The sequence below is a fragment of the Homarus americanus genome, unplaced genomic scaffold (genome assembly GCF_018991925.1).
Source record: "Homarus americanus isolate GMGI-L3 unplaced genomic scaffold, GMGI_Hamer_2.0 scaffold29478, whole genome shotgun sequence".
Lineage (NCBI taxonomy): Eukaryota > Metazoa > Arthropoda > Malacostraca > Decapoda > Nephropidae > Homarus > Homarus americanus.
The window spans coordinates 2,277,036-2,349,124 of NW_024747997.1; the positions used below are offsets into that span (position 1 = coordinate 2,277,036).

General features: G+C 38.9%; 3 protein-coding genes across 6 annotated transcripts in view; 2 read left to right on the top strand and 1 right to left on the bottom strand.

Annotated features, from left to right (window-relative positions):
• LOC121879974 (RUN domain-containing protein 1-like) overlaps positions 1 to 22,413 on the bottom strand; it is a 28,385-nt gene extending 5,972 nt beyond the window's left edge. The window contains exons 1-15 of one of the 4 annotated variants that reach the window (XM_042386850.1): positions 21,149 to 21,296; positions 16,251 to 16,280; positions 14,210 to 14,813; positions 13,539 to 13,662; positions 12,698 to 12,841; positions 10,496 to 10,652; positions 9,597 to 9,691; positions 8,565 to 8,655; positions 6,621 to 6,787; positions 5,818 to 5,951; positions 4,794 to 4,989; positions 3,970 to 4,128; positions 3,281 to 3,426; positions 2,865 to 2,959; positions 1 to 2,413 (exon numbers count right to left, since the gene is read on the bottom strand). The exon at positions 1 to 2,413 is cut by the window's left edge and continues 5,972 nt beyond it. In XM_042386850.1, the coding sequence (XP_042242784.1) occupies positions 2,307 to 2,413; positions 2,865 to 2,959; positions 3,281 to 3,426; positions 3,970 to 4,128; positions 4,794 to 4,989; positions 5,818 to 5,951; positions 6,621 to 6,787; positions 8,565 to 8,655; positions 9,597 to 9,691; positions 10,496 to 10,652; positions 12,698 to 12,841; positions 13,539 to 13,662; positions 14,210 to 14,811 (2,217 nt within the window). In that variant the 5' untranslated portion in view covers positions 14,812 to 14,813; positions 16,251 to 16,280; positions 21,149 to 21,296 and the 3' untranslated portion in view covers positions 1 to 2,306. Of the gene's footprint in view, positions 2,414 to 2,864; positions 2,960 to 3,280; positions 3,427 to 3,969; positions 4,129 to 4,793; positions 4,990 to 5,817; positions 5,952 to 6,620; positions 6,788 to 8,564; positions 8,656 to 9,596; positions 9,692 to 10,495; positions 10,653 to 12,697; positions 12,842 to 13,538; positions 13,663 to 14,209; positions 14,814 to 16,250; positions 16,281 to 21,148; positions 21,298 to 22,306 lie in introns of those variants that run through there. The other 3 variants (XM_042386851.1, XM_042386853.1, XM_042386849.1) reach the window with 3 other exon arrangements.
• A 4,797-nt stretch (positions 22,414 to 27,210) lies between these two features.
• On the top strand, positions 27,211 to 42,312 carry LOC121879951 (tubulin-folding cofactor B-like). The gene is made up of 7 exons (XM_042386793.1): positions 27,211 to 27,299; positions 30,327 to 30,464; positions 31,621 to 31,764; positions 32,580 to 32,673; positions 33,083 to 33,225; positions 35,151 to 35,272; positions 36,236 to 42,312. Exons 2-7 carry the CDS (start codon positions 30,345 to 30,347, stop codon positions 36,348 to 36,350), a joined length of 738 nt encoding a protein of 245 aa, XP_042242727.1. The 5' UTR covers positions 27,211 to 27,299; positions 30,327 to 30,344; the 3' UTR covers positions 36,351 to 42,312.
• Positions 42,313 to 45,435: 3,123 nt separating this feature from the next.
• On the top strand, positions 45,436 to 47,801 carry LOC121879950. The gene is made up of 3 exons (XM_042386792.1): positions 45,436 to 46,066; positions 46,939 to 47,018; positions 47,533 to 47,801. Exons 1-3 carry the CDS (start codon positions 45,851 to 45,853, stop codon positions 47,549 to 47,551), a joined length of 315 nt encoding a protein of 104 aa, XP_042242726.1. The 5' UTR covers positions 45,436 to 45,850; the 3' UTR covers positions 47,552 to 47,801.
• Positions 47,802 to 72,089: the final 24,288 nt, after the last annotated feature.

Below are 72,089 nucleotides of genomic sequence, written 5' to 3' on the forward strand. Positions count from 1 at the left end.
TTTACTGTCTCAGCCACTAGTGTTACTGTATACAAAGACATACATTATTGGGAGTATCCAGTACCGAGAAGATTTACTGTATGTATACCTAACCCTGACCACATAAAATTTTTACACCACAGCCCATCAAGGTTTTTAAACAGCACAGGTCACCACCAGAATGGAAACAATTGTGCTACTTTTACAAAATTCATACCAGAAGTCAACCACTAAATACAAACAGCTCACAAAACTAATCATTGATTGACTGAAACAGAAACAACAATTGAAAAATGTATGATAAATAATGCACATAATTTATAAACCTACTTCCTTCTATGAAGTCGGATAGTGTATAATAAATTGTTCAATCTATTTTCTTAACACCATTCACATTCTTCTTTTTCCCCCATTCATTCTTCTACTCTTTTCACCTGCAATACCTTACCATATTAACTTGGTATATACCTGTGAATAAGTTAATGTATTGTATAGCTGTATAAATGACACTTCAAATCACCATTCTGTACTGTACATAGAGATGGGCATTGTCACAGTAACATGGATGCTAAAACTGAAGCACTCATAAAAGGTTTACCACAGTCAGATACATTGATGTACAGTACACTCGCTCCAAAAGTATCTTTACGGATGAGTCCGATGAATTTCAGAATGAACACCAACTCCTGCGGTCTCGGTAGGGTTGTCAAAATCCTTCGTCTCTTGTGTCAAATCATCTAGCACAAAATGGTAAAGGCACTTTTTGGAGTGAGTGAACAGGGACCTTAGCCTATGGAGAAGAATTTACCTGGAAAACTTTGCTTTGATTCTTGCCAACTAAACAGATACATATACTGTATGACAACAACTTAAGTGGTGAAAGACAACTCAAGGGGCTTTTCATTATCACCTTTACAGATTCAAAATTATCCCTCAGAAGTTACTCCGCTCATATTAATACTGATTATCTCATAACAAATTACAATATGCAATATCTTAATTTTTAGTATTCATTATGACTGAATCAATGCATAACATGGAAGCAGCTGATCTCAATACACTGTACTATATAAGAATCATTCATAGGTATACAGTGTAGTCATTTTGCTACACTGTCAAGGTAGATGAACATTCAATACCAAGCACACAAAGGGCAATACAGTACCGGTATTAATTTTGACTAGAAAATGTTCATACATTACTTTCCTTATACACATTGAATATATAATCCCTCAAATGGCCTCAGGCTCAGATACATACTGTATGAAACTATCAGATAAACTATTTGTTGTGACCTATACGAGGTCATTATTTCACGTTTATATTTAGTACTTTTTACGAATGTTCTATTATTTTTCCCCCAGTACTTTGTTTTGCAGCCGTAACTGATGGGCTGGAACATCATTGCCATTCACATTTCTTATTTATATAGAATATGAAGCTATACTACATGTAGTACTTAGTTCAGTCTTGCACCATGAAATACAGACTATCTTTCCTCTATATAAAAAAAAATCTTGCCAAGAACCTGATGATCATTAAATTTTTCAATGCATGAAGCTTGGTTCATTTACCTTTCACATAAAGTCTCAAATCAATCTTTACATAAATGAACAATATACTGTACTGTATACAACAAAGGGGATCCTTACTCCCATTCCTTCATGTAATACTGTACTTCACTCTATCATGACTCATCATTAGGGCCCCCATTTTATTATATCCATAACTTCACTTTGTAAGAGAAAAATTCCATGGTATATAAGAGTATTTCTTTGGATTCACAACCTATGAGACTTGTACCCAGCACTATGGGTAACCTATTACCCCAGGGAGGAGCCTCCCCACAGTGGTGGGAGATGAAATCAAGGGAGCCACTTGAACTGGCCAGCAACTTAGATGGTAACACTCATCTAATATTGGGAAGTATTTTTAAACTTTAGAAAGGTTGTTCTGACAATGTTTCCTTGCATGAGATGATTGTGAGTGAAATGTTACAAGATTCTAAATAAGACACCGTGGCTTAATGTAGAAAAATTTCTGGACGTAGATTTGGTGATTAATGGTTACATACCAGTTATTTTCACAAATTATTTTTCCTTGTGCTCCAGCCAAAGCTGTGGAAACATAATAATGTCTACCTATGAGTAATAAAAATAAAAACTTTGGACTAAATTCAAACCAAAATCTTCAATTGCCTATGAAGCAGAACACAAGGAGGTACAGAAGTACAGTATACACTGTTTAAATCCTTACCAGAGGAAGACAATAACTTTAATCATGATTTTGTGAGACTCAGCCTCACAATTCAAATATTTATCACCTGTTCAGAATGCATCTTTGATGTTTTGAAATGGCCGAACTGCTAAATCAATTGGCAAATTGAAGTTGTGTTTATTTATCCTTTCTAATGAACGAAGGGCATCTTCAAAACCTGGAGACAAAAAAGAAAGCAATGAATAAATGTTAAAACAGCCAACAAACAACTATTATAAGTAACAACTAGTATCATGATACATTGAAGATGTGAGTTGGTGTTTATCTCAATAAGTTTATGTACAGTACAGTACTCAGTGAGCCACAGTGACGAGTTTATGTCCTTCAAAGAGGAAGAAATCCTATAAACATATTTAAATATAGATACAACAACACGGGATATCAACATTTTCAAGAGTGAAATATTTTATAGAAATTTCATTACTTCGCTACAATACCAAGGAGACAGAATTGATATATGGTTTATTTTTGTCTAAGTTCACAACCAATCATTAAGAAAACTTGGTTGTCTTCTTACCAGATACTATACCATGCTGTAATACCCGCAATGACCAGTGACACGATAAAAATTAATTGTGTGCCCAAACAAAGACTTCTAAGCTACATACCCGTTTTGCTGACGTAACTCCAAGACTGGTAATAGTTTTCTGTCAGTGCCTGTGTCCGGAAGATGAGACGGAGCCAAATAATCAACTTCTTCTGGCTGTTTAAAACACAAGAAAGTTAACTTAGTTATATTACCTTCCAATCTTTCTGTCCTAAATTGTGGCCACATTTTCCAACATTCAGAAGACAGTGATCATAATCATTGTGGCATCCTTAGCAACCATTACAAGATGTTCATTGGCTGCTGGTGGTAAGTGAATCAATATGTCAGGTCAATGAATTCAAGACTATTTTTTCTTTACAGTGTTTAATAGAATGGATTCTCTTTCAAGTGAAAACTATATAAACTCATGCCAACATTTCGGTCCAATTTTTACTTTTAATACATAACTGATAACAAATGAGGTACTGTACTTACTTAATAGCAGCACAGATGAAGGCCTTAAAATGTGAGTCATAGCTTCGCTTGAGGGGGGTGTGGGAGGAAATGATGCTGCCGATGACCCCAAGAAGAGTCTGTTTGTTGGTCATGGCTGATCCACCTGTGATCTCCAAGTTGAAACTCTGCAATTCAGTTTGTCAAATGTTATTCATCACAGATTGAACTAGCAAAATAAATTGAAACACACATACAGTAGTACTATCACTAGCTGCCAAATAAAGAAGTGACATAACTTCCAAAATAATCAACTATGTACAACCCAAGTTAATCTCAACCAGAATTTTCACATTACATACATACATACATACATATTATTACAGTACATACACACCAGATCTAAACTAAACCACTCCAGCCATTCTCTTTTTAAACCTCTCCAGGCATGCGTGGAAATGAATACACGATGGGCATATGAAGTGAGTCAAAACACACACACAGAAAAAGGTGTAAATGAAAAGAAAAGAAGATATTATTATGGGACACTTTTGACAATACTCAAATTCTGTTGCAAATTAACATTTTTTTAACTGAATTTGACAACATATAATAAGCAACATTCTTGAAGGTTTTTACAAGACATCTGGGGGTAAATTCAAAACATTTCTCTGTATTCTGACTGTAGTATCTTATATGACGCAGATACCACGATGAATTATCCATCTTACCTGACTGAGTCTTCTGGCAGGTGTTCGATTATACTGGTCTCCCTTTTTGAGGTGGTAATATTTGAGAATGAGGTCCCACGCGTGCATCAACTTGGTGGGCTTCTGTGACTGTTGCGGGAAACATGATAGGAACGGCACCAGACTCTGGCTTTGTCCAACCTGCATCACAATCAAGGGAAGTATGATACCAGATTCTTTAGTTGTTGTCATCTTAGCATAGAGTACAACAACTTCAGTATGGGGAATATCATGCAAGACTGTGTGATGGTTTACGGTAAATAACATGACTGATATAGGTTCTGAGTTTAGTAATAAAGAAAGTAAAACTATTTTAACAAAACTGAAAGATAAGTAAGATAAGGGGAAATAATGGGGAAATTATCAGTTTGCAGTTCTTAAGGTAAAACTGTTGTCTGTTAGATGAAGATGATAACTATAAAGTGAGAGACATAAACAGACTTCCTAAGAACAAGATGGCTAGTTGGGATACAAAATTTTCTGAGAGTAAGATGAAAAGTTAGAATTGTGGTTACTGTGAAGAAGAAATATTATGATTCCAACAAGGTAAAGTTATGAGGAAAGCAAGTGCAGTAAAGTGAAGGATTAACCCTGAAATTTTCTTTGGGAAAGTATATAAGTAATGTAGGAAGTGAGGAAGGGAGGGGGTGGGATGGTGTAAGCAACAGTGGGGAAGGACAGTCTGAAGAGCTTGTACATACTGGGGCTAATTCAAGGATAAATATCTTCAAAATGACTACAAAATTACTTGTAAAAACTTGATTGAATATTAAACACTGAACACTAATACTAAAACTTCAACTTACTGGCATTAGTCCATGTTGTATGAGATCTCTAAGTGAGGGTGCGAGGTGCTTGCGGACGGCTTGTGTTAGCTCCTCATTACCTGCCATGATGGGCATCTCCTCAGAATCACTGGTGTAGTCGCTGTCTACAGGAGTTTCAGGTCCAAGTAGTTCCAGCAAATTTGAGATCGCCAACTCTAGAGCTGCTCGTAAATCCCTACAGTAAAAGAGAAACAATAAAAATGAATGTATTCAAATCTCATTTTAGTTTTTTGTTAAGAAAAAATTTACTAACTATGAGAACTTCTTATTCCTCATAACAAGATCTGTAAAGGAGTAGTTGTGGCCAGCAACAAAGAAGTATAATAAAGGGTTGTTGCTCAAGGACAGATCAGTGGACTACACAGGTAAGTACAGTAAAGGACATAAAAGTTATTAATTGTGGAACAGGAGGTTAAGTTTATCTACCACTCGTGTAAGGATGACAAAAGTAACATGAAGAGTGTTACTGTAGGGAAAAAAAGTGGCTTGTGAGGGTCGTGTATTAATAGAACACTGAAAGAAATACGAGTTAAAAGTAATATTAAAAGTCATATTTCTTTATACAACAATAGATATTTCTGGGTATACAAGTACTTTTGGGGATATGATTGCATCCTTATCCCGATATAAAAATTTGCAGTGCATAACTTTTACAGACCGCACCACCCACTAGAGAGTGAGACCCATTGTAATTGACCCTAATACAGTGAAACCTCAATACAATGGACATCTATTTCTATATAACCCATTAGGTGGGGGGGTCACATCTAATGGACCCTTAATATATAATGTACTTCCATCTCTATATAGTTCGTTAGATGGAGGTTTCACATCCAACAGACCTTCGATATAACTGACTTTTATCTCCATATAATCAGTTAAATAGAGGTGGTGTCACTGTAGCAGTAAATGAAACCAATAAAATATTCCTCTTCATATAAAGTTCTTGAAAGGGTCAATAAAACGAACAGAAATCTGGACAATTTCACGAGCGTTCACTCACCCATAATGGTTTCCCTGCGGTGTTTTCTTGAGGGTATTCTTCCTGAATCTGTTCCTGCTGGTCCCACACCCAAATGACAGCATGCTCATTAACGTTGCTGCTCGCTTCATGATATTCTCAGTCTCTTTCCGTAGCTGGCGATGGCAAGAATCTTATCAAACATGGGACTGTATATATATTAGGTAACCTGTCATCTATGTGAGTAATTGAAATATTCCACTACAAACATGAAGCAGATAAACCATGATGTATGCAAATCATCTGGATGGTAAATAGAGAATATTCTAATTATCATGACCTCCAGTTTTAAAGGTTTTGTAATACCTGAATCTTAAAAAAAAGTTAGTGAGGAAGTATCTGATGCGAGATGTAAAGAGGCAAATCCCTTCAGCACGTCATAGCTCCATATATGCTGTTGAAATTAGTCTCTCCTGAACTACAAGTAAGAGTACATATGAACTACAGTACAGGAGCAACAAGGGCAGGAAGTACAAGTAAGAGTACATATGAACTACAGTACAGGAGGAACAAGGGCAGGAAGTACAAGTAAGAGTACATATGAACTACAGTACAGGAGGAACAAGGGCAGGAAGTACAAGTAAGAGTACATATGAACTACAGTACATGAGCAACAAGGGCAGGAAGTACAAGTAAGAGTACATATGAACTACAGTACAGGAGGAACAAGGACAGGAAGTACAAGTAAGAGTACATATGAACTACAGTACATGAGCAACAAGGGCAGGAAATGTTTCTTGAAAATTATGGATGAAAAATTTAACCATTACTTCAGAAGAACAAACCTGCTCTTGATCTGGAGCTGTTCTTTTGTTCTTGTTTCTCTGAGTGCCAGTCTTGCCCCACTTGCTGCCTGACTCCTGCGACTTACCATCACCAGGACGGCGTGGTGGGTCTCCGTCACAGTTACAAGGGGTCTTGGGACCTTTGACTTTCTCTACTGTTCCTTCGTCTATAGAGAGGCGAGGCAAATAAGACTATATATTAGAATTTCATAATACTATTAAGATCATTCATATAGTACAGCTTTATAAGAATGCATGTAAAGGAATTGTTATTTGTAGAAGTAAGAAGAAGTCATTCAGGCGTTGCAAATATTGAGTTCCGACAACATATATTCCGTTCCGCTATCTTCAACTCTTATCCTACTGCTTGCATAATGTTAGTACAGTATTTACCAAGACAATTCGAAGTCTTAAAATTCAAACTACAGTACATTTTGTTTGATTTAATATGTGTGTATTGTACTGCATTCCACAACAATATGGTGTTGTTCTAGCCATTGTAAAAAGATTAGTACACAGCTCCTCCCAGAAACATACCAGCCATACTTATTTGTGAAATTTGAAGAAGAAAAATGTGGAAAATCAAAATGGCTACCCTGAGAGACAGACAGAGATTTGCTTAATGAAAGTTTTCTTTTTATATAAGTATTGAACCTATCTGTTACCACCAGCTCTAGATAAAGAATCCAATTTTTCCCGACCAAAACAACAGATTGATTTATTGGGGATGATGGGTGGCACTGCTGATGGACTGTGTGGAGTGACGGGGATAAACAGGTTGGATATATCAGGGTCTTGTGAAAAGGGGGAGTAATAATATAATCGAACATTTTTTAGAGAAGACAGTGGTCACCTACTCTGTTGCAGAATAAAGCTTACAAGAGTGAAAATTATGCTTCTCTTGTTTGAGAAACTCGTTAAACAGATATTCTTCCATGTAATGTGTGATCCTTTTGTCATAATAATTAGTTATCTTAAAAAATCATGAAAGCCTTTAGCAAGACAGTCTGTTTATTTTGAAGATACGGAGTCATTATAACCTTAGAAGAAAAACACAACACCTTAATGATCACACCTGATGACTTTCTCTCATTGTTATAAAGTGAGACACAAATACTGGAGTTATTGTATTAAATAAACAAGATCATGTGAAATAACATTATATATTCTGAAGGATGTTTCCAAATTTCATCAAAGAGAGATAAATAAATTTCCTTATGATGTGGTGTACAGTACCTAAAACAACTATCTGTGCAAGTGGGGTTGATATGCTCCAAAATTTTACGTGTGACTAGTGACAGTCCTCACATACCAAAATTTATCGTCTATGGTCTCATATTGTTTCCAGCAAAGTATGCACAGATAGCTGTTTTAGCTACTGTTCCTCAATCTAAAAAGTATCGTTACGGAGAGGTCCGGTGAATTTGAAAATGAACACCTTGACTCCCGTTTGTCTCAGTAAGGTTGTCAAAATCCTTCATCTGTTGTGTGATATTGTCTCAAACAAAATCGTAAAGATACTAATTGGAGTGAGTGTACAGTATGAATACAAAATCAACAGGTATTAGAGAGCTTTATGGATATACATTTAAAACATCTCCACAAACAAATACAGTATCCAAAATCCTTTCATTCTATTACTGTACCACAAGTTATACTGAAGTATTCTAGTGTTAATAAACTTCATTTATCAGTGAAAAGATAAAACACTTGAAAATAATTGCTTTCCATGGATAAGAATCATTGAATGAAAAGACATATTATGGATGACCATGTAAAATTTGATACATATATATAGTATTTAATTGAATAATAATATTAGATGAAAAGATAAAAAAATGGATGAAATAACCAGTAAGAATGTTTCAGCAAGGCACAACACTGGATCAAAACAGGCTCCAGTGTTTCACAAGAGAGACAATGTACTAGTACAGTACAACTTACCTTGCAGGAACTCAATGAACCTCTCCAGGTCTATAATTTGTGTCTGGAGCTGAGCAACCAACTGCTCCTTCATCTTGAGAGGGTTCACCAGCTGCACGCAACACACCAACATTACCCCATGGTTTACAAGACCAAACAATGGTTAGTCCACGTTAGTCCAGGGATGCAACAGCAGAGATGTGTGTGTATCCAAGAGTAGCGTGTGAAGAGGAGAGATTTTGTTATGAGCGACACAGAATGAACCAACACCACTAGGTCAGAGAAAAACTAAACACAACCACAAAATGTGTGCACTACATGTGTGACCCAAGAACATTTCATATACTATACACTATATACAGGATTTTCCCAAAGAAATCACTGAGGTGTGTTGACTCTTTTAAAAAATCATGGGATGAGAGGCAGAAAATGTGGGATTCAGAGGCTGTTTTCTACACTAAACTCTAACAGTGTCATGCCCATTAATAGTCACATGCTCAAGGTAATGGTCTGCCAAGACTATAATTTTTTTTAAATACAGGTAATTAATTTAATAACCCATCAAATATTTAACATTTGGGTAAACTCTAAGTTTATCATTGGAACCACAAACAGTTCAGGGAAAGATCCAAGTGTGTCTATAGTACTGACAAGCTACAGTACAAAAGAGAAAATCTGGATAGCCTTTGCTGCTAGAGCAAACTGATGCATCTAAAAAATCTCATTCATCACAAGTTGAGTCAAGTGGACACTAAACTGTCCATGCTATTAAGACTAGTATTAGTTAACCTTGTTTAATCCCTTATAAGCACATGCAATTCTCTGATACATTACTGAATAACTAAAATATTTCCCATTTATCAACATAGTATACAAGCAACAAAATATTAATACAATACACATACATATTTTTAGTTCTACACCAACAGCAAAGCAGCTACAATACTCTGTAGTATAAGCAAATACTGAACTTCACTGGGGTTAAAAATATTCTCAAACAGACATTGTTATGACCAAATATTTGTATCCACACCTGTACTGTACAACACTGACCTCTCTGATGGCATGGTCCACTTTGACCCGAAGATCATCCACGGTCAACTTATCAAACTCATCAACATTGAAATTAAGTTTCCCTTTTAATTGTTCTGGAAAAAAAAGTTAAATTATCAGTGGGAGTCTAATATTAAAAGAGCAATACACTGTAAACTATTCTGAAAAACAGACAACTAAACTAGTATAGGAGCACATACAACTTATGAATGTGTAAATCAGTATGAATAACACAAGTACAGTACGGGTAAAGGATAAATGATAAATATATGAGAAAGTCAGCCAGAGATACGAGTCAAAAATAATGACCTTATCCTTTGTGAATCAATGTAATTCCACGGAAAGTCTGCACAAAATCCACGAATATTATTTTCACCGAAGAAAATGGACGCCTAATTAAGAGGGTTGTCATCATCCTCAAAGGGTTAAACTTCTGTCGTCAAAGGGTTAAACTTCTGTCGTCAAAGGGTTAAACTTCTGTCGTCAAAGGGTTAAACTTCTGTCGTCAAAGGGTTAAACTTCTGTCGTCAAAGGGTTAAACTTCTGTCGTCAAAGGGTTAAACTTCTGTCGTCAAAGGGTTAAACTTCAAAGGGTTAAACTTCTGTCGTCAAAGGGTTAAACTTCTGTCGTCAAAGGGTTAAACTTCTGTCGTCAAAGGGTTAAACTTCTGTCGTCAAAGGGTTAAACTTCTGTCGTCAAAGGGTTAAACCATCGTCATCATAAAGGTTAAACCATCGTTATCTAAAAGGTTAAACCATCGTCCTTAAAGGGTTGATAACAGAGGGAAACACAACAGAAGTAATACTGGGCATCAGATCCTTTGAATACAGAAGGACGATGATATGTCTAACGGTGTAAAAAGCACGAGTTTCAATTTATGCATTACATTATTTCTCACCTATGATGATGCGCTGTTTCTCCATAACCTTGGCTTGTGGGGGTCCTCCTTCTCCCGTCTGGTACACATAGTTCTCTAGGTCTTCTAACTGTTGCTTCAGCTGTTCTATCAATTCCTTCTGCCGAGTAATGCCGAAGGTGTCGACTCCTCCCTCACTCTGTGTACACAAGACATTCACGTTTCTCTTATGTACAATAAACGGTCGTCAAAAAGAATGCCACTGGTTCACTGGTTTAATATACAGGGAGTTCCATAAATGCCTTTCATAAATCAGGGGGTGTGTTCCTGAGACATAAATAAAGATGACTAAATTACCAAATTGTCAATGACCGGTTTGGGAGTACAGTAATATGATGACAACTACGGTCACCAGAAATAAATCTCTTTGATTTCTACCTGTGGGGATCACATAAAAAGTAAGGTGTATGTTACAGAGGTCCCAAACCGCAAAGAATTGTGGCGCTGTGTGCAGGAAAGTGTGACAAACATTCGTAACACCACTGGGGTCTTTGAACGTGTGCGACACTCATTTGTGCGACGGACTGAAGCCTGCATTGACCAAAAGGGGCAGAACTTTGAACATTAACTCTGAATGTTAATGCCAGTACAAATCATATGGCATTACTATTGTTAATTAGCGACACTAACAGCAGTGGATGTTTCATTTACACCCCATATACTGTAGGTTTTATCACATTACTACCAAACCTGTCATGTGCTGTAACTCTGAAACTATTGAGAATTGACAATTTGGTCATTCAGTCATTTATCTCAGGAATACACCCCCAGATATATGAAAGGTATTTACGGAACACCCTGTATACAGATGCTCCTCTACTTACGAGCAAGTTAGGTTCCTGAGGTACGTTTGTATGTCCAACATTACTCTAGTAGATACCTAACATGCGAAGAATGAAAAATTAAAAGATGTACAGTGCAGCTATACTGTACCCCTATAATAAACAGCACATTCTACAAGCCTTTAACAATATTTTAATGTATAAATAGCATCTGTACTTATAACACATGGCTCAAAGAGTCAATTGGACATATGGACTTGTTTTTTCGTATCTCTCAAAGTTCAAAGTTGAATGTTCATAAGTAAAGGACCATTTTTTAAGCTTTAGCATTTATGTTCAATGTCCCTGTGCTCCATCAACAAATAAGTAATGGTCCTACGTTCTATAATAAATTTTGAACTGTACAGAATTGGTCTTTTTTTTTTACCCTTCTTGAACTTACAAATCATCAACACAACTTTCTTTTTTTTTTACAAGATATTCACTAGCTACAGGCAGCAAACAGATCAAACGCTCAAAAAACTCAACAAAATTACTGAATATACTAATTAAATACAAGCTACAATAATTAATCTATACATTATCTTTCCGCTAATTTAGTTAACCCTTGTCTTATGTCTAAAGTCTCCAGTCATATTTCAGTGGAACTTAGTAAATGCATCAATCATCATCACTACTATCAGCGTTTTCTGTCCTTTTCACTCTTGTGTTATTAAGTGATGGCAGTTCTCTATGCTGTGTGGTCTCTTGCCGTCTCTCTCATTAGGGCAGTTCTCTATGCAGTGTGGTCTCTTGCCGTCTCTCTCATCATGGCAGTTCTCTATGCTGTGTGGTCTCTTGCCGTCTCTCTCATCAGGGCAGTTCTCTATGCTGTGTGGTCTCTTGCCGCCTCTCTCATCAGGGCAGTTCTCTATGCTGTGTGGTCTCTTGCCGTCTCTCTCATCAGGGCAGTTCTCTATGCTGTGTGGTCTCTTGCCGTCTCTCTCATTAGGTTCTTATCTCTGAGGTCATGTCTCACAACCTTTCTCCAGGTTATTCTTGGTCTCCCCATAGCTCTCCTCCCCTCCACATTCATACCCATGCATGTCTTTGTTCTATTAGTCGCCTCCATTCTCTCCACATGCCCGAAACATCTCATCCTACCCACCTCTATGAAAAACTTCACCAATACCCTCAATACCAAGCTGCCCTCTAAGCTCTGAACAGGGTTTCCTATCTTTCTTATCTTTACAAAATCTCTATGGAGTGTTTGGGTTGATGTTTACAAGGACCTGGTGCAGTGTTCCAAGACCATATGAATGCTTTTATGACATCAGCATAAAGACATTGCACATCCATTCCTTCCTTCTTCTAACTTATCACTGTACAGGTGGCTATATAAAACACGCCAATACCAACTCACATGTTCACTGACTGTAGACTTCCTTCCTACGGCCACGTCCCGCACATCAGGGATACCTCTGTTAGCAAACTCCTCCAGCTGTCTCAGTAAAATCTCTTTCTCCTCAGGTGATGCGTCTACAATTTGTTTCAGCCGGAACTGAACCTGTGGAAGTCCAATTATTTAATGAACATCCATCCTGAAGAACACAACAAACTATATATATTCTAATACTATTTAAGAGTGATATTAAATAATTTTACTAATTATGCTCATCTACTATCAATTAAAGCCTAAACTTATATTACTGTATTCATATTATACTTTCATGAAAACCCTCATTAAAAACTTCACCAAGCTTTACACTAACCTAAATATCACATGACCTGTGTGTAGAGACAAAGAAGGATGGAAGCATCTTGTGACCATCCAGAAACAAACTAATTACACTAGAATAATTTAAACTCTTATAAACCTTCAGCTTCTTTAAAGTGTTGGTATTTGTTGCACACAGTCAGTAGGTAGTGTTAACTGTACCTGGTGGGTGACCTATTCATCCACATTTATTTAACTAATTTTATCCATGTGTGTAAAGATCCTGGCTAACAACCAACTAAGGTTTCTGCAGATACTGGTAATGTCTCTGTTACTACTTATGTTAAGATTTCAAACTATTAACAAACTACTATACTTTGGAAGCCATCAAAAACAGACTACCTGACTAAAATTTATATCTATGGTCTCCTAAATGGTGGAGAGCCTCTATATTTACTTAAACCATAACATTAATTCACTATACAGGGCTGAGGAAAAAAAAGCTTGCTTACTGCATCACACTGCATGAAAGCGATTATGGTCACACCTGTGCAAAATGTGAAGTAAGAGCCATGAGAGAATTATTGAGCTGCTCTTGTTCTTCTTCCAACTGCTGCAGGCGCTCCTCCTCCCCCCCACTACTATACTGTCTCCCATAGTGTCCTCTCTGCCTGTGGGGGGAAACAATGCCCAATACAGTACAGTAGCTACACATCACACTTATATCTTCCTGATTTTTTAACATCAGAACATCAACACTGAGAGAACCGAACATTTTAAAAACCAGAAAATACAGTACACCTTAATCAGTCTAAACAGGGGCAGCATACATCTATTTACTGAACCTTGTGTAAAAAAATCCCATGTAAAGTACAAAAAGGCAACTTAGCATTAAAGGAACTGACTTGCTCTACCCTTTCCCCTCTGACTATCAGCTGTACCGTACTGTATACAAAACTGATAATTAAAAAAAAAATTGAATAAAATTCCATATGGCCAAGACATCCAGTGATCACGGATGAAATGTCCAGAGGTGACCACAACTGAAATTCCCTTGTCAGTAGGAACATCAACCTCACCACATCTCTTGTAGCCTTTTTCATCAGGTTCTTATCTCTGAGGTCATTTCTCACTACCAAAGGAAATTAGATAAGATATAGACTATTAAACTAGATAAGAGATAAGGAAAATATCACACCTAAATATGGAAGAACTCACCAACTAAGCTCTGTGTAAGAGTAGAGGGACTGGTTATCTTCGTCATCATTAGGAGCACCGAGTGGCGGCCATCGTTCACCTGTTGGTCGACCGTCTGAGTCCAACTCGTCATCACACACCGCACTGTCTCCCACACAGCAGTTTTTGGTAGACTCTGTGTCGATATCACTACAGACTTTGGCCACATCCGTCGTGTAGCTGTCAAATTCCACATTACCATTTTCTTTAAATTCCTGATAGCAGTTAATTTGTTCTATCTTAATTTCACTGTACTCCTGTGTGTCTTCAAGTACACTGAGTTTGTAGCTGCTCTTCACACTTTTTTCATAATCTCCAAAACATTTTTCTATATCATTTGCTGCCAACTCAGTGCCATCAACACACACTCCCTTTAACATGCCTCCAAATTCTATTCCCTTAATTAGCTCACACTGATCTAACTTAGTGTGACCATCTTCCACATGTCTGTTATCTATTTTATCAAAGTTTGCAAACAAGTGAGGGTCTGTCCTGTCAAAGTCACAGAAATTTCCATCTCCTATGCCATCCACAGCTTTACTTGTTATCTGCACCATGTCCAGTGTCTGTTCATCTGTCGCCATATCTGAAAATGAAATTCCATATTGAAGAAAACATTATAGTGACATGATAAACCAAAAATACTGTACAACTTACATCATAAGAAGCTTCTCTCTCACACACACTAACTGATGCAGTAACAAAGACAAATGCACACTACTCTACAGGTGATGAGAATAACCTCTGTAGACGACCCTTCTTAAAATATTACAGAGAGGAAGATTTAATAAACATAAACACGATTCTACTGTAAACAAAAACAACTACATGTAATATAAAGTGTTCTAACCCATACATGAACCAAGTTATAAAAAATAAAGACTTGGCAAAAAAATGGCAAATTTATTAAATATTAATAAATATGGACACTGAAAGCTTACTAAATATATTCAGCACCTTCAAATACTGTACGTACATTACTATAACTTATCTCACTCTCACATCCTCTCTTAGTCAACTCCTCTTTTCTTACTGTGCACATTAAGTGTAACATAAACAGTCTACAGCCTCTCACCTTAGTAGTTCCTTTAAAATGTTTATAACTAGACACTGACTGATAAAAGGCAGGCTGGCAGCTTAATGCAGAGATAAATTACCAGTACCTGCACCTAATATAGGTAACTACGGTAATCCTGGTAGTACTGTACTGTATACTGATGATAAGTGGTCCACTGACAGACCTCCCTGGTTAAAAATATACAGGAAGGTGGGGTCATGCAGCATCTGACAAATTCCCTAGGTACTGTATTTACCTCTCAAAACTTTAGCTTTTCCGCCGGGTAAGTGCCGGACAGATTAACTTGCCCGACCCTAGTCCGGGCACAACCGAGCTGCTATGCACTGATAATCCGTACAACCTAGTCTGTGGCATAACCAATGTTCACACCAACAGTGCAAACCATCTTCTTTATTAAAACATCACACTCTTGACAATACCTCCTCTACCAATGCCTCTTTCCACACTGTCCACTACAATAAAAGTCTATAGTATAGGTATAAAGTTCACTATCCACACCACAGAAAATTGGTCTTGACTGACTGCCCTGCTACATATTTGGACAAGTTTGTTCTATTCTCAAAAAACCCAGAGTCGAGTTCTTTTGTGGATTATCTAACAATGAAGAGGAATCACTGCTATCAGTTCCTTATCTCCAGACCTAGTGTGTGGAGAATCACTTAAATGAAGTAGGCACTGTACTGCTCTGCCCACCCTATGAATCACTCACACATTCTATGGAAACCTTAATTGAAAAATATCGAGAAGCATGGTCAATGTGTACTTTCAAGCATACGGTTTCATTTATGGAGAGTTCTTTATCAGGAATGAATTTAAACGAGCATTCTTAACCCACAAATGGCAGCTACTATAGCTGTAGGGATGGCGGCAGTCAACTGTGGACTATTCATGTTCCTTGTGTTTCATTTTTTGTGCCAAATAATAGTTAATTAACTTTTTACTTACTTTTACCACACTGATGCCATGCCCAGGTATCTGAGGATCCAGTAATTGATTTTATTCATCTTTTCTGGTGTCTGCTATGGAGATCATACAAAAATTTAATACTGTACAGCAATAAATAAAAGTTCCTCTGAGTAATTTGTACAGTATTTTACAGTGATGAAGAAACATGTATCTTAAACCAAAATAACTTGTGGTACAGAAATTGAAAATTAACAAAAAAGTACAGTATATACAGTAGAATACTGCTCCTTCAATCTCTGCTTACAGTGCACATGAAGTGTAACAGAGTAGAGTATTACAGGAGTAACTTTCTTTAATATGGAAGCTCACACTTGTAAGTCATCAGGAAGGTTCCCTCAGGCGGGTGCGCTCTGCTCTATCACAAATATTACCAACACAATATCTCTTGGCTCTACAGACATATGGTACAGTACCCCTAGGAGGGAGATCACTGTACCGTCACCACTGAGCCACAAGGTCAGTAGTGTAAGCAAACAATTAACCCAGTGAACATGTGATGAGCGCCGTGACGTCACCACGGACTGAGTGAGGTATGCCTTCCTGATCACTACTTCACACCCTACACTACCAGACACACACACACATTATACAGATGTACCTACAGGGGTGGTAGTAGTTGTGTGAGGATATTTCATTAAAAAAACATCAAAGCAAGTATGACACACAGAACTAATGACTTATCCTCAACATATACTTTACCCAGATACAGCAAATTGATCATATGAGAGCTTGTGGCACCAACGACACCTGTTCATACAGTTATACAGTTTACACACTGACACACCTGTTACCTGCTGCAGTTGCCTAATGCCACATTTTTAAATCTCTTACAATGTAAATCACCAAACACCAAACATTCACAGAGGGCATTAAACTTTTAATTAATTCATACTACAGTATCATAAACACTGCCACTGACTGCATATTTTTAAGAAAGGTAAGGTAGTGGGATAAATATACAGTACAGGTATATCACATAATGTATAATTAGTAGAGGGACCTTGAATATCTGAACCAGGTTTTTTCTGAATGATACAAAAATGGAGAGAGAGAGAGAGAGAGAGAGAGAGAGAGAGACTGTTCTACATACAGTATACATGTGTATTACACTTGGTACAGTACACAGTACATCACATCACTCTCCCTTCTGCTCACTACTCACAGGTTTTCCCTCTCACTGTTAAAACTTTAATTCAGTTTTTCATACAAGTGTTACAGGAAAAAGTAAAACAAGCAACACAACATTAACTCAGGAAATATATAGTCAATACTACACATCACATTAACCATACCTGTACAGTACTATATGGTACAGTCATGTGCTGCACAGTGATATATGCTAAAATCTACAATACACTAGGTACAGTACAGTACCATAAACATCACAGCAGCAGTCACGCAAATAACTAAAAATCAATAAAAAGTACCTGAGTATTTATTTATTTTTATTCTAAGCAATCAATAACTCTTCCTCATAATAATTTGACTAGAAATAAGAAAAATATCTATACAATCGCTGATGCCATTCCTACAATAAATGTTCACCAAACGACAATAACTTCTGAAATCAATAACTTCCCCAGTGACAAAGGGAATCGCCTCTCTCTCTTAACACATTGTTAGTTCAACATATTTTTTTTTTTTACCATCTGCAAGTAAGTCTATGATAGTACAGTACTGAGATCACCTGAAGAGTATCCACCCCAGCTTATTTCACCTAAAAATTAAACCACCATAACACTAGCCTAACCTAACCTCTCCTTCCCCCCCTCCCCCAATAGTGTTAAACTTGAGGTGAAATAAACTAGGGTGGAGATTCTTCAAGTGGGTGATCAATACTCTGCCATATGGGTTAAGACGAGATGTCTGGGTTATTTATATAAGTTTCTTATGGTAGGTTATGTGGATTATGTGAATATATTTGGATTAGGTTAATTTATTTGAGTTAGGCTAGGATAATTTGAGTTAGGTCAGGATAATTTGAGTTAGGTCAGGATAATTTGGGTTAGGTCAGGATAATTTATTTGGATTAAGTTAGGATAATCTATTTGGAACTCTCAAAACGTAACTTGATTAAATTGCCTAAGTTACTCGTGTTCGTGGTCGACCCAGCACTCATGGCTCTGAATGCCTACCATACAAACAGTAGACCCTTGCCATTCGCGAGGGATAGGTTCAAAGAAATGGCGCTAATTGGCAAAAACGCGAATAGCAACTTCTACTACCTTAGTGCACTACTGTATACCTGTACCAAACAACCGACCAGCCATGGCACCACTCATCCCCTCTTTTAACTTATCTAATAATAAAACTTTCTTTGTTAGGGTCATCACTGACTTCTGCCTTTTACATTTCACTCCACTAGCATCACAAACACTGACACTAGGCAGTCTTTCAGGGGCCATTTCACACATAAACACTAAAATTTTGAGGGTACAACACGAGATACTGTGCTGTGGGAAAAGGCTTGCAAGCTAGCCACTATAGTCACCATCTGTTTACCGTGAATCGTAAAAATCGCGAATGACAAGGGTCTACTGTACGTACTTCCAATCAAACAGCCTGTTGGACCCACGGCAAGAAACACAACTTACCCGGATAGACTGACAGCAACGTGAACTCAAACTTTGGATATCTTACCAACGATAAAAGACAATATATAGTATTTCAATAGGCTTCTGTCCTTTAAGGTGTAGTATTTGATTTAAAAAAGCAAGTTAGTGGAGGACTGAGTACTGTACGTTATTGTAGTCTGGGAGATGAACCCCATACAGGCAATATCTGATAAATTCTAGGGGTAAGAGTTACAGAAAAACAAAGAACAAAATCTGAAGTACTAATATGACAAGAATCTTAATTTACAACACCTGTTACTCTGCCCACTGCACAGTCACTACACTACTAAGTTTGCAGAGTATTTTTTCTAAGGAGTCACAAGATATCAGTTAGTGACACTCATGACAGCAAAAAAATTAAATTAAGATGACTATCATGCATGCCTGACACAATCAAGTCCTGTACTGTAAAAAATAGGTGAACCTTAGGCTGTTAATGTACATATATTAAGATTTTCAGGATAACCTTACAGTCAGGCAGTCAAAGTTATGACAGGCACAGATAATGTATGTGCCACTAACAATGGACAAAAAATTGCATTTTATGTATATGTCTTATGGTAAATTGCTGTAAACATGAACCAACCAGTCAACTAACGAATCTCATATTATAGGCCGTGATTAGCATGCATATTCTGGATTAGCAAGATAAAAGTTTATAAGTTGACGTTTTAAATTCATATTTCTTCAGTCTCACCCGCATGTAGATTTAACACATGATTCTTACTTTTACTTTTATCCTCTTCACCACTGATCGACTCGTTAGATGCTTGGGCGATCGGTCACGTCTCTGTTACGCACTGTTGGCAAGTACTGGGCATGCACCGGCTCCTGAATGTACCTGAACCTGCTCCCGTGTTGGCCAAGTCTTGTCTTGAAAGAGCTCACACTCGGTGCCGTCACAACACTTTCTGGCAGATTGTTCCAAGAGTTCACAACTCTCTCTTCAAAAAAGTTACCCCTCGCAGTTTTCTGGACTTTGTGGCTTTTTCAACCTTGAGCTGTGTCCCCTTGTGGGGTGAGCATCACCCAGCTCTAGGTAAGGACAATCGACTTAGTAGTGCCCTTTAAGATGTTTCTACATCTCAATTAGGTCCCCCCTTGCCCGTCTGTAGTATAAGTTAGGCAATTTCAAGCGCTTTAATCTCTCAAAGTAGCTGAAGTGCCAAAGTGCAGGCACCAGTCTGGTGCAATTTCCAAATCAATTTTTTTCATGTTATGCAATTGATAATAAATATATATGCAAAACTGCACTTTATTTAGATATATTTGTGCTCCTCTTAATGTCACAATATTATGTTATTTTGAAAATCTATGAATATATAAACCTAGAAGACACTTTGTTGTGGTTAGGTCCAAAACCCCAAACAAACCACAAAATTCCTTACATGAAAAAAGCTACACTACTGTAATAATAATAACATGGTCCAGATTATTGAAACTTGATTTGTTAACACCTCATAATATTTACATATGTTTAAACTGTACAATCAATCAACACTGCAGTATTTAGTTATAAACATAAAAATAAACAAAACTTATGTTGATTGGAGAGAAACAAGTACAGTACAATGAAGATATTAATTTAGTATTTTAATTCTCATAAATACAGTGATAATACATACTGCAGCTCCCTTGTACAGTTTTCACACTTAACAGTTCATTACTTCCCTGATACAGTGTTAAGGCGGTTAATCTTTAGGTGAAATAAGCTGGGGTGGAGATTCTTCAAGTGATCTAGATAAAAATTTAAACATACAGTCATTAGGAGTTAGACAGCTCTGCTCAGGAATACTAGTGACTGATAATGTGGTAAAATTTTAGTTTCAGTCATCCCTAACCTAACCTAATGTAACCTAACCTAACCAAATTAACCTAATCTAGCCACAGAACTCAGGTAAATAGTTAACCAATTTTTTTATAATTTATTTACTATGGTAGGATGAAAACTTCAGGTGTAACAATGTCAATATTTATCATTATTCTGAAATATGTTTACAGTACAGTAATTCCATAAGGCAGTGGAAATAATCTTTTAAGGTCTTTCTTGGGTTGTTTGGACTCAGTATCACATCTACTGTTGAAGGCATAACAATAGTCTCACTTTATGACTTACCAACTGATAGTAAGTTACAAGACAACAGGTAATTATCTCCCCACACGAAACACACACACATATATACACACAAATATTTTTACGTAGAATAAACCTCCTTAGTGTCAATATTAACGTTAATTATCTATTAAGTGGTGTTTCCTGACCTGATAGTTAGAGTAGAGGTGAGAGTCAGTACCACAGCGTCTGGAGGGTCACCCACACATTGAGTTGTTGTCGAGTATCCGGAGTCTGTCACCCCCTGCTGTCGTCTGCTACCACGCGTTCTGATCCCTTAACCACTGACTTAACTTACTAAAAATAATATTTGGAGTAATTCGCCTCAAATAAAATACTAAATATGTAGTACTAATGCATTGATTATTATATCAAAGCAAGATGGTAAGTATAGAAGCTGTTTGTTAATAGCAAAATCTCCCAGTTTATAGTGGGAATAATTTGTCACACATTATTACGATATTTATTATCTGCCTAATAAAAAAATTTCTTATCCGCATTAATTTCTTTATCAAGAATAAAAAAAATTTAAATGTGTTCACCTAGATTTGCAAAAGAAAAAGTTAAAATTTTACTAAAGCAATCGAACAGTGCTGACGTCACTTTATTCATGTTAGAGAAGTTCGCTTAACTGCATATAATTAGGGAATATAATCCTGCGACCGTTATAATCCCTATAAAGTAACTGCAATTATAATACTGACTTCACTAATAACTATATAACATGTAGAAGTTATAGTACATAGAGATACCTATAAAAAAATTTATAACAAATATTAAAACAATGCTGTCCATAAACGTAATTATGGTTTTTAGGTTTTATCCTCTTGGCCACTGATCACCTTGTTAGCAGCTTGGGCGATCGGTCACATCTCTGATTACTTTTCCTTTTCATGCAAGTAGCTACTGTATATAATAGGTTATTTATAATAATTGGTAATAGTGGAGCAGACGGCTAACATCAGGAGTCGTTTAATTACGTTAATTTTCCACATATGTTCATTGGATGATAGTAAGAAAAAACTATTCAACTCTCACGTCCACAGAAAACGTTAAATTACACCATACTGCTTCAAGAAAGTTGCTTTAGGTGATATTAGATCAGAGTACCGTAAGTTCTTTCTGTTTAGTATGTGTGTGGGGGGGGTGGGGGTCTAGGGAGTTAGGTAGGTTTCTTTGGTTAGGTCACTATTAAGTTCTGTGTGGGCGGATCAGAAGCATTTTAGCTTAATGTCCGTGTTGGTAATATTCCTACAAATCTTAAAATAAAAGGTTTTGTGAATTATCGTATTGTTTTCATTACTTACGATTATCCAAAGAGCACCCACCTGGTGTTAGCCGTCTGCTCCACCTTTACCCTTTATATCCTCTTCACCACTGAGCGGTAAAGTCGCTCTGAGGGGGTCGACCCCCTCAGAGCGACTTTACCGCTCAGTGGTGAAGAGGTACAACTGTGGTGTAGCTCCCTCCACCAATCACGACACTGCCTCATCGCCCACACGCAAGCTGTGTTAAACCACGACACCTTTTTCTCTCGCTAAAATTCCCTTCCATCCTCCCTTTAAACTTCCACTGAACTTCCTTCCCCCTGTCACTAGCCTTTATTCGATTCGAGGGGTCGGTAATGTCTGTTTGGCACTTGTGTAAGAAGTGGGCATGCTCTGGCCCCAGAACAGAATGGATATGACCTGCTCCAGCGTTGGCCAAGTGGTCTTTAATGAGCTCACACTCGGTGCAGTCACAACGATGGCAGGTAATTCCAAGAGTTAGCAACTTACTCCTTTAAGTTTGCCGTGACAATTTTCTGAACTTGTAAGTTCTTCAACCTGAGGCTGTGACCTCGAGTGGGATATGAACACACGACTGTGTAATGTCCTCTAAGGTGCTTATAAACTTATATTAAGCCATCCCTTACCAGTCTATAGCAAACGGTAGACAACTGCAGGCATTCTTCTCTCGCGGTACCTGAGGTGCCGGATTACAGGCACCAGCTGGTGGCCCTCTGGATGTTTTCAATCAACTAATCAACATTCTCTACCAGATGGGAGAGCAGTACTATACAGTACTGTACTCCAAACGGAGAGGCTCCTTTCTTTTGAAGACCGCCCGGATATGTGAACGTGTTTCTTATAAAATCTACTCTCTTATTTGCTTGATTTACCTGCTCACTATGGTCTAGGCCCTTAGGCTTTCAGGTGAAATCGTCCCAATGCAAACTCGCCCCCAAAGACGAGTATATAGTCTTTGCTCGGCCCCGTACAACTCGCCGTCCCTGTGTTAATGACACCATAACTAATTCATAAAAAGTACAATTTTAATTTATGTCGCTGTTATGTGCCGTCCACAAATAAACCTGTTAAAAATATCAAAGGACTGTAATAGTAACTATTGCTGGAGTGACTTGTTGGTCCCAGGTCGTCCGGAGAAAAATAAAGGAACTGTGTTTGTCATTATCATACAGAAGAGGAGGCACATATCGCTTACTGAAGATGTTATTTGCCCTTCTCTCGCTGCCCACTGAACACACCACTCCCTCGTTTGCCACGTTATAGGTTTAGTTCTAGTTTAACAAATTTATTGACAAAGCTTGGAGTACAGTTTGCCTATTCTGAATAATTCAGTCAGGTCTTGACACTGAGGGTGGTATCACTTCTCACTGCCACGCAGGACAGAGGTTCGTACACAAAGAAATACATCATATTCATTAGCAGTATATATAGGTCAGAGTCATGTGGGTGATGTCACTGTTCACTGCCATGCAAGACAGTGGTTCATATACGTTGGACGTCATATTCTAATTGAAGACTAATCAGTGTGGGTTAGCAAATTTGAAATAAACAGCAAGAATGTCCTCAAGCACCCCTGATTCAATGTAGTAATTACAAAGTTCATGATGCGTTACAGGACCAACAGGACTCCCGATCTCTCGGTTATGAGTAAAGCGCAAAAAGCGTCACAAATGAAAAATCATCTTGTTTTTGCCTGAACGTATAATGAAAAACAATAAAAAAAACAATAATTCGTTATTGTTTTTTGTAATGATAAGTTCAGACAAAACAATATTTTCATCTATGACCGCTTAGAATATTTTTAGTAGGCTGATTTTCAACTCCCGATATCTTGGTTATGTGTAAAATGTGCCACAAGCGTCGTACGTGGAAACCGTCTTTCTTTTATGTGAACTTGTCATAAGTAACAGAAAAGAAACCCAATATCGAATTATGTCTGGATAATTTATTGGGGGTGAAATAATTAGGGCGTATAGACAGTAACAAGTGATCGCGGACCCTTCGTGCCCTTGTGAAAGTTTGAACGCTCGTGACAGCATACAGTGAATGAGGGCGCTCCAAGTTCGTAGACTTGCATGGTTAATTAGAGTGCGCCAAGTCCGTAGACTTGCATCGCTTTCTATCGTAAATAAAATTGTTAATTAATGCCTTCCTAAAGAAACCATCGACATGGGACCAGGTTTGTTCCACTCTACGAATTTTTTGCGATTTTTCCACCAAGTTTGATGAAAAACGATTGTGCCGTTTCGGCTGCCCAGAACAGACAGCTAGCCCTATAGTATATTAGGTGTTTGCTTAGTAGTAGAATTGAACTTTGTTCACGGAGAAAATCTTATCAGTAACGTAGACATAAAGGGAGGGAGTGAGGAAACAGCGACCATAAGATATAATATTTGGACCAATAAGGTGAATCAGGCAGAAGAGATTCTGTTAAGACAGCTACTTAATACCATGTTTTGTGTCAAAGATTTGAAGAACAATGGTCCCCAAACTACAGCTCAAACTGAGTTGATGTTCTATCTAAGTAATCCCGACCATCTCGCTAACCTTCCACAAAAGACTCTCTTTGGGGCGTGGCTTCATAAAAGTGTTGCAGATCTCTTGAAACAATGTCCCAATCACCCCAGACGAACCTATTAATGCCATTCCTCCTTGGCTGGACATATCAGTTCCTATTAATTACACTCCTGTTGGTAGGAAGCAAATGTTAAACACCGATGTGATGAGATGTGTCACACTAGAAACTATTAACAGACACATAGAGAGTACTAAATCAAGTGAATGTTATGCTTTTACTGATGGTTCTGTGCAGACAAACACAGGTAGAACAGGCTGTGCAATTGTAATATATAAAGAAAAAGAGATGATAGTGTCAAACAAACAAAGGCTGAACAACTGGGCCAGCACAACACAAACTGAACTAACTGGAATCTACTTAGCTACATACTACCTTAAAGAAAATGGAGGTGGGGTGATATTCTGTGACTCTCAAAGTGCTTTGAAATCAATGAACAGCCCGTCAGGCTCTATGTCTAAAGTTGTATGTGATATTAAAAGGAATGTGATAACTACCAATGAGAACAACTCTCGTATCGAATTTGTGTGGATTCCGTCCCAGGTTGGAATTAGGTATCATGACCGTGCTGATAGACTGGCCAATGAGGCATGTAAGAAAGAAAATGTTGACCGTGACCTTGGCCTGTCCAATGCTGTACTTAAAAAATTCAAGTCAGAATCATGAACTCTGATCTAGAAGAACTGAGAAATGCAGAGAGACCTGGCAGTTGTAGCGTTAGTAAATATGAAAAAAAATTGTGACGAGAGGTACCGGTATGGCCAGCATAAGGACAGAACCAGACAATGTGATGTAGTCGTGGCCAGATTTAGGCTAGGATACAGACACATCTGGCAAGTTAGTAACGCTGTACCCATACCGGAACACTCAGCGTGTAAAATTTGTGATAAACCTTTAAAGCATACACTTGAACACTCTATTATTGAATGTAACACTGTCAAAGACTTCAGGCCACCTGGCTTATTGCATCATGAACTTGTAATTACTATATTGAATCGGGGATGCTTGAGGACATTCTTGCTGTTTATCCCAAATTTGCTAGCCCACACTGATTAGTCTTCAATTAGAATATGACGTCCAATGTATATGAACCACTGTCTTGTACAGTGCCGGATTTAGACCTGTGGAGGCCCATGGGCAGCCTCTTTGTGGAGGTCCCCCTCATTATAACTACCCAGAGGGTGGGGTGGCGAGTGAAGCCAGCCTAAACATCTGGGAGTTCCGGGGGGCGCTGTAAGCCCCCGGGAAAATTTTGAAATTTGAACACTTTGGAGAATTTTGAAGCCATATGCAGTTATATTGAGGACATTAGAACATTGAGAACATTTTTTTTAACCGTATATTTATTGATAGTGTACAAATTCCCAACACACACACAAAAGTGAGACATGACTGGAGTCATTCATGTGGTTTCAAGTCGACCAGCCCTGATATGTGGAGGCCCCCAGATTGTGGAGGCCCCTGGGCAGCTGCCCACTTTGCCCACTCCTGAATCCGGCCCTGGTCTTGTATGGCAGAGAACAGTGACATCACCCACATGACTCTGACCTATATATGCTGCTAATGAATATGATGCATTTCTTTGTGTACGAACCTCTGTCCTGCATGGCAGTGAGAAGTGATACCACCCTCAGTGTCAAGACCTGATTGAATTACTCAGAATAGGCGAACTGTACTCCAAACTTTGTCAATAAATTGTTAAACTAAAAAAAACAAACTTACGCCCTTTATTTGGTGTTAAGGAGTGTGTGTGACCTATAGCAGTAGGTCTACACCCTCTCATTCCTTTTAAGGACAACACCCCCTTGAAACCTGCTGGATCCGCCCTTTGATACTTTGTGTATACGACGACCAAATGTGGAATACCTAGTCCTAGAGATAGTATAGATATTTTCTCACACATCCAACTGACAAATAGAAAACTAAGAAAGATATTTATTCATTTCACATTGATTCATCATATACAAATACAATGCAAGTAAATTGTGGCAACCAGTAAGTGGATTCAATCAAGTACAGCCTTAGAGAGGTCTTCAAAAGGGCAATTCCAGGATTTAAAACAAGTGGCGATGTATTGATGATTCAGGTGTGGTCCAGAGTGTTCCAGACTGTTCTCTCTCTGTCCTTCTGGAATGTTACCAGGAATTCTTAAAACATTCATCACTAGGCTATACATTTTTATAAAATTACTACTCACTTCTCCTAACTATTACTCTATAAACACACAATAAAATCAACAATTATATAAATTAACCATTATATAATATTAATGTATTATATAAAATTATATTATAGATTTAAATTACGGATATTTTAGGTGTAGTTTATATATATGTTTGTAAAGGTGGGAGGGTCAGGGTCCAGTGAGTCACTCTAGGTGTTGTCAGTCAGCTCCATTGATCACTAACTACACCCTTCACTCTCCACCCCTGCCAGGTATAGTCCTCTCTCTCTATTATCAACGAGAACAACACTTAATTAACTAACTTATATCTCATCTGAATTTGTTATAGTGTGTTAAGGTTTGTTGTATATGATAATATTCCTTTGATTTGTATTTAATATTTTTTTGGTGTCAGTCACAAAAAAATTGGTTAACTTAATTTAATCTGTGTTAGGTTAGGTACATGGACTTGATCTATTAACTCGGATTAAGTTAAGTTTACCAATTTTTTGTGACTGACAGCAAATACTAGTCGAGAAGTGATTGGTAGTCTGATTTATTCTTGTAGGACCATTATTTGACTTAATTGTGGCTTCATTTGGGTAATTAGTCGCTTAAATACACCTTTTCACATATCCATTGAGACATTGTTACATAACTATTTGACAAATTTCATAACCGAATGACAGAAGACATATTGAATGACAATCTAAAATAACTGTTGGTGGTATGTCATTCTCCAATTGTTACATTCTCAAACTATATGTAGACTGTCGGTATATTGTTCATGTCTATCAACTTTATAACTTATGTCAATCACTTCCGTTAGCATGAATGAACAGTTATTTTAGAGTGTCATTCGATATGTCTTCTGTCATTCGGTTATGAAATTTGTCAAATAGTTATGTAACAATGTCTCAATGGATATGTGAAAAGGTGTATTGATTTGTTATTTAGAGTCCCGTTGATATCGGTAAGATGCCGGAGACTGTCGATAGTTATGGTCTAACGGAGCGGTCACTTCTTCCACAAAAGGGGGATAATCAGAGTCAAAGCTGGTGTATATGTACAGTGTGATATTTACAAGTCCAAATACTGTACATTTAATTAGACTGGCCCGTGATCTATTCTGGCAGTGTTCTCAGTGTGGGTTTGCTCTGTAACTGAGGCAGGCTCTATGTTAGGCAAGCCGAACTGAGGTGGTCCAGGTGTAGATCTTTACTCAAAGGGGTCCAGTTCAAGACTAAGGGGCTTGGTTTTGCCACGCCCATAGAGTAATTCCTGCACTCGCCACCAAAGTGATTTATGAGTCAAGCTTCTAGAAGGTTCTTGAAGAAGGAAGTAGTCATCTCCGTGGAATGTCAAGCAAAACTATATTCAGCGGTGTTTACACGATGTGTATAAACAACCGGCTGGTAGATGATCCCTTTTACCCATGAATCACTCTTAACTGGTGGTGCCATTATCTATATATTACTTAACTAATTATCTTACGTACTTGACGCATTGCAAGTGTGAAGCAAAGTATCCATTTACTACAAATGAGCAATATAGTCAGTGTTTAAAGAAATGGCTACTACTGAGAGAGAGCTGCATCATACTGCGACACTGGCTAGACAAAACATCGGGATATTCTATGAACAACCTTTACCCTCTACAGGTCATTAAATAATGAATGTTCACAATTATACATCCATGGCTGTAAGTTACTCTAAATTATACAATTTGTAAATTATACTGGTTACATACCTAACCTAATCTAACTTAGCTACAGAACCCAGGAATTATATATAACCTAACCTAAATTCCTAAGCTTTCCAGGATGACCTAAACCAATAATACCCATTTTCAATGTCAGTTTTAATAGTGTTTGTGGTAAAAATGGAGGAAATTTTATCACCAGAAATAGTTTTTAGAATTGGTTAATATTTCCCAGAGGTGTTTGGATGATAGTAAGTAATAAAAACATGACAACTTTTGGTAAAGGTGTTGAAGAGGGTGACCACCAGAAGGAATTGTCCGAATTGGTTGACATTTTCTCTACACTAATATCATATTAAACACAAAAATGGAAACGACAATGCATAGAACCTAACAAACCCATTAGGTTGGGTTCGTTAGGTCAGGTTAGGTTAGGTTAGGTCAGGTCAGGTTCTATGCATTATCTTGTTAAACAACTTGCCTTAATATTGAGGTTAATATACATCACCAATGGCGAGGACGAATAGCGTTCACCACCATTTATAGGAAACGTCTCTTGAAGAGGGATTCAGCGAGATAAACAACAAAAATGGCGCCGGGAGGAGAATTGTGAAGCGGGATAGAGTAAATAAAACAATTCCTAAAAAATACTTAAAATTATAATAGAAAGTTGTCGTTTCTTTTAATATACTGTACTTAAAATCATCAAAGCAATAAGTACATCAAAAATAAAGAAATTAAACAAACAACTTCTGGTGGTAACCCTTTTCTACATCTTTACCCAACCTTTTCCTTTAAAGTTAATAATTTTGGGGGGTAAAATTATCATTTCGGTCATGCATCTATTTGGAAGTCGTTCAAAACACATAAAAAATCCAATGGAAAGCCTTAATTTCAACCTAACCTAACTTAAATTCCTAAAATTCACTGTATGACCAGAACAATGGTCTCTCCTCGACTTAGACAACCCGGACATACGACGGCCATGGTTGTATAAAATATTTTTCACATTACATATTTTTGAGTCCCGACGTTATTGATCACGCTGTGTACTGGCAAAATTTTCGTTTGTAATTCCCTTTAAAATGGCTGGCAAGCGTAAAAGTGAGAGTTTTCGTGGTGCCGAGAAGAAAAAGAGACCCATTTTAGAATTTCTAAGTTTTATTTTCGCCTTTTTTGACTTACGACCTGCTCGTAAAGAAAGGACCCCCGTCGTTAGTCGAGGAGAGACTGTAATACATTTTTTCTCGACCTTCGATCATACATCACCTGTAGTGGGCAGGGCATGAAATGAGGAAAATTACGGGCTAAAACATGGCAAGAAACTGATCATTTGGCAATTATTTCACATCTGTGTGCTTTTTACGCCAAGCATGAATGGTGGAATATTTACAATAATTTAGTAACAATAAATATAGGCAACTCGGGTACAACACGCAGAAGAGTGCCATATGTAAAGACAGTGCAGGTATAAAAACATGTATGTCCTGGTAGATAGATATTTATTCAGTAAAATGGTCATACTAATTTATCGTCCTAGTATAGGCGATACAGGTACTGTATACAAACATGTAAGATTTTTTCTTGTGTATTTACAGACACTTAAGCATACAGTCATGGGTGACCAATACCAAGTGATCACGGCCCCGCTGGTCAACGTGCGCATCACCAGCAGCCTTAATAGTTTTATGGCTGAGAAGAGATTTGACCGTGGACTGACCATCGGTGACTTTAAGGCGAGTTATTTTTCCCACACTGTTGTTGTCTTTTAACCCTTGAGTACAGGCGGTCACTTTGTGTTGAATAGAATCATCTACCATTAGCAAAAAAATAAATAATAAAATAAAATAATAAGCTATATCTTTTAGTGAGTTAATTCCTGCTTTCAGGTGTGATCATTTATTGTTTGGCCAAAGGAATTTAAATTTTTATGCATAATTATCTTGATTTTCTTTTGAGTGTGTTGTAATGAATCATATTTCTAAGTACTCTTTCACAAAGAAATAATGATTGTAAGTTAATTTTTTTAAATGTATGAATTGCAAAAGGGGTTCTTAGGAAGATTAGGAGCCACTGTATATTTGATGTGATGATTAAACACCTAAGTGGGGATGGGAGGGGGTAGTTTAGCTTTAGTGTTTAGTCATCAAGTGAAATAAGTGGAAGTTCCTAATTTTCATGAGGTCTGTTGTAGGTCTGTAAACACATGTTGTTCACAGGTGTATGCTTTATTAATTTTACAATGGTTCATGGGTATGTGAAAAACCAATGAAGGAGGCCATTAATTAAGTGTATTTGATAGTTTATGAGTAATGAGGGGAAGAACTTTTGAGGCAAGCTGGTTACCTGTACATAGATCAATTTAGGAAAATTAGGTTATGTTAGGGTAGGTTAATTTAGGTGGAGTTATATTAGGTTAGATTTGATAAATTTTTAAGCATGTCAAAGATTTTATTTTAAAATTGCTGTCAGAGGAAAGCTTGCTGTAAAGTTCTTAAAATAATTAAAGCTTTGTGTTTGCCTCTTATTGTCAGTATAGTAATGTGGCATATTTTAGTCTTATGTCATGAAGCACCTCTAATTTTTCGGTGTAATAATAAAATATAATATACTTGAGGCTATGTTGTGGAGGTTAAGGACAAGAAGTAACAAAATTTTCTAAAGATAATAATAGTTATCCTGTAATAAATGGGCATACCCAGTTATAGGTTTGGCAGAATCAAATTGAAGTAATGCAATAATAAGAATAAAGATGTGAAGAGAAAATTGGTCAATATGTCTGAGGTGTTCATGCAAGAGTTGGATGCTACATGAATACACTGTAGAATATATCCTCATAATCTAGTGCACGAGACATAGTTATCTGACGACTGACTTCATTATTATTTCTAGGGTCGCCTCGAGCTCATAACGGGAGCCTCATGTGGGTCGATGTCTCTGGAAGTTTTTGACGAAAATGATAAACTGGTTTGTGCCCTTAACGACGACAGTGCCCTCCTAGGATCCTTCAACGTGGAGGAAAACTACCGGATCCATGTAAGTACCGAACCACCCATGTCTTTCTATTATGGCTTTTCATGTTTCAATCCAATACATGTCACTTGTTAATAGGTGATCTTAGTAAATTACCAGTGTAAATCTTATCATCGCTGTAGTAACTGTAGGTACTGTCAGAACACATATTTTTCCATCATTCACCATCTCTGAATCATTCTTACTATCATAGTGTGGTTTATGGTGGTGTTTCTTTCCTGCATCATTGCCCCAAACATCTTGATCTTTGGTGTGGAAGAGGAAGACCATAAAATAACACACATGTTATATATGTGTTCCAGCAGTAAGTGTATATGAATGATAGCATAGGAAAGAGGAGGGTTTTTTTTGTTGAGTCCAGTCACCCTCCACTATACTGTACCACCAGTTGGCTTGAATGAGTAAAGGGAAAGTTTAACATGGTAGTAATATTAAATTGTCTTGATTGACTTTACTGTGAATAATATGTACGTATACAGAATCGTTGTAAGGGGTAAGAAAATAACAAAACTCGGGGTGAAATTTGATGATTCTTGACTTGAAGAGTAAATGAATCGACGGAGATATTATTAAAGGAAGAACTTGCTGGGACTCTTATGCCAGAGTGTACAAGAACTTTGATGGTATAAAGATCTCCAAAGGCCTCGGTATGTGAAATAATTTTATCAGTGACTTGTAATGGATCTGGAAGTGTAGCATCTATTACAGTATTGGTTAACTTTTATATCGAGTGAAGAAATGTCTAAATCAGTTAACTTTGGTATGAGTAGTTTTATATGGTTAATAGTTATCATTGTCTTTACTGTATCTCTTCTCAGGTTACAGATAACTCCAAAAAAATGGGGGAATTTGAGGACTTGTCAAAGGTTGAAAAATACGAGCTGTCTGAAGAGGAATATAGCAAACGAAATGGTTAGTGGTTGATGCAAGATTTGTTTATTCCTTTTTGATATATTTACCTTTGCTCTTGATAAAGTGATTGGTATGTCAAAGCTCTCAAACACTTGGGTGATGGTTTATTACTGAGTGTTATGCCAACTAGCAGCAATGGATGGCAACCTTACATACTTATGGCCATTTAGTCAAGTAAGCTCAACCAGATTCCCAGAGAGAGGTGCAGCATTCTCAGTTTATATAGGAGATGTGTGAACTAAATATTATCTAAAAATGTTTATAAAGATGTGACTTAAATATTACTTGATGAATGTGTAGAAATGTCACCTAAATATAACTGTAGAGATGTGACCAAAATATTAATAAATACATTAAATGTGTAGAGATGTGACCAGGCATTACAGTTCTTTGTTCTCGTCCCCATCAGACAGTGTACGATCATTCCTGTTGAAGAACAAGCTGGGCAAGTATAATGCAGAGGAACAACAGAAACTCCAGGAGGAGAAGGAAGCTCTTGAGAAAGTTGAGAAGGAGAAAGCAGAAACAATTACTGTGGGAAGTCGCTGTGAGGTATGTTACCGTTTCTCTTCTCTTTTTAATACATTTATTTGGGTAATTTAATAATATCATTAAATTCAGATTAAGATAAGTTGTAGAACCTTTTTGTGTATTTTTTATGTATGTATATATTGTCTTAAAATACAGGCAGTCCCAGAGATACGAACGGGATCCCAATACGTATGTCTGTTCTGTATTCATCACAAAAATCTGTAATTAAAGTTAAAAAAAATTCATTACTATACTTTGTATCGTTTAACATCGCTTTACTTACAGTATTTACAGGTACTGTATTTACATTATTTTGTGTGTATTATTGTTGTTTTGTATGGGTCTTGTAACCTCCCTTAACCTATGGAATTAACATTGTTCTGACTTAGGAACAGATCGACTTATGAACAGGGTCCAGGAACACAACCCGTTCGTAACTCGGGGACTGCCTATATTATAATTTTTTGTGTTTTCTCAATAACGAGAAAGTTTACATCATCATGGTGTCATCTGTAATGTTATGAGCAGCAGCCAGAGGCAAGATGGCTGAAATCAGTGTGGGATCTTTCTGATCTTGGAATTAATCTTGTTTCTTGTGGATTAAAATACTGTACAGGATATTATGAACTGTATCTTGGTACAGTACAGTTCAGTTTTAGTAACGCTTCAAAAACGACAGAATTTCTCTTATGTATTGCAAACAGTAGCTCATGTTGTCTATCAGTACATCTGTAATGTCTGCGAAAAAAATCTGGGAATAGGACCAATTTTTCATTATTTTTTAGAACTAATGAAGTACAGAGTAAGACTGTATTCATACCACTTGGGTAACTCCCTCAATTTGACCTTAAATGACCCAATTGGTTTTAGTCGTGCATTTCCAACTAAAAGGAAAATTTACAATTCACATCTTTGAGAATCTGGGTTATGATTTTTCAGACGTTCTCTTTCTCGTGTCCTGCTAGTTTGTCCTGGGTGCTACCCCACTGAAGAGTGTTTTCAAGGTGCCTCCATTATCAGCTTTAAATCTTCAGTATATACCCGCCTCTCGTTTTACGCAGGGGTTACGTTCTTGAAAATCACCGCTTAATTAAAAAACGTGTAAATTAAACATAATTTTCCCATAAGAATACATGTAAATTGCACAGGTTAGGGGAACCATCATATACTGTACAGGGTACGAACAGTGCTCTCACTTATACCAAACACGCGGCAAACCTCCGACACGCGCTCTCCTCTCTGAAGGAGAGTGATTACATTTAATTTCACGTCCATTGCGATTGTTTTCCGTGCCTTTTTAGCTTTAGGGGCCCCAGAGGAGGCAGATGGACGTTTCCCAGACATGCTCAATGGGGGAAAACAGCGTTTAACACTAAAAAGGTACGTGATAAGCACACAATGCAAATGAAAGCACAGAGAAAAAGTAGTGCTGGTGTGAACTGAGAAAGTGATGCACGGGAAGCTTGCTGGACGTCGTCACAGTTGTACAGAATACCTGTACTTCATTATCATTATTACCTTCATCAGTAGTAGTAATAATCTTTATTATTACATTATAATAAATATTATTATTATTAATAATAATATTAAAATCGTTGATATTGATATGACTGCGACTTTATATTAATAACTTCCAAGCATCTCACCAGGCATCACACGCGACCAGGCAAATACACACGACAAATTTAAACTGTCTTGAGCGCATTATTTAAAAGATAGGTGCTTGTAAATTAAGTTTTGGTGTTAATTGAACAATCTCGGTATTCCAAAAAACGCTAAAATCAAACGCGCGTAAAATGTGAGTTACCTGTGCATGTGTGTGCTACAGTAACCCAGATTCACTTGATTTATTTCCATTTATTATTTATTTTATATATTTTTTTTTTTACTTATGTATTTTATTTTTTTATTTATTTTTTTATTTATTTTTATCTTTTTTTATTCAGGTAAGAGTTCAGGGTGAAGCTGTGCGCCGCGGAGAAGTCATGTACGTTGGCAAGGTGCACTTCAAGTCTGGCTTATGGGTGGGCGTCAAATATGATGAGCCCCTCGGCAAGAATGATGGAAGGTAAAGAGAAGCCTCACCTAACCTAACCTAACCTAACCTATATGTATGTGCATTGTTCTCATATAATGATTATATTTTTTTTTTTTTTTTAGACTTCTAAGAGTATTATTTCATTTTACTGTTGTCATGGAAGAATGATTTCATTTTACTGTTGGTACTTTTCTGTTGTTTATTTTCTGGTTTCTGTTGTGGAGGTATTGTACATTTACTATATATCTTAGAGGCAACAAACAGTTTAAGATTCATTACTCTTAGTGTTTGTGTTGTCATACTTCCACTCCCTTGACTGTTTACTTGAGCCTTGGTGATGTTAAGTGAGGTACATTTACTGCAAGTCATTTTCCTCTTCTTTTTTCGTATTGAATTGGGAAGATTTCAGTCATTCAGTCCAATCTTTCTCTCTCTCTCTCTCTCTCTCTTTTTTTTTTTAAACTTGTGTCTTTCCTCTGGTAATTTTCTATTACTATTATCCAAGCCATACAAATCACTAATTTTTACACTAAAGTTGTGAATATTTAGTCTGAGTCGTGAGTGGGTTTGGTTTGGTTCCAGGTCTTGGCTTCACTGCTTCTTAACCTTTTATGCATTCTTCACTTTATCATTGTATTTCCACTTCCTCATTTCTTGTAATATTATTTCTTGCATAATATCCCTCTTTAACTTGAAGACTGGAGGAATATAGCAATTGTGTTGTCTGTATGTAGTTATGGTCTTGTGTAAATTTCATCCATCATTCTTTTGTTTGAGATGTGAATTTGTTCCATGTGGGTGGGGGAGGGGAGCACTGGAGTGAAGTATTGCGTTCATTCCATCTGGTCTTGTTTCCTCCTTCATTCTTTGTTTTCTGAAGTTATCTCCGCTCTCAGGAAATGAGGGTAAGCTGTCAGGCTGAGAAACAAAATAATTTTAATAATTTCTAGTACTTACTGATCAATTTAATCTGAAATATTGTATATTTTTCAGCATCGGTGGTAAACGTTACTTCGAATGTCCCATGAAATATGGAGGATTCGCTCGACCAGCGTTTTGTGAAGTTGGAGATTTTCCTGAAATAAATTATGAAGATGATGAGATGTAAGCTTAAGTTTAAGTCGTACATGTAGTGATACTCACCATATTTTTCACATTGAAGATACTTTACGTTTAATTTCTGGTGATAATTTTATGCTATGATATTTTTTCTTAATGATGAGAGAAAAGCTTTGATGCTGTGACATGGGTAGAAAGATTAGAAGTGTCTATCAACATGAAACTATTGTAGTGGCCCAACTGTAATGGTGTAACCGTCACAAGAAAACTTCCACACATTAGTAAGGTGCCTCCAGCAATACATTAAACTGTATTTGTAATAATTGCTCAAAACAGAGGTTCAACATCTTTCTCATTCTTATATTGACCTTCATAAGAAATGTTATAATTTGGGTATTTTCCATAGTATAATTTACTGGGTTTTGCAAGATGCACTTTTTGTATATTACTGTATTTAAGAATTAAAGCACAGATTAAAAAAAGTTTGTCAGCAATCTGTGTCACTCTTTCAAATAGAGGTGGCTCAATGAAACTGTACTGTAACCTTTTGGATCACTAAGCTGCTTGGCTAGTGTTTGGAAGTTAGGGCTGAGGTCAGAATAAAGTTGTTGGATTTATTGATCAGTTACCTGAAGGCAAATGCTTCTTTGTTTATTCTTGAATGGATGATCCTCTCTGTTTCATGGTGAGACTTTTATTACTACTGTTTTTATTGTTAGTTTATGTTATCAATAGAGGCTTTTGGTTCCAGCTTGTAAAGAGGCAAGAATCTGCTTTGCATCAGTACCATTATTCACTGTGTGTGTTCTCATTAGTGATTTTTTTCTGTAAATTAGGAAAGCTGTAGCAATTTTGGTAATGAGTTAGCAGTCTAGAGATGCCTCAGACTGACCCACTGAAGAAAGGTGTGTAAACTCTAGCATTGGCATTACTGATGAATGATGACTTGAAAAACTTAGTCAAGCTTTTGTGGTTTTGTGTTGAGAAGTTGAATTTTGGCCTCTACTGCATCAGACTCCTGAAGGCGGTGAAATCATTTTAGGAAGGTGACCAGGGTAGTGGCTGATGACTGGCAATATGTAACACATCTCTGATTTATCGATGTGTCTTAGGTAACCAAAACCTTAGGTCTTACTGTGCATCAACACCCCCAGTAGTATAGTTTAGAGATGAAGTTTTGAGATTCTTTGTCTTTGAAACAGTGAGAGATATAGAATGTGGGATTGTAATGAGCATTTACCAATTTTCAATCCCAGTAAAAGGTTGGAATGATGGGGGAGATGTACAAGATGAGAGAGATATAAGTCGAGGTGGTTTCTTGTATGGAAGGATTCGAGTAATTAAGAATACATGTGAAGAAGAGGAAGGGGAGAACCAAACAATGAAATATATGGTTAAATCGAAAGAGCACATGGGTGAGAGAGAGAAAATAGTGTTTATAAAAATTGGTAAGAGGTGATAATTGTGAGTACTGTACAGTATATGAGTGAGGTAGTAAGTGGAATGTATGGGTGAGATGGTTGGGTTTGTTATAGAAATGTGTGAAGATAAGACTGATGATGATGAGTCAGGCATACAGTAAGTCACCCTGGTCAAGTGATAATGAATCTATTCCCTTTTTGATCCCAGGTTTGAGATATATGAGTGAATATAAGAACCTATGTTTCCTTGGTGTGTATTAGGTAATGTTTATCTGTAAGAGCAGAGTTCCATTTGCTTCTTTAAATGTTGAATATATGTTTGGCTGATTATCTTTGAGTATGGGAAAACAGAATTTATGATGTACACGTGTTATTGTTTGATAGAAATTTTGTTTTGGACGGAATATTATTGTCAGAAATCACTCACAAAATATGCCTATGAAAATAGTGTTATATATATATATTTTTATACCAACAGTAAATGCCAAATTATTTTGAAGTACACCTAGATTAAATATGTTATTAGAATGATGGAAGAAGTCAGTGGCATCCATGTAGTGGGCATGAGAGCCTACATTCTAGTTGATTAGATTTATCAGTTCAGGATTTCCCTCTAGTCATGGGGTGTTGTCTCACTTGTGTACAGTTCATTCTTGAGTTGGTAGATTCGGTTTTATGTGGCCAGGGACTGCTCTTGCCTTAGGCGGCATCATGCTCCCACCATAGTATGGAGAGAGTGATGTAACTGATTTGAATTTTGTGACAGAATTACTGAAGAACAATGTTGTTTATTATTTTATCAAGCAGTTCAAATGACTAAAACAGTAAAGTGGCACACTCAACTTAGAATTAAGATCACAGTGTGTTCTAGTTACTTATTTCCAATTTAACATGTAAGTACTCAATAGTTATCCCAAATTGGTACTCAGTTTGTCTGGTGTTTGTGCACTGGTTTGGTTGATGTAGCCATGGTATTGAAGCCTTACTGCTTATTATGTTCTCATGTTTAGTAAGTTGTTGAACGCTTTGTATCTAATAAGTAGATTTAAGTTGGTTTCTGTGAGTATGAAGGCCCACCATGTTATGCAGGCATGAGTTGGCTGACCTGATTTTGCAGTTGTATATTTTGTGTGTATTCTTGAGTAGCCTCATATGGTATCCCGAGAGTTTGTGTTTGTGGGAAAAATATGTATTTTACTTGAATATAGAAAACTGATCTGGATGGATATACTGTAGTAGAGATATTGGGACTGAAATTAAAGTTTGAATGATGATGATAGTGGATACACGCTTACTCTGTATAAGTAACATCTAATTAAAATATGTAAAATTAAAGTGTTCTCTGTGATGTATGCAGCATTCCAAAAAAATTTGTACGATGGGTTTAGTTGGCAGAAATTTATAACCTATGTTTTTTACATTGTGTATATTCTGAGTGATGCATGAGTAGAGCTTCCTTTTGGTCACAGTATGTTTTGGTTAAACAAGCCACGGGGTGTACATTATAAGAGTACTGTACTGTATAATATTTATATACTCTACAGTACAGTATGTATAGATGAAGATGCAACTCGGTTGGTAATGCATTTGCCTCGCAAGCAAAAGATTGTGGGTTTGATTCCTGACTGAAGTGATGGTTGGGATCTCACCTTGTTCTCTACCCCTTGTGCACTTAGCAATGAGCTCTGTACACCTTTAGAGTGCACTTAGCAATGGTAAAATAATTCTTTGGTGGACAAGCTGACTAGGTGCCTGCCACAGCGGTGAGATAACCTGCTGACTGCTAAGAATCAGACTAACACCTCTCTAGCCACCCATTATCATGGCAGGAAATGGTTTATGTGCATAATTGTTTTAAATTTTTTTTTTTCAAGTTATCGTTTTAGATATACCGGTACTGTATGTGTATTTCGGTTTGAGTGATCAGTAATTGAAGTTTATCAAAATATTTGTTATTTTATAATTGCAGTATCTACAATTAGTGTTTTATTTAGTGGGCAGCTCACTTTTCTGACAAGTCAGGACCTTGTAAATAGTTTTAAGTTCATAGGCAAACGTCACACAATTTGCAGGAAATAATTCCACGAAGAGTTTACATCTTCAGCCTTATTTGAGTGTGTTTTGCATGTACTGATTGGGTTTTGTGTTGTGGCTTGAGCAAAGTTTAGGGTACTAAATACAAATTGGTAGAACCTGAAGTACTTGTGGTATAATACTTGCTGCTTAAAGTGTTGCTGCAAGATTCTAGAGGTGGCAACACCTCCCCAAAAACGGCAGTGTCCAGATGATTATTAAATCAGACATATTATAGTAATATAATATCTGTATACCTAGAGTTTGATACAGGCGGTCTCCGAGTAATGACCGTCCGACTTATTATCGTCCGCACTTACAAACAGGAACCAAATACTGTACACTGTACATCATCCCCCCAAAAATTTATGTGTGGGATATTAATTTTGTTTTGTGTGGTAAAGGTTGTGTTTTAACCTAACCTAAATTATGGAATTAACTCTTTTCTGACTTCCCAACAAATTGACTTATGATGAGGGTCCAGGAATTTATCCCTTTCGTAAGTTGAGGACTGCCTGTGACCACACTGGCAGCCTTGATGTTAAGGTAGTCTCAAGTAAGCATCACCACACATTAAGGAGTATAGGAATGAAATGTAGCTTTAATGACCTACAACCTTGTGTAGCTAGTAACAGATAAAGTATTAGAGGAGTTGAGTTAGTATTGGAGAACAGGCGGGGTAGGATTAGTATACTAAGCAAATTTGACTTGAGATATAGTACCTAAGACACAGATGGTGTAACTTTGGCATGGGATATTAACCATGTTCACATTTGTGTAAAAAATATTTTCATGTATCGTCCATCACATGTAAAGAGTAAGGACAGGTGAAAAAAAAAATGTACATAACACTTCTTGTGAAAAGCAAGTACAGTGCTGTAAATGATAAACTATCAAGTTCTCTTAAACTTTGCACATACAAGGTATATGTTAAGTGATATTGTATTGCAGATAAAGGTCCAGTACCTTTAAGTTGGTTATATATATGTAATCATGAGACACTGTTGCTGTACACTAATGAATAGAATGGTTCCTTAAATAGAGCCACTTAGAGGTAACACCATATAAAAAACAGTCCTTTTGCATAGACCCAAGACTGCTCGAGATTTAAATGAGAGTCCCATAGCCTAAGACCCATTATGGGTCAGTTTGGATATATCACTAAATTGCTAAACATTGGGTAAACTGAGGCAGTGTGCTGGTGCTGCAATTTGCCACTTACACTTCCTCAGTTGTAAAGTTAGGTATCCATTCACAGTTGGGTGGATTGGCAATGCTTTGAGCAACTTTTAGGATAGGAGGCAAGTGCTGGAACCAATTTATGTATGGTATTGTATAAGAAAATAGCTTTGCATAAAGTGTGGCATGAAGAGTTGAGGATGGAAAAGTATTGGGATTTTTGTATTTTGGGATTGATTGTTTGGAAACAACGGTGTCAACGAATCTTGATATTTTTGAAGATCTATATTATTAAAATTAGTTACCATGGCTTAGCAGCATTCTCCAAGTGGTTCATTATTCTTGTGATCCTCGGATATTTTGAGTAGATAAATACAGTACACGAACACCTGCCAGAGGCTTGGGAGAATATACTTTTGTTTTATAATTTTATAATACAAGTTCGGTATACTCGTCATCTTTTGTAACTGTTGGTTGGAAATTGAATGACACTGCCATGTTGGTGATGTATCAATGTGACCCACTCACCAAGTGACAGTCTATTAACAAACACTGATTTTTGTTGAGGATATCAACAGTGAGCCGAGCCTAATTGATGGATCAGTCTAAAAGCTGCTATGGTAGACATATTGTTCTTATTTTTCACTATCATTTTCATTGTGACCTTGGGCTTGAGATTTGATTTGCAGGTCACTCATTCAGTTGTGTGCAATAAGATAAGGTGGCTGAGCTGAGTCTCTCCTCATTAGTTGTGGGTATTTGTGAATCATTTGGGATTGTACCACAGTGAAATATTCTAGTTAACAAATTAATGGTACATCATTAAGAATTCAAGTTCCTGTGTGAATGATCAATGTATATGGAATAGATTCTTAGAGCCTGCAGGTTAGATGATAATGGAAGGCCTTCTGTATTAATTTCATCTTTTAACATAGTACTTTGGTGTTTCACTCTGAAATTATATGAAAAAAAAAAATCGTGAAATATAGCTTAAGGTTATCACTGTTGCACCAAAGACTTTTTTAAAACTTTTGTTTGTTTATATTTTTTTACATCTCCATATTGTTAGTAGTAATGGAAAGTGGTTTTCAGTTACTGTCAGTTAAATACATTATTGTATACATGTATTGTGTTGTGAAATACGGACAGATATAAGTCGCTCGGAGGCACACAAGTGTCGTGTACTGTACCTTTTTTTACATTCGGAAATTGTTTTGTGATTTTGATTATGAAACATGATTAAGTAATTTATATATTATTACAGTATTTTTTGTATATTCTGTTATCAAGCCATTGATATCTATAAAGCACATAGATTGAAATAAACTGTAAACCACATGTACCTCGTCTTTTATTTGTGAATTTGATACGTAAGTTAACAAATAAAGTGTGTAGTGGGATTGATAAGTTTATTATAACTTACACCAGCTACTGTTGAAGACTAAATGAAGAATGGGACTCAACCTTAACTAGATATGTTAACTAGATATGATAAATACAGTTTGCAAAAAAACAACAGTTAACTGAAAATATTTGATTTAGGAAAAAGTCTGGAATTCTGATGTCACTTTTGTATGTTAACAGTTTGTTCCATAATCCTTGAATAATGAGAACAATTTGTCACAGGTTTTATTGACTGTGGAAGCTGGCCATAGTCTTCAGGAATTGCAAGTTACTTTCAGTATGGCAGAAGGATTTTTTTTTCCCGTCTGACCAAGGAGAGCCGACAAAACCATGGGATGCTTATTTCCAGTAGGGTCCTTATGACAACAGCATCTGGTATTCCCAGGCAGTCACCCATCCAAGCACTGGCCAGACCCAAAATTGCTTAACATCACAGATCAGACGAGAAGCAGTGTCTGCAGCGTGGTACAGTAAGGAGCGACTGATTGATTGATTTATAAGTACAGCAATACATCTGGCAGTGTGACAATTTAAGTCTTGTGATGCTTTATTCATTTTAAAAGGGTTTTTGTTTTAAAATAATGTAACAAAACTAGGTGAAATACAGTACATAAGTGTAGATGTAGTTATGCAATGGTTAAAAAGATTTATATAGACCTCAGTAATTTATATATTCTGGAGAAAGCCAACCTTCTCATTAAACTTAAAAACTTCATCCTCTGGAAATAAGACCTGGAGAGATTCCACCTCCTAACAGTGTTGTTGTGGCCCATCTGGCTTCTGAGTTTGGCCCACGATACATTATATTTGACCATCACCAGCACATATGAAGTAATCACAAGAAATGGTGTTGATCTGACCATTTGTCAAAGTTTTGGCAATTATTAAGTATTTTTGTCATTTTGTGAATGTATACTACTGTAATGCTGATTTATATCATAGCTCTAATAATTTATTGCTGTACCAAAATGGCAGCTTATTGGTTGGCTGGCTTCTGTAGAACATGGTCTAGCCTGTGTTGTCAACACTATTGATAACTACAACCTAAAACAGAAGTTTTTCAACAGCCGAAACTCAACTAGGCATCTGTGCTGACAGTATGCAGGTTCCATGGAATGTGGCTATCCATATGAAAACAGCCACATCCATGGCTGCCAAAATCCCACTCAAGTCTGCAACTGGTCCAGTCTGCCCTATCCAAGCACCACCAAGGTGGACCTCGAGCTGAGCAAAGAATGATCGGGAAATAGTACTCCCAAGAAGATTATGGGCCACCTTCCACTCAAGTCTAATATGGTATTTGACTAACTGATAGGCAGGTCGATTATTGTGAAAGAGCAGGTCTCCACATGGATATTGGTGGAGCTACTGTATTCAAAACTCGGGTAGGACGAGGTGTCCCCCACAGAGGATGTTGACTGCTGAAGTTACCATATATGAAATGGACAAGAGAGGTGGTGAATAAGTCCATCATGATCATCAAGATCACTCGGCAGAAATAAGGAACAGTTTAAATTTCCTTTCTAAATGAAGCTGGACAGCAACAACCTGTAAAGAGGATTGAATCAGGAAATGTGTAAAGGAAACTATGAAGCTGCACACCTGTCACTGTGACCCCTCTCAGGACCTGGCACTAGGTAAGTTGTGAACACTAGAGAGGGAGAGCTGGAACTGTGGTCGAAGCCAGTCAGTCCTAGCTGTTTTTAGCTGTAGTCCATTTAGTCTTTAGAAGATACAGCACCTTCGGTGATAATTGGAAATCCAGGTGGTACATGACTCTTCAAGGCTTCATTGTTTGACTCTTATTATCCATTCAGCCTCCAAGGATATCGGGACATTTCATGATTTACCTGGAACCTCACCAGCAACAAGTTCAGCATGGTTGGCCCTACCAAATGTCAACAGACAACCACCAACATAGAGGTTATTACGTGGGGGAGGAGGGATGGAGCGAGGCCGCACCTGTCATTAAGTAGCTTATGTTTACATCAAGTGTCAGAGGTCTATACGCTCACACCTGCTTACCTGCGACTCTCAGATAAAGAAAAAATAACATAATATAAAGCTAATTTGGATTCACTGTAAAGGCAAAATTTTATGTGAATTTTAAATTCTGTAAGTTTGTTATTAAGAATAGAATGATCTTCAAACACAACACAACAAACACACAATCGTGTTTTATGTCGCCTCATGGATCAGATGAGTGGACACTTTCATCAGACACCAGAAAGAAGATGGAAGCTTCTGAATGCTAAGAATAAGTTACACTGACAGGAAAACAAATGAAGTACAAAGATTAGCAAAAACTTAAAAAAAAATACTTGAAACACGTATACAGAAAATCAAGCTATTTTGATCATATAATTAGGGATGAGGGGATAATAACAGCAATAGTAATGGGCAATGTTGAGAGTATGAGGGTGAGGTGAAGACAGACTGGGATGGATGAATGAAATTAAAAATTGAGTCCCCAGAGAAATACAAATTCTTGGAGGATACAAATTCTTAGAGTAGAGGACTGTGGTCGCCAACCCTCAGATATGAAGATTGTATTCTGATCACCATTTTACAGTATAGTACAGATATATTGAACCGAAAACTCAATTTAAGACGTAGAGGTAAAAATATTTAAAAGCTTATAAATGTTAAAATATTCTAGACCGTATTTATGTCTCCTAATTATGTAAAGTGAATGTATCTAGTTAATGTTTTGGGCAGGGAATTCTATATTGCTTAGCTATGAGAGAGGGGGATAGGAGAGAATGTAAATGAAGAGCGAGTATGTAAGAGAGCTAGTTAATGAGAAAAAGTAAGCAGATCACAGAACAATTTATAGACTGTTAACCATGCTTAATTTTCCCGCGTCATTTACATAAACACTGACTGATTACGAGGATAATCTTCTGTATAATCTTAACCTTAATTTCGTAATTTTTATTGTAACTGTTGTTGTTTAAGTAATGAAACAATGTATATATTATGTTTTCATTGTTGGTATTAGTTATATTATTATCAATGCGAATAATTTCAATTTTCTAGCGTACTATATGTCATTTCAGTGTGTGTGTGTGAGTGAAGACAGGACAAATGTTGAAGTCACTGAAGAAACGTTAACTAGCTGTACAATCATATGTATGAAGTTATGTACGCGGAGATAAGTACGCATGTACGTGTACCACCAGTATGTGGGTGTGTGTGTCAGCGCACATTGCTCGGAGGGAAAGATGACATCGGAGGCGGGAGGAGCGACCAATGGAACAACAGTGGGCGTAACTGGCTACGGGTTCATGCCCTATATAAACCCCGACACGACTGAAAATCTTCAGTCGAGTTCCAGCCGTCCAGTCAGAGTCAGCTGCTTGAGTCACTCTCGCCACCATCAGCAGCAGCTACCTCATCCTCGCCGCCTCCTCCAGCAGCTAACGACACTCGCTCTTGTCTTTTTCCCCACTTCGAGGTCTCTTGAGCAGTGATGGTCGGATGGCAGGTCATGCTGGCGGTGATGTGCCTGGCGCTCGCCCCTACCCTGGCGCAGATCACCTTCTCCCGTTCATGGGTGCCCCAGGGCAAGAGGTCAGGGGGCATTACTGGACCCCTCGTCACCCCTGGGGGCGGCTCTGACCTAGGAGCCGACCCCTGCAAGGACGTGAGACTGGCCACCCTCACCCAGGTCGCCTCACATCTGGCCGTGAGTAATACCGTCCCTTGTTATGTCTCACCCATTTTTGTTCCGTGACCTGCAATTGTTCATGTGTTTGTTCCACGACGTGTTATTGTTCATGTGTTTGTTCCACGACGTGTTATTGTTCATGTGTTTGTTCCACGACGTGTTATTGTTCATGTGTTTGTTCCACGACGTGTTATTGTTCATGTGTTTGTTCCACGACGTGTTATTGTTCATGTGTTTGTTCCACGACGTGTTATGTGTTCGACGTGTTATTGTGTGTTTGTTCCACGACGTTTATTGTTCATGTGTTTGTTCCACGACGTGTTATTGTTCATGTGTTTGTTCCACGACGTGTTATTGTTCATGTGTTTGTTCCACGACGTGTTACGACGTGTTATTGTTCATGTGTTTGTTCCACGACGTGTTATTGTTCATGTGTTTGTTCCACGACGTGTTATTGTTCATGTGTTTGTTCCACGACGTTATTGTTCATGTGTTTGTTCCACGACGTGTTATTGTTCATGTGTTTGTTCCACGACGTGTTATTGTTCATGTGTTTGTTCCACGACGTGTTATTGTTCATGTGTTTGTTCCACGACGTGTTATTGTTCTTGTGTTTGTTCCACGACGTGTTATTGTTCATGTGTTTGTTCCACGACGTGTTATTGTTCATGCCACGACGTGTTATTGTTCATGTGTTTGTTCCACGACGTGTTATTGTTCATGTGTTTGTTCCACGACGTGTTATTGTTCATGTGTTTGTTCCACGACGTGTTATTGTTCATGTGTTTGTTCCACGACGTGTTATTGTTCATGTGTTTGTTCCACGACGTGTTATTGTTCATGTGTTTGTTCCACGACGTGTTATTGTTCATGTGTTTGTCTTCCCTCAGGACTTGATGGATGACACCTTCGATCTCCCCCAAGACGACGCTGCTCTGGCTCTTCGACTCAAACACGGACTTGTGGCAAGGTATGTGGTGTAGTGACTGGTGTTGTAGGAGTGTGGTGTAGTGAATGGTGTTGTAGGAGTGTGGTGTAGTGACCGTGGTGTTGTAGGAGTGTGGTGTAGTGACTGTGGTGTTGTAGGGTGTGGTGTAGTGACTGTGGTGGTGTAGTGAATGGAGTGTGGTGTAGTGAATGGTGTTGTAGGAGGTGTGGTGTAGTGACTGGTTGTTGTAGTGAGTGAGTGTGGTAGTTGGTAGTGTGGTGTAGTGACATTAGTGACTGGTGTTGTAGGAGTGTGGTGTAGTGACCGTGGTGTTGTAGGAGTGTGGTGTAGTGACTGGTTTTGTAGGAGTGTGGTGTAGTGACCGTGGTGTTGTAGGAGTGTGGTGTAGTGACTGGTGTTGTAGGAGTGTGGTGTAGTGACTGGTGTTGTAGGAGTGAGGTGTATTTAGTTAGTCATTAGTCAGTCATCAAAGTTATTCTCATTCATTATTGATTATTTTATTCATTTGTTTATATTGTAAACATTTATCTTCCAGGCGACGAAGAATGTCTTAAGCAGTACAGCAGCAGTGAATGACGAGATCTGGTAAAGCCTACCAACCCACCATCGACCATCTCCCGCCAAAACTTCAAGTTCAACATATAAACATGAATTTTTCAGCCAAAATTTCAAGCTCAGCGGTAAAACGTGACGTACATATATATATATAGTGTTATTTCACACCAAATCATGAGTTATCTTCCTTATAATCAAACTACGACAGAAAAATTATCTCTGATAATTCACATTAAACACTTCTTGTGATATCGGAATCTGATTATTTACCCCAATATTTCCTTTCCCTTTTCAATAGTTGCTGGAATATAAAATATTTGTGTAAAAGAGTAACAAACACTGTGTATTAACGATCATAAAATATATGTATTAAATCTTTGCTAGTTTCTTAATTAAGCACAATGTAGAGGCTGGATGATTTTACCTGTACTATATGTATTATGTCAACGAAACATAATTAAGTAGCCTTTTTTAGAAAATATTATTTATAAATATCATAATCTTCTTGTGGTGTTGTCTCGTAATTTCTAATTGTTGATGGACTATTACAATTGCTAAGCTATAATCAAGTTGCGATAGGCTGCATGTGTTCTGGTTAATTTGCCGTTCTTTGGGCGTGATGATTATCTTAAAGAAAATACTAATAAGTGCGTTAATTCATAAAACTGAATACGATTATTGAAACCGAGGGCGTCTGCCATATTATCAACATAAAGTCAAATAAGTCTGTAACAAAACACAAGACAAGTGAGGCTAGATTAATGTACTGGCTGGTGGTTGCTATTTTTTTTATAATACTGAGTTTCAACAACGAAGGTTTTTAAGACCGTAACAAGGTTAGTAATTACTATTCTAAGTTTCCAACAACATTAAAAATACGAGAGGTAAAACTGTCTGTGGGTGAGTTGATGTGATGGATGAACAAGATAATCTTATGGAGGATAATTCGGTGCAGTGAGATATTCTTATATTAATCTTACATTTGACACTGGGCCATCTTGGTTGTAGGAGACTCAAATAAGAAGGTTGGCTCTCCGATTGTATTCCTCTAAATAAAAACACACACACACAAATACATGTACACACACGCACGCACATACCTCGAAAAAAAAAGAAGTACAGATATTACAAACAAGCATTGACATACCGTATTAATAAATTCGGTCATTTGCATCAGACCATTCTGTTGTAAGTATCTGAACACGTCTGACTGGTTTTACATAATTCATTTTGTAATATTATGTATTGAACTCATATTGTAAAATAACACTAAGTTTGTATCCAAGTGTCCTTTTGTCTTCAATGAACGTGTTAAAGTGTACGATCACCTTCCTGTAATGTGTTGTGGCTCTCTTGCCACTGAGGATGATGATATGATGTAAAGAAGTTGGTTGATCACAGTGTGGCTCTTGCTCTTCCTGGGAAATTATTTAATTAACGCACATAAATTATAATATAAATTTTTTAATGACATGTTTAGACTGTAAAAGAGAGAGAGAAAGAGAGACCCACACACCTGCAGGCATTAGCTGCAACAAGCCAGGTGTGAGTCAGTTCCCTAGGGTGTCGCTCGTCGGTCAACAATATTCTTTGATGGTATTTTATTATATTTTTTTCTTGGTGATTAAATAAGGTTGTCACTTGAACCTTTGGTTTCAATGGCGGGATCTAACCATAATGTTTATTCTGAAGAATAAAAAAAATAAGGTAAAGAGTATATATATATATATATATATATATATATATATATATATATATATATATATATATATATATATATATATATATATATATATATATATATATATATATATATATTTTCAATTTGTGGGCCTTGGATCATCTCGTTACTGAAAAAAAAAAAAAATATATATATATATATATATATATATATATATATATATATATATATATATATATATATATATATATATATTTCATGTAAATCCACAATATAAGATAAATCACTCCGTTGTTTCCATTTTCCCGTGTGATTTTATATATATATATATGTTTCACCTTAGAGAAGAGAATAAGAATCGTTCACGGAAAATTTAGGATAATTTTCCTGAACTCTGAGAAGATACGGTCTTCTACTAACCTCTTGTTTGTTATTTTACAAAGATTTTATTTATTTTTGTTTACAAACACGCTCACACGTCACACTGGAAGACTCACAGGAGCTCCTTATACTGTATGAGGGACGAGATCCCAGTGTTCAGGAAGCGTTCCCTTTAAATCGCTACACAGGTGATATAAGGCCTTGGTGTCTCTGGCTCACAGTCTCTGTTCCTATTGGGATAAAGCAATATTCCTGGCTCATGTTCTTGTACTTTGTCTCCTTATAGTTCCCCCTTGAATTTGCTGCCCCTTACCGCGCCAGCTACTCTGAGGGGGAGGAAGTGAGTGTACAGGTATAGCATATACCGTATTTATACAAGCCCATGGCCAGGTCTGGAGGTAGTGGTGGGGGGGGGGTCATTTTGGTTGAAAGTGGAAGGAATTAAATATGTAACTTTAGTGGTTAGAGACAAAGAAAAACTAGTTTCGAAATATGGAAATATGGTTCCTTTATTATCACTTCAAATAAACATTTCTAGTAAATTCTTCTGAATAAGTACATGCCAGTTTGAGTAGTGTGTGTTGATGTTTGTGAAGATCAGTTGACGGCATTTCTAACGGCAGGTTTCGGCAGGAAGTTTTGATATCTGACGTGCCAAAATACATCATTTATTACCTTTGTTCATTTCCTGCAGGCCTTCGTAATATTATTTCTGGTTATATTAAGGATAAGCGATACGATCCAACAATATATGTGACATGAAATGCACTAATTTATTGTAGTAGCAACACAATAAAGTCCTACTTCTGTTACATTAGAATTCTCTTATAGCTGTCAACACGACCAAAAATAATAGTGTAAAAGGTGACAGATTTCAAATTATTTAATAATAATAACACCGAACGGAATCCAAAATTAACAAGTAATAGTTCACAGCTGATTAAACACATCTTGTTATAAAGTAACCAGTCAACCAGTTCATTGCACACCACTTAAATCTTCACAGTTACTAGTTGATTCTTATCCTATTTTTGTTTGTATTCATAAAATTCAGAGAAACCGAGTCAATTAGATTATGAGTTAAATGCGGCAATGGAGTTCTTTTGTCACCTGCCGCTTTGAAGTTGCTTATTCTCTTGGATGTTAATTAAAACGTGTTTCTTGGTGTTGGTGTATTGTGAAGGATTATTTGGTGAATTATGATGAAGAACAAAATGTATATACGCGACTTAATGAATCACCTAGATTTTAAGCTAGCTTTATCTAATTTAACGTAACCTAACCTACTCTAATCTAACCTAATCTAGCTTTAACCTAACCCAACCTAACTTTAGTGGCAATAAAATTTATTTTATTGATTATAATTATATAGTTTAGGACAAACTTTTGATAAATTTCGTTTTATTGTCTGTTTATCGACATATTTTTATTTTGTGTTTTAGTGTTTTCTGTTTTCGACTTTTTTATTTACGTATTATTTATCGTGTGTGTGTGTGTGTGTGTGTGTGTGTGTGTGTGTGTGTTGGGAATTTGTACACTATCAATAAATAAACAGTTAATTAAAAATTTCTCAATGTTCTAATTTTCTCAATATAATTGCATATGGCTTCAAAATTCTCCAAAGAAGTGTTCAAATTTCAAAATTTTCCCGGGGGGCTTACAGCGGCCCCCGGAACTCCCAGATGTTTAGGCTGGCTTCACTCGCCACCCCACCCTCTGGGTAGTTATAATGAGGGGGGCCTCCACAAAGAGGCTGCCCATGGGCCTCCACAGGTCTAAATCCGGCACTGCCGAACATTCTAAACCAAGCTTCCTGCAGCATGAGCTGTCCTACAGTTCCTGAATTAGTAGGTCTACAAAACGTTGTTTGTTTTTTGGTTAGAGAGAAACAAGTCCTTTTTGATGTACAGCGTTATGTTCAACTTGAACACAACGTCATTCGCTGACCCTTTTCATCTGCACAGGTGCGTGATGTCTTATGTAGATGGAACAGATGTATACCTTCAAAGACAGCAACAGGATTTTTATAATTGTGTTGCACATATCGCACATATATTTCCATGTTAAAAGCAAAGGTAGACCCTCGAGACCTTGATATCATGTGTAGAAGTGCCAAGTGCCCCACCACCAGGGAGGTGCTGTATGTCACGTGTGGATGTCATGTCTGGCTTGTGGATAGAAGTCATTTTCCAGATCACTTCTGCAAGAGGGACTTTATTTACTTGTCGAAGGAATGTAGGATACTTAAACAGAGATTATGGAGGTGGTAAATAATTGGTGTTTCTATGGGTTGACAGCGTTCACAGTAAACAGTAACTCAATTACAATGAAAATAACAGAGTTGTATGAACATCAAAGACACAGATTTAAAATTAGTTTGGTAAACAAAACATAAGATGGGAGACAACAAGGCTGACGTACTCAGCCATTGTGGTCATACTCAGGCTTGTGATTGATTGATACGTTTATTGAGATACAAAAAAAAACCATCTCAAAGGGATAAGTGACATAAGTCATCCCCTCCCCAGTCCAGGAATGTCCCTCTCAGGACTCCCATAAATCCCTAATACAGATATATCTCATATAATCAGTTATAGTACAGAGTTATATTCTAAAAGCAAAATTTCTACATTTCTTTAATATTTCATCTACTTTTCTATTTTTAAACATCCATGCTACTTGCTTGGATACATTATTTGTCTGAGTATTTCTATATACATTAAGCAATGGTCATTCCAGTATATAATGTGGCAGGGTATGGGATCTGGATGTTCTACAAACTCTACATTCTTTATCCTGTTCACTTCTCTCAGCTCCAAGTTCCCAATAATATTTATATCCTAATCTTAACCTCATATACACTCAATCTTTCCACCTGCTCCTATCTTTCCCATATGTAAAATTTGTGTTCATGAGAACATGATGGTAATGTTTCATTGTTTCACTTTTCTCATATATTTCATCTTTTTGAAATTATCTTCTATTGGTTGTATTTTCCGTAATTTGCTCCTTAATTGTTTCAAAGTTTTAATACATATTATGTCGATCTCGGCCTTTTTGCTATTATATCTACTGCTTCGTTAAGACCAATCCCCACATGTGAAGGGACCCATACAAATTGAACACTATGGCCTTTTTCCTTATTGTATTTACTAATTTTCTACATGAACCAATAATGTGTCCAAAGACCGGACTCCCTCTGTTCAAAGAATCCAAAGCTGCCTACTATCAACAAAAATATATGCATATTTATTCCTCTTTACAACATTTTCCAATCCTACTAACATTGCATATAACTCAGCTTGTGTTGATGATATAAAATTACTCAGCCGGAGTCCAATTTCGGTGTCATCAGTACCTTGTTCTGTGTACTGTCTTATAAGGATCCCACACACTGCCCTGCCACTTGACACAACTGAACCGTCACAATATACAGTACATGCAAGGTGTTTATTCTAGGCAAATTACTAATCTTATTCCCATATAAAGCCCTCAACTGTCCTGGTTCATGTAATGATTTCTTCACCATGATAGGCACAATGTCTAACTCTACTTCTCGTTCTTCCCAGGGTGGATCCTTACAAATTTTCTCAACAGCTGTTCACCAGTCTGTATCCTCTCTTGCCTTGCCTCCAGAAGGTCGTTTTATTTCTTAAGTCGCCATTTATACCTTATACAAATTTGCCCCCACTATTCCCTTGTGAATTAACGTACGTACCTGCGAGTTTAACATTTATAAAGAATATTGTCTAAAAATGGGGTAAGTTAATGCTATATTCCGTTGGTATAATATGAATAGAAACAAAATCACTATACCTCTACAATGGGTTTAATAAAAGAAAAAATTAGTAATGATTTTATATATGTATTTTCATATATTCAATACACAGTGTTTGTCACTCTGGAAAGTCATATAAACATGACGCTACATTCAACACAATTTGATTCCCTACTTGAACACATTTTCATATTCCAGTAACTATTGTAAATGGGAAGGAGAAATTGGGGTAAATAGTCAGATTCTGATTTCACAAGAAGTGATAAATAATGTCTAAACTGAACAGCTAATGCAAAAGTATTTTGGTTCAAATTTGTCCAGGAAAATGGGAATTATCATTTAAAAAGAATTTTCCAAGTGATACTTTTGTAACCTAATAAATGATTTAGTGTGAAATACATAATGCCTTGTTTATCTAGTACATAAGGTGTGAGGTAAATAAACATTGTTCATGTATATAATAGCAATATATAAAGAACACACTGCATTTATATGTTTTGGAGGGAAAATTCATGTTTATATGTTGAGCTTTCAAGGTTTGGCTGAAAAATTCATGTTTATATGTTGAACTTGAAGTTTTGGCGGGAGATGGTCGAGGGTGGGTGGGTAGCCTTTACCAGATCTCGTCATTCACTGCTGCTGTACTGCTTAAGACATTCTTCGTCGCCTGGAAGATAAATGTTTACAATATAAACAAATGAATAAAATAATCAATAATGAATGAGAATAACTTTGATGACTGACTAATGACTAACTAATACACCTCACTCCTACAACACCACGGTCACTACACCACACTCCTACAACACCAGTCACTACACCACACTCCTACAACACCACGGTCACTTCACCACACTCCTACAACACCAGTCACTACCCCACACTCCTACAACACCAGTCACTACCCCCACACTCCTACAACACCAGTCACTACACCACACTCCTACAACACCATTCACTACACCACACTCCTACAACACCAGTCACTACACCTCACTCCTACAACACCACGGTCACTACCCCCACCCATCCTACAACACCACGGTCACTACACCACACTCCTACAACACCAGTCACTACACCACACTCCTACAACACCACGGTCACTTCACCACACTCCTACAACACCAGTCACTACCCCACACTCCTACAACACCAGTCACTACCCCCACACTCCTACAACACCAGTCACTACACCACACTCCTACAACACCATTCACTACACCACACTCCTACAACACCAGTCACTACACCTCACTCCTACAACACCACGGTCACTACACCACACTCCTACAACACCAGTCCACTACACCACACTCTGCAGTCACTACACCACCTCCTACCTTTTCAGTCCCCTGCACCACCTCCTACAACACCAGTCACTACACCTCACTCCTACAACACCGTCACTACACCCCTCCCTCCCTACAACACAGTGCTGCCCCACCTCCCTACAACACCAGTCACTACACACACTCCTACAACACAGTCACTACACACCACACTCCTACAACACACGGTCACTAAACACCACCTCCTACAACACCAGTCACTACACCCTCACTCCTACAACACCGGTCACTACACCACACTCCCTACTGGCACCATTCACACACACACTCCCTACAACTTTTCAGTCACTACACCACCTCCTACAACACCAGTCACTGCCGCTCCTACCTTCCAGTCACTGCTGCCCATACCTTGCCACAGAGTCCGTGTTTGAGTCGAAGAGCCAGAGTAGCATCGTCTTGGGGAGATCGAAGGTGCCATCCATCGAGTCTGAGGGAAGACAAACACATGAACAATAATAACACGTCGTGGAACAAACACATGAACAATAACACGTCGTGGAACAAACACATGAACAATAACACGTCGTGGAACAAACACATGAACAATAACACGTCGTGGAACAAACACATGAACAATAACACGTCGTGGAACAAACACAAGAACAATAACACGTCGTGGAACAAACACATGAACAATAACACGTCGTGGAACAAACACATGAACAATAACACGTCGTGGAACATGTATTAGCCTCTGTCATATTAATATTACATAAATATGAGCAAATGGCATATATTCATTATATAAATTCTATCACCCAGACTATTGAGCATACAGCTACATAAGGATTTGTTCTGTCACACCTCCTAGGGTGGACAGCCCATAAACATTTGTTCTCTCACACCTTCTCGGGTGTACAGCCCATAAATCTACAGACTCAGCCCTCAGTGTGTGGGTAGGTTGTTTAGTTAATGGCCGTGTGGTTACTCTCCAACCACCACTCACCAGACTCAAGAGAGTTCAGCCCAGTTCTCCCCAGTTCACAGCCTGACCCGGTGCCTAAAAGTCGTGTCGTGAGACCAGCTATCCAGGCTGTACCTCTCTTTTAATATATCAGCTAATTACAAGCTAATAGCTAATGTTCATTAGTCTGTCAATACCAAATAATTGTTCAGACATGACTAGACAATATAACTAGAAGATCACCACGTGTGTTTACGTTTAACCAAGGAACAACGAGTGAAGAGAACATTACCTGTGTGTCTTGTTTAACTTACAAGCTGAGATAATTACAAGTACAACCCAGGACAGCTGCGACGATTTCAACTGTCAACCAATCTAGGACTGTAGATGAAAGGTACCAGCGACGAACCTACACTCATTCAGGCAAGTGTTAACAAGTGAGATAGTTTGATATCCTATCAAAGATAAAACAAACACATGAACAATTACAGGTCGTGGAGCAAACACATGAAAAATTACAGGTCGCGGAGCAAACATATGGACAATTACAGGTCGTGGAGCAAACACATGAATAATTATAGGTCGTGGAACAAACACATGAACAATTACAGGTCGTGGAACAAACACATGAACAATTACAGGTTGTGGAACAAATACATGGACAATTACAGGTCGCGGAGCAAACACATGAACAATTATAGGTCGTGGAACAAACACATGGACAATTACAGGTCGTGGAACAAACACATGAACAATTACAGGTTGTGGAACAAACACATGGACAATTACAGGTCGTGGAACAAACACATGAACAATTACAGGTCGTGGAACAAACATGAAAAATTATAGGCCGTGGAACAAGCACAAGAACAATTACAGGTCGTGGAATAATCGCATCAACAATTATAGGTTGCCGAGCAAACATAATGAACAAGTAAACTCAATATTAATAACATATAAGAGTTTGAAACATAAATATCTAAATGACAAGTCTGACTGTACAACATGGAACAATATGGCGCTATAACATAAAAAACCTAACAAGTAAATTAACAAGAGCGAGTAGCCAACTGTCATGGGTTGCGTTAGGCTTACCCACGCAACCAACTCCAAAGTTTGTTTTACCAGAGATAAGACGCCCGGCGAGGCATAACCGTCGTCGACACGAGACTAAGCGTGTTAACCTAGGTTGTTATCCCCGTGGAAATATCACGTGTGGATGCCTGGTTGCGACAAGAGCAATCCAGGCTGGCCTATCAAACCTACAGTAAATGGTTAATTAATTCACGCTTACAGAGTTCTCCTGCACGACACCCGTCTACCATGACTGTCAGTGACGCGAGACTATGTGTGGTAACCCAAGAGTACCTTTTGTTGTTATGGCCGTGGGAAGAAGTTCTTGTGATGAAGCCTGGTTGCAACAAAAGCAATCCAGGCTGGCAGTAAATGTATCACTTGAAGAATTAAGGCTCTGTTAAGTCACACCCATAGTAGAGTAACCACATGTGTTCCCAAGTTGAAAATTCCCTGTTTTAGAAGATTAATTTTATTACAGCGTGAACGTGAGTAAATCATATATCCATGCAAACTGTAAATCATTGTATGGAAGCTTGACAAATAAATGTAAGTGCAATTATCTGCCCGTATCTGTGATCCTATCTTATTATTACTAAAGGTAATGACTGATTGGTTATGACATAGTATAACCAGTAACTTAGATGGATGTTGAAAATTAAATGAATTCATTAAATCATCATTTATCAAGTATAAATCATGGAATGTCGAGTGGTGGAGTGAACTTCTACGTAGATACACCATAATCTCCTGTAAGTAACCAGTGTGAAGGTATCGAACTCTACGGTAAGAAATAAGAAATACGACATATTATTATCTTTATATAATATAATCCACTCCTACTACCACCGATTCTTCTTGGTGGACCGATCCACACCAAAACCATGACACCAACCACCTCACTTAGGCTGCGACACAGTGATGAATTTTCGAAGGTGAATTTGTTAATTTCCTTCAATCCCTAACTGGAGGTTGATTAAAGAACTTCCTCGGTAATTTATACTACATAAACTTCGTCTAAACTGGCGTCAAAATTACATCAAGATTAACTGAGAGTAAAAAATATTATCTTTTAAGGGTGGGTCAACGAAGAATACATGGACAAAACCATAAACAAATAATAATAACTGTGACAATAATAATAACAATGATAATAAAAGACTCTAACTAAATGTTATTCGGAGTCTCCAAGTTTCGGAAAATTGAATTTGCTGTATGGAGGAAGTCGAGGAACCCTGAGACGACCTGACAAGTGAACACAGCCTGAGTAACTGAGTGATGGACGGAATTATCAAATACGACTAATACTACGATGAACACATGTGAACTGTAACACTTATATGAACTAAATGTAAGTGATATAGATACTTGGTGAAAAAAATTAATCGATGGAAATTATCTTAGAAAGTGTGGTGAGATAATGTTAATTTAAGTACATCCATTTTTTTACCACAGCCTAGACATGACTTCATATTTTTGTAATCATTGAATTATTAAAGTGTTATATCTAAACTCTTGATATAACCCGAGTATCAGTAAAATTAATTGTTATTTTTGGTGTTTAAATGTCAAATATAGCCCCTGGGTTACCTTAAATGTATATTCTTTCGGCAGTGGAGTTGTGACTGACCATTTGTGACCATTTGGTTTTTCTCCTGTAAATGACGACCCGTAGAGTATGATGTCATGTTGGGCCAGCTTGTGATTGGGCTACGGTGATTGATCAAGCCTGTGATTGGGCTACGGTGATTGATCAAGCCTGTGATTGGGCTACGGTGATTGATCAAGCCTGTGATTGGGCTGCGGTGATTGATCAAGCCTGTGATTGGGCTACGGTGATTGATCAAGCCTGTGATTGGGCTACGGTGATTGATCAAGCCTGTGATTGGGCTACGGTGATTGATCAAGCCTGTGATTGGGCTACGGTGATTGATCAAGCCTGTGATTGGGCTACGGTGATTGATCAAGCCTGTGATTGGGCTACGGTGATGTGAGGAACTGAACGGTCAACAGTCAACAGTCAACACCCTACCTGACTGGCAGGGAAACGACTGGAGTCCTCACGTCAAAAGGTTTGTTGTTATTCAAATGTCTACTTATTTAATATAATTTAGGATGTTTTAGAACCTGCGCTTTTTCTTAATCGTTCAAAAACTCTGGGTTAGTTTAGATTAAGTTTGATTGGTTCGTGTGGGATGATTATAGTTCAAATATTAAATAAAATAAATTTGAGATACTATCAAGATGTTTGTGTGGGTATGAACAGCCTAGTCGTTACCTCACACAACTGACATTAATTAGGGTGATAGATTTATTTTCCGTAATAGTTTACTTTCCTTTCGCACTTTAACAACTTCATTTAGAAATTTATTTAATAAAATAAACTAAAAACTTTAAAATTTATAACATAATATTAAAAATACCGTATAGTGCCGTACTCTTTCCAATGGCCTTTTAATAACCTTGTCTGGTCAACCATTTATATTTATACAGTAGTTGAATATTGTTTATATATTTAACGTGTTCAGAGGTTAGTTACGTTTGGGTTATTAGGTTAGTTTTTACTCTCACAGTTTGATGATGATATTTGTAGGTTAGGTTAGGTTAGGTTAGGTTAGGTTAGGTTAGGTTAAATTAGAGTGAGGGAAGTTGTAATGTTTTAAGTTTAGGTAATTTTATATTAAGTAAGTTGTTTTATGTTAAAGATGGGTTAAGTTATTTTAAGTTAAAGGTTAGAGCAAGTTGTTCTCAGTTAGGTACTGCAAGTCAGCCTAACTCATCTGGGCGTGATGAATAACTTGGCGTAGATCTCGTAATTTAGTGCTTCGGACGGTTTTAGTGGGACTTAAAACAAAAAATTAGCTACCAAAATATTGTACATTTTTTGTTCTTTAATACCGGAGTCATTCTCTCGCGCTATAAAGCAATGCGTGTAATTTGACGGTGTGTCTGTAAAATCGTTGAATACGTTAACACTGATTCAGTATATAATGATTAAAGCAGGTATACAGGAGTGTTGATTTTATAACATGTAACACAATGAATGATGTTTAAGATTTGTGTGAGCTGAATTCTCTGTGAACGGATGGCCATGTAAACAATGTCCACAGTGGTCTGTTGTTACCTCTGTCACCCATTACGAGGCGGGGATTTCTCACAGCTGAAAAAAAAAACTCGTCTGACTTCAGCTGTAGGATATAATACCCAAGTGAGACACTAAGCCTGAAGGTTCAAGGAAACTAACCAACAATTGATATACAATATGTGTGGGTTGTAATAATAGGAAAAGTTATTTGTTCTTTGTTCATAATGGGGAAATCTTTCAAGACAAATACGTGTTCCAGGGAGTTCTGAGTGTATAACCTACACACACACGCAATTAAAGTTGTCTAGTTAGTGTTATATTCAACACCATTCCGGTAACCATGTTTGTGAAAAACGGGTTGGTGGGTTTACGGGGATTAGTAACGTAAAAATTATCAAGAAAATAGGTGAAGGGTTGTCAGGTGGGGTGACTCAGACATGGGTGAGACATAACAAGGGACGGTATTACTCACGGCCAGATGTGAGGCGACCTGGGTGAGGGTGGCCAGTCTCACGTCCTTGCAGGGGTCGGCTCCTCGGTCAGAGCCGCCCCCAGGGGTGACGAGGGGTCCAGTAATGCCCCCTGACCTCTTGCCCTGGGGCACCCATGAACGGGAGAAGGTGATCTGCGCCAGGGTAGGGGCGAGCGCCAGGCACATCACCGCCAGCATGACCTGCCATCCGACCATCACTGCTCAAGAGACCTCGAAGTGGGGAAAAAGACAAGAGCGAGTGTTGTTAGCTGCTGGAGGAGGCGGCGAGGATGAGGTAGCTGCTGCTGATGGTGGCGAGAGTGACTCAAGCAGCTGACTCTGACTGGACGGCTGGAACTCGACTGAAGATTTTCAGTCGTGTCGGGGTTTATATAGGGCATGAACCCGTAGCCAGTTACGCCCACTGTTGTTCCATTGGTCGCTCCTCCCGCCTCCGATGTCATCTTTCCCTCCGAGCAATGTGCGCTGACACACACACCCACATACTGGTGGTACACGTACATGCGTACTTATCTTCGCGTACATAACTTCATACATATGATTGTACAGCGAGTTAACGTTTCTTCAGTGACTTCAACATTTGTCCTGTCTTCACACACACACACACACACACACACACACACACACACACACACACACACACACACACACACACACACTAGTGGTTGTTCCTCGTGATGGAGGCTGGGCGGCCACCTCGGCGTGAATTTGTTTAAGGTGTAGAAGCTGCCGCCAACAAATCAACCACACCCTGAGTTAACGAGCTGTATGATTCATCGTCAAGGAATAATCCAAGAAGACCGGACACCTCGCCAACTGCACTGGCCAACCCAAGATTCAATGTTAACTGCAGGTGAATATACAGTACCGGTACATACACAATTAAGGTACTGGGGTTACGGTTATCATCTATAGCAGTGCTTTTATATAAATAATACAGTAAACGCGGGAAACATTGACGGGGGATTATAACACTAATTAAGGTCAACAGTCTGTAAAATTGTTCTGTGATCTCTCTCAGTCTAATATACACTATTGGTGATGAGGCGACATAAAACACGTGTTTGTTGTGTTTTGTATCTGAAGATCATTGTTTTATTCTGTATTTGTGAAACATGCCTAAAGATTTTTAACGATTACTACTAAAAATTCTCAAATGCTTAAAATACCCCTAAACATAGCCTTAAAATACATAAAAACATCACCTAAAAAAAATATATATACCTTTAAAATAAGCTTCAATATTAGCTCTTAAAAATAATCCCCCAAATCACCTGTAAATTATATGCTTTCTATTTTTACCTGAGACTCGCAGGTAAGCAGGTGTGAATGTATAGACCTCTGGCACTTGATGTAAACATAAGCCTCTTCATGGTCTAGGTGTGATCACTTGACTCTCTTCCCCCTTGCCCCACACACCCACCCCTCTCCGCAAACCCACCCCCTCCAGACCCACCCCTTCTCAAACTCACCCCCTCAAACACACCCCTTTTCAACCCCCCCCCCCACCTCACCACTCACCCCCACCTGCCCTCCCCCCACCTACACCCTCCTTACCCTCCAGCCGTGTTGTAAGCGACCAATACCTGGGAAATCGTAACCAACTTGTACCACTCATTATTTCCATACGGTTTAATTTTCCTCGTTAATTCAATGTTTAAGGGTGTACATTTACCTGTTAGACATAATGTAACAAATACACTTTATATCCGATTTACACTGAGGTTCTACGATAATTTGATATACGTCCATTTAACACAATTTACAAGGCAAATTTACCATATGTAGTGAACGTATCTAGTTAAAGTAGAGTCTCAGTGTTAATTTTGTCTTTTAACTGAACGTATCTAGTTAAAGTAGAGTCTCGGTGTTAATTTTGTCTCCAAACCGAACGTATCTAGTTAAAGTAGAGTCTCGGTGTTAATTTTGTCTCCTAACCGAACGTATCTAGTTAAAGTAGAGTCTCAGTGTTAATTTTGTCTTTTAACTGAACGTATCTAGTTAAGGTAGAGTCTCGGTGTTAATTTTGTCTCCTAACCGAACGTATCTAGTTAAGGTAGAGTCTCGGTGTTAATTTTGTCTCCAAACCGAACGTATCTAGTTAAAGTAGAGTCTCAGTGTTAATTTTGTCTTTTAACTGAACGTATCAAGTTAAGATAAAGTCTCAGTGTGATTTCAGTATTATTTTGCGGGGGGTTTAATTTCATAGTCAGTATCTTCAGGTAGGAGGAATATTTATTTACAGCATACGAACCTTTGTGAATGTGTACCCAGAGGAGGGACAGCGTCATGGTGAACACTGGTAGAGAGTGGTGGGGGGGGGATATTGGTATTTATATTTTCATTAACCTATGATGAATGAAGGCTTCGTGTGTGTTGAGTGTAGCGACAGAAGATTATGTATTGAGTTAATAATCTGAAGAACCAAATTGGCTCTTAACGTGTGTGTGTGTGTACATGAGGAGACACAAAATGAACAAGCTCCTAACATTTAAGTTTCCCCGGGTCCTCACATCCCTTTGGAGAATGTTAAATTACTTATCAAGTGCTGTAGTAACATATAAAGTGATGTAGTAGCTTGTAAAGTGGTGTAGCAAGTTGTAAAGTGAAGTAAGTTATAAATCCCTGAAGGCCAAGTCTACCACAACGCCCCCCCCCCCTGTGTACCCTGTGTCTCCAGCAACGCCTTCTTCAACAACACCTGCCTCTGCCTGGCCTCATCTGGCTACAACACAGCAGTCCCGGCCGTCTCCTAACTCAACTACTACTGGGCCTCCTCCTCGTCTCTACTCTGAGGCTGCCAGGCCTTGTGCTCCTACCGGTGCCCCCCCACAACCCCCCGCCAGTGACATGACACAGATCATATCCCTCTTCCAAGAATTTACCAACCGTATTGAACAACTCTTCGCTGCACTCAGTACCACCATCTCCCACCTACTCCTGCCCTCTGTTGCCACCCAGTCACTCCTCTCTTCTGGTTTGACACAAGCTGGTAGTCCCCCTGTGAGCCCCCCCTGCCCACGGCCTACTCCACCGCCGGCGGCCTTCACTACTGGTGTAGCGCCTATCGGGCCTGCCCTGGTGTGTCCTGCTGCCCCCGAGCGAAGTCCTGCCCCATCCTCACAACACTTGGTGCCTCAACCTGTCCACCACCCACCACAAGCCGCGCCCGTGTTTGAGCTGTCTCCACCAGGGCTACCTGGACCTGAGGACACCACCCCCGGCTACCTGTACCCCACCGACGTGTCGACGAACACACCATAACAATAACACTAAAAGGTGTGTCCCTCAATGTTGTCAATGCCGATGTGCCTCCCTCCACCCCTACTGTACCTGCCCCACCACACCATATCACCTCCACCCCCACTGTACTTCGCCACGCCTTGTACATTGGCAACCCTGAGCCTGGCCGCACTGTTTGTAAACTTTGTGGTCAACAGACTCTCACACCCTCTTTCACCACATCCTCATTTGCCCTATGACCTCCCCCTACAAGGGTGGCACCTCTTCCCTCCCTGACCAGACATCCCTCCTCCTAGTGACAGGCCTGGCACTAGGGACCTGCCACGCTTTGCCATAAACAGATAAATTGTACCGGGAACTTTCCCCCCACACACTCATCATTGTCACTTTATGTAACTTGCTGACAAAACCCATGACCCTTTAGGCTTCCACGCCCTTAATGCATGAGTCATAAAGGCAAGCATGAACTCCGCATGCTTCCCAGTTGGGCGCTGTAAACGCTTCTGCGCTTCACCTTGCACAGGATGTAAGGGGGTGCCCAATAAACTAGCCCCCTCGTGGGCAATCTGTAATCTGTAAATTGGTGTAGTAACTTATAAAATAGCGTAGTAACTCTCACTCTAAAAAAGTTTGCCCTGACAATTTTTTTGAACTTGTGGCTTCTTCAACCTTAAGCTGCGACCTCTAGTGGGGCGGGCATCGGCCAGCTCCATATATGGACACTCGACTGAGTAATGTCCTCTGAGGTGTTTATAGACTTCTGTTGTCACCTCTTGCCCGCCTTTAGTATAAGCTATAGGTAATTACAGGTGTTGTAATCTCTCAGGGTAACTGAGGTGCCGTAGTGCAGGCTCCAGTCTGGTGGTCCTCCTTTGGACATTTTCAATCAACTGACAGACGAGGTGACAATACTCCAAACGGGGAGTATTTCTTATTAGACCTACTAGTTTAGTCGCTTATCACATGTTTATTATGACAGCGCCTTGGCCCCCAGCAGTGTGTCAACGCGCGCTCCCACCGAGGCTCTAATACACTGTAAAGGTGGGCCGCGGGCATTAGACGAAGTGAGGAGCGGGGTGAGGTGACGTAGCCAGGTCTTGTGCCCCAGTCCTTACAGCCAAGCCAAACTAACATATAACACCTGTTAGCTGCCAACACCCTGGTGCCTGTGACTCCAGGCTGCCCTCGGCCTAGTGCCGCATCACCGCCTCCCTCCCTGGGACAATGGCGCGTCACGAGGGTGTGAGTGGGCCTTACTGGCAGCGCATACGGCGGTAACAACCCCGTTACTGGGATGACTTTCTTTATAATCACACCTCCTACTAGATGAAATTTGAGTGTACTTAGAGATGTGTGTGTGTGTGTGTGTGTGTGTGCGCGCCCAAGTGCCAGGAGAATATAATTTATAAGTCACCTAGCTGTCCTGCTGGCGTTGACCTCACTAGCACCCAGTGTTGATCTCTAGGAAAGTTAACTATTTTAGCTCCCCGTTATTTGTTCTCTCTACAGTTTTCCTGGGTGGGTTGTTGGCTTAATGAAATGGGAACACAACATAAAATCTTTCTTTGTGTCATTAATATAGTTTCTCTACTACTTCCAAGCTCTCGTGCCTGCTGTCTCCAATTTATTCCACTTAAGTTATTTTTCAAGTTTCCACAGCAGTCACAGTTATCACTATGGACTGTTGAGTGAAGGACGGTCAATCACCTATGGGCAAGCTTAATTTAACTTTTCTGTATAAGTCTCGCTTTATGGCATTGATTTGATGGTGTACTCAAACACTTTAGCTGTAGTCATGTAGAAAAAATATATATTTCAATCTTTAATCACAAATAACAACAAAAATACTCCACCCATTGACACATTCAGGTACTGGAAGTCATAACAAAGAACAGACCAAGCTCCTAACTCCCACCTAGTAAAGTAATAATTGTTAAAATGATAAATAGATTAACATAAAGAATTAATACACCTAAGACGTGTAATAGTAAAGTCATGTATGCCCTGAAAACTTTCCTGTTAAATATTCCACAACTAGCTGTCAACCAATCAGAACTTGACTCGGTTTGTAATGTAAGTTTTTGATTGGTCTTCCATAGTTTAAGTTCACTGGTGTGTGTGTGTATGTGTGTGTGTGTGTGTGTGTGTGTTTACGAGTGCACTGTTGTAAGGTTATAATACTGAAGAACTTTGTTAAATTATATACTGCTCAGTGTCTTTGTCTATCTATCTATCTATCGCTAAAGTATCTATCTCGCTAAAATCACTATCTATCTATCTAGTCTTGTCACGTTAGCTCGTGTATAATACTGTAGGGGAAATATATTACTCATTCAGTACTCTACTCTAGGCGACAATGTCCATACCGTAAGAGACTTTTTCCCTCATCTCTCTGTTTCCTCTTCCTATCTGCCGGACGTAAGAAGTTTAGTTAATTATTATTTTTTTTTAGTATTTGATTCTAACACCAAACGATTTGATTCTATTGTAAGGCGCCAGCATCCCGGCCTGTGGTAAGAACCTAACCTAACCTGGTAAGAACGACGTCTGTCACTAAAGCGATCGTGTGTACTGTATCTTGAGAGGGACTTAGAATTGAAACAGTTTATTTAGCCAGAAAAACACAGATACTGGGTGGATAATAATAACAATATTAACATGACTGAGCCAGTTGAGAACCTGAACTCTCCTGTAGGCACCTGATATATACTATACATACATCTCAAAGGAATATTATGTAACATTTAGTATCATCTGGAATAGTACAATACATGGGAAGTGATCTGAGATATTGTTAAAAATAATTCCACTTACAAGATTGTTAGGAGTGTTGTTAGTCCATATATGATCTATCACAGTGGCAGAGGTGGCAGTTACTCTAGTAGGTTTGGTTATAGTGTTGAAGAAGAGTTTAGAATGACAGGTAGCAAGAAGGTCTAATACTGAGTTGTCGGTTTCTGAATTTAATAGATCAAGGTTGAAATCTCCGGGTTGTAGATAGGAAACTAACTGATAGTGTCTGACGCTACTGTGGCACACGGCGTTGTTGACACTTATCTGATTGGACAGTGAAGGGGAGGGAGGTTTTGTGTCCTCCAGGTAGCTAACTCTCCTCTGTGGTGTGGTGTGGGAGGGTAAGGGTGATGTGGTGTGGTGAGAGAGGTGGTAAGGTCAGGTCAAGTCAGGTAAGATCAAGTTAACTGACACCTTTAACTCCCTCTGTGATATTTCTGAAACTACCCGCTCCCCCCCCACCCATCCCACCCCATCCCATGCCCTCTCAAACACATCCCACGCCTCCTCAAACACATCCCATCCCACGCCCCCTCAAACACATCCCATCCCACGCCCCTCAAACACATCCCATCCCACGCCTCAAACACATCCCATCCCACGCCCCTCAAACACATCCCATCCCACGCCCCTCAAACACATCCCATCCCACGCCCTCAAACACATCCTACGCCTCCTCAAGCACATCCCATCCCACGCCCCCTCCAACACATCCCATCCCACGCCCCTCCAACACATCCCATCCCACGCCCTCAAACACATCCCATCCCACGCCCTCCAACATATCCCATCCCACGCCCTTTCAAACACATCCCATCCCACGCCCCTCCAGCATTCCAACACACACACACACACACACCTCTAGCACATCATCCCACGCACATCCCTCTCGATCCCCCTACACTTTCCCCAACGCCCTCCCCCACGCCTCTCTCCAACGTCCCTCCCCACGCCTCTTCAAAGCCCCTCCCCCACGCCCCACCCCCACGCCTCTTTAAAGCCCCCTCCCCCACGCCCCACCCCCTCTCCAATGCCCATCCCCACCCCCCCCCCCCGCCTCTTCCAACGCCTCCCTCCCCACGCCCCACCCCCCACGCCTCTCTCCAAAGCCCCTCCCCCACGCCCCCACCCCCACGCCTCTCCAACGCCCTCCCCACGCCCCCTCCCCCACGCCTCTCCCCACGCCCTCCCCCACGCCCCACCCCCACGCGACCCTACAGCCGACAGCAGAGGCCCGTGATAAACACTTCCGGCGGAGATGGTTCTTGAGGATCAGGAGGCAAGACCCTTAACCCAACTGGTGCTGCTCCCCGCCTCACCCTGTCACCACCTGTGTGTTCTGGCACCTACAGGTGGTGGTATTGACACCATCTGCTTTAAAAAAAAAAAAAAACCTTATATCGTCAGCATACAGAAGTTGGTGATGGTGTAACTGCCTAAAGCACTTCATTGGATTAGGGGAGGGGCCAATTGCCTCGTTAGTGAGCCTGGTCGTTAGCGTAGTGCCGGTAGTTAAGTTCTCCTCCTCCTCCTCCTCCTCCGGCTTAACGAGGTCTCCACTAATGATAGTTGTCCGGTAATTAAAACAGGTATTATACACGTGATATTTGTTCCTCTCTCACCATTATTATTCGTTTGTGTGTTGATGGAGTTTATATAATTTGTTTTATTTATGTTTCTTTTTATTGTGGATTTTTTTGTTTCTAATAAATTACCCTTTTATTTTAGAATTAATAGATGTCATAATCATTTGTTGTTACTGAGATAGATATGTGTGTGTGTGTGTGTGTGTGTGTGTGTGTGTGTGTGTGTGTGTGACCTGTGGCGTCGGAGATAATTTTGATTAATAACTTTTGTGTTTTAACTCACCCCAACCTGGTAGAGGCATTCATAACATGGTGTGGGAGTTGTTGGATACTGTACTGTGTCGTGTTGTCTGTGAGGGGAGTGTCTAGTGATTGGTTTCACCCGAAGGAAAGTGCCAAAACAGATTTCCATTACTGTTACTGATAAGCCTTCCAAACTCCCCTTCCACCCACTAACACACACCACTACACTCTCCCCACACACCACTACACTCTCCCCACACACCACTACACTCTTTCCACGCACCACTACACTCTCCCCACACACCACTACACACCCCCACTTTACACGCCCCCCAACACACGTCTCCCTACACACACGCCCCTCCTCCACACACGCACCCCCCCACACACGCGCCCCCACTCACGCCCCCCACACACGCGCCCCCACACACACACGCCCCCTCCCACACACACACGCCCCCTCCCACACACACACACACGCCCCCTCCTACACACACACACGCCCCCTCCCACACACACACACGCCCCCACACACACACACGCCCTCCCACACACACACGCCCCCCCTCCCCACACACACACGCCCTCCCCACACACACACGCCCCCTCCCCACACACACACGCCCCCTCCCCACACACACACACGCCCCCTCCCCACACACACACGCCCCGCTCCCACACACACACGCCCTCCCACACACACACACACGCCCCCTCCCACACACACACGCCCTCCCACACACACACGCCCCCTCCCACACACACACACACGCCCCCCCCACACGCCCTCCCACACACACACACGCCCCCTCCCACACACACACGCCCCCCCCCACACACACACGCCCCCCACACACACACTCACACTGCAAAACGACTTGTGAAAATATTGAAGAGGCTGAGAGGCAAGACATACCAGTGGTGATAAAGACTTAAGGCTCAGGCAACACGACCTGGCAGACGGACTGACACACACACACACTGACACACACACACACACCTGACACATCTGATACACACCTGACACACACCTGATACACACCTGACACACCCGAACACAATGACACACATCTGATACACACCTGATACACACCTGATACACACCTGACACACACCCGATACACACCTGACACACACCTGACACACACCCGACACACACACACACCCGACACACACCTGATACGCATTAATTAGTGTCATCCTTTCCTCTCAGTCGCGCTTATAATTTTTAACATTTTTACCGACGATGACACATTAGCGTTAATACAAGATGAATCACACTGCTCTCTCTCTCTCTCTCTCTCTCTCTCTCTCTCTCTCTCTCTTTCATTCTTTCTTGCTTTCGCGTTCCTTTGGTCTTTCATGCCTTTCTTTCATCTGTATGCGTGTGGGGTGAAGCAGTACACGCACACACACACACACACACACACACACACACACACACACACACACACACACACACACACACACACACACACACACATCAACAACAGCGTGTAATAATCCAGAAAGCTGATCTTCTTCCAATTTCCGATAGGTAGGTGTTTTCACTGTCAGGGAAGGGGTAGTGAGGAGGAGGGGGTCAGGGGAGGTGTAGTCAGGAGGAGGGAGGGGGGTAACAAGGGAGGGAGTAGAGGGGGTAACAAGGAGGGGGAGTAGTGGGGGAGGGGGGGAGAGAGAGGGGTAGTGAGGGGGAGAGGTTGTCAGAGGAAGGGGGGATATTTTTTTCGATATTGAATAACATTATTGTATTTTTAGTAAATTAATTTCTTTAGAGTTTTGTCAAATTATTATTATTATTATTATTATTATTATTATTATTATTATTATTATTATTATTATTATTATTATTATTATTATTATTATTATTATTATTTGTTGTTGTAGTAGATGATGGGGAATAAAGGAAAGAGTAACGAGAAAGAGGTGACAGCAGAAGGGAAAGAAGGGAGAGAAAAGATGGAAGAGAGGGAGAAGAAATATGGAAAATAGAGTTGGAAAGACGAAGGGGAGAGAGAGAGAGAGAGAGAGAGAGAGAGAGAGAGAGTAAAATAATCAATCTTACACATTTCATCTGAACTCACACATCCATTTTTGTTTTCTGTAATCCAAGTTTAATACATTTCAAACATTTCTATTAAGTGTGATAATTGTTCCTCAGTAGCAGAAGGCTTTTAACACATCTCCTCAACTCTCACATGAACCACAAAAACCTACAAATTTCACATCAAAGAGGAACTCCAAGAAATATAGGAATTTGGTGGCATCTTCAATCTTATATTTTTCCAGTGTGTTGAATTTTGGAGTTAGGTCGTGTTTGATGTCTGAGGAAAGTGATAATTGGAATCTATGTTGCGGCAGTCATCACGATCTCATGTTTCTCGATTTTCGTTAAATATTTCTCGGGGTAAAGTTTGTTAATGTGGGTTTGTGAAAATATCTCAAACGTGGCCGACATATTGCTTCTTATAGGTGACGGAGCTCTCCTTGTACCTGCCACGGGCCTTACGACAGTGTAGCTACAACTCATTGTGTACCGTCCTAGACTTGGGCACACATTGAGGCAGTGTGGTCAAGCACTACACTCTACTGCTTTCACCTCCCCAACTGTTAAGTCAAGGGCCAATTTACATTCAGGTGGACTTGCAATATCGATAAGATGCGAACCGGTGATGCTTAGGTCAAGAAGTAAGTTTTGTATCTACTCGACCACTTATGTTACACTGAACATCATAACACGGAAATGTTCCTCTGTGTCCACATATTATAAGACTCTTGACCTCTGCACCGCCGAAACAGCAGATGGCATAACGGATATGTCTATCTGTCTCTTGACTAGTAAGTGAAGATTTAGATTTTTTTTTTAGAATGCTCCGGAGGGGGCTAGTTTATTGGGCACCCCCTTACATCCTGTGCAAGGTGAAGCTCAGAAGCGTTTACAGCGCCCAACAGGGAAGTATGCTAAGTTCATGCTTGCCTTTGTGACTCGTGCATTAAGGGCGTAAAAGCCTGAAGGGTCATGGGTTTTGTCAGCAAGTTACATAAAGTGACAGATTGATGAGTGTGTGGGGGTAAGGTTAGTGAAATATAGACTCTGAACTCTAAAGGGTGGTGGGGGTCAGTAGGGTCAGACCGCATCCCCTTAAAAATAGACATTTTCAGGAAAACTATGGATGCAGTTAGGTGCATACAGGGTACTCTTATAGGCAGTGGCGGCTCGTGCATAGGGCTGCAGTCCCCCAGACACTCACTGCCAGGCGTATGATTCCTTTAGAGAGACAGCTGAATAATACACTACCAACAAATATATCATTTTATATGTTATTTAATTATTTTCAATACGTTGCTAAGTGAATTTTCATTAAAATCAGACCAAAATTTAAGTTACTTTCATAGTTGCTGTCAATGCTGTACGATTCATGTCTGTTATTAATTGGCGCCGCCGCCGCTGCACTTGAAGCAGCTCAGTCTCGTACAACGTGTGGACGGTGTGGTTAAATCGTGCTTTGTGTAAATCAGAAAGTCTCATAGACTTGTTGGAGATGATGAATGACAATAATCTACAGTCAACATTTTCAGACACTGTCAAGTTGCTGAAAATTTTAATAACAACTCCAATGACAACGGCAGAAGCAGAAAGGTGCTTTTCAACTTTGAAGAGAATTAAAACTTTTTTGCGCAGTACCATGGTGAATGACAGACTGTCTGCTTTAGCAGTGATATCCATTGAAAATAAAATGATAACAGAAATAAAGGATTTTAATGAAATAGTTATAAACAATTTTGCTACATCGAAGAGCAGACACGCCGACTTTATTTTCAATTAATACTGATCCATCACCACCAACACTACTACCATGCCCTGGGAATTCGTGGACATCAACTACAACTCATACCTGAGGTAGGTCACCTACTGTTGTG

What these genes read in the sequence shown, in the direction of transcription:
- LOC121879951 (XM_042386793.1), top strand. Translation starts at nt 30,345, where the DNA reads ATGGGTGACCAATACCAAGTGATCACGGCCCCGCTGGTCAACGTGCGC. An exon ending in TGACCATCGGTGACTTTAAG is followed by an intron (nt 30,465 to 31,620) that starts GCGAGTTATTTT and finishes TATTATTTCTAG; the next exon opens with GGTCGCCTCGAGCTCATAAC. An exon ending in CTGTGGGAAGTCGCTGTGAG is followed by an intron (nt 33,226 to 35,150) that starts GTATGTTACCGT and finishes TTTTTTATTCAG; the next exon opens with GTAAGAGTTCAGGGTGAAGC.
- LOC121879950 (XM_042386792.1), top strand. Translation starts at nt 45,851, where the DNA reads ATGGTCGGATGGCAGGTCATGCTGGCGGTGATGTGCCTGGCGCTCGCC. An exon ending in AGGTCGCCTCACATCTGGCC is followed by an intron (nt 46,067 to 46,938) that starts GTGAGTAATACC and finishes GTCTTCCCTCAG; the next exon opens with GACTTGATGGATGACACCTT.